This window comes from Leiobunum rupestre, chromosome 5, assembly GCF_980474605.1.
Source record: "Leiobunum rupestre chromosome 5, qqLeiRupe1.1.hap1, whole genome shotgun sequence".
NCBI lineage: Eukaryota > Metazoa > Arthropoda > Arachnida > Opiliones > Sclerosomatidae > Leiobunum > Leiobunum rupestre.
In genome coordinates this window covers 24,888,331-24,960,419 of record NC_143388.1, presented here as the reverse complement: position 1 = coordinate 24,960,419, position 72,089 = coordinate 24,888,331, and the positions used below count along the sequence as shown (strand labels likewise).

At 34.3% G+C, this 72,089-nt stretch overlaps 2 protein-coding genes across 2 annotated transcripts in view; both read left to right on the top strand.

Moving 5' to 3' along the window:
• LOC149943933 (nose resistant to fluoxetine protein 6-like) overlaps window positions 1–1,709 on the top strand; it is a 15,419-nt gene extending 13,710 nt beyond the window's left edge. The window contains exons 11-13 of the mRNA XM_090174866.1: window positions 1–117; window positions 181–510; window positions 1,029–1,709. The exon at window positions 1–117 is cut by the window's left edge and continues 4 nt beyond it. Coding sequence (XP_090030992.1) covers window positions 1–117; window positions 181–510; window positions 1,029–1,253 — 672 coding nt within the window. The 3' untranslated portion in view covers window positions 1,254–1,709. The remainder of the gene's footprint in view (window positions 118–180; window positions 511–1,028) is intronic.
• Window positions 1,710–20,227: 18,518 nt separating this feature from the next.
• LOC149943932 (nose resistant to fluoxetine protein 6-like) lies at window positions 20,228–58,549 on the top strand. The gene is made up of 14 exons (XM_090176247.1): window positions 20,228–20,537; window positions 26,866–27,104; window positions 35,979–36,100; window positions 36,160–36,257; window positions 40,555–40,731; window positions 41,883–41,952; window positions 42,016–42,181; window positions 42,244–42,323; window positions 43,287–43,409; window positions 44,274–44,394; window positions 44,460–44,646; window positions 45,205–45,347; window positions 48,239–48,374; window positions 58,422–58,549. The coding sequence occupies exons 1-14, from the start codon at window positions 20,228–20,230 to the stop codon at window positions 58,547–58,549; spliced, it is 2,100 nt and encodes a 699-aa protein (XP_090032373.1).
• The last annotated feature ends 13,540 nt before the right edge of the window (window positions 58,550–72,089 follow it).

The window sequence follows — 72,089 nt, the reverse complement described above, 5'->3', positions numbered from 1 at the left end:
GTGTTTGATCAATTTTACCACGGACACACGTTACCGCACAACCACGTCAGCGTTTACATCATTGGTATGGCTTTGGGAATTTACTTCGTCAGGTCCGGAAAGCCAACCATTCCAACCGTAAGACGACATTAACCAATGGCGCGTGCATGGTACTGGTTCTAATGATTAATTTATCTTCAGTGGGCCGTGGTGATAGGTTGGCCAGTTGCCCTTCTTCTCATGTTCACGGCGCTATTCAGCGGACACGCTTTTACCGACGGGGGTATTCCCAACGCCTTGGAGTCTTTCTTCTTCGCAGCCAGTTACAGATCCTTGTGGGCGCTGGGTCTGGCCATCATGACCTTACTGTGCGCCACCAGAAACGGCGGATTCATCGACGCCTTATTGTCCTGGAAAGCTTTCGTGCCTCTCAATCGTCTCACCTATTTAGTATATCTGCTCCATATCCTCTTCATCACGTACTTCCACGGATCTTTGAGGGGGGTCGTGGACCTCAGCGACTATTTCAACGTAAATATATTTACGCCTTCGGAAAAAGCTAACAAGGAGACGACACGAGGTGTAACACACCGATTTTGTTTAAACTCGAGGGTTTGGTAGACCCTCATGGTACTTGAAAAACATTAAAGGGAATTGTCTGTATACGCAACCGTTTGGCCATAGCAACCAAAAAGGTTTTTGACAACACAAAATGGAAAATCTTACCAATTTTAGGGTACCTCCTGTAAAATATTTTAATAATAATAATATTAATCAGCTAGGCTAATACCCTTGACACCACCCTAGGCCTAAGTCATCGAGCGACTTAGTTGGCCGGGTTACAATGCGTATTAGGGTGGTGGCAAGCCCTGCAAGCCCTGCAAGCCCTGCAAGCCACGCGAGCCAACAGCTCCCTACACTAACTATTTATGGAGACATTTTTTCAAGTAACATGAAGGTCTACCAAACCCCCGAGTTTGAACCAAATCGGCGTGTTACACCTCGGGACGTCCATCTCCTGATTAGTTCTCATTGGTTTTCTCTCGCAGATTTATGTTAGCGTGGGCACCTTGGGTTTGTCCTTCGTCGGGGCTTACTTCATGAAAATCTTGTTCGAGGCGCCATTGGCGGAGCTCGAGAAGATCTTCCTGGAACGCGTCTTTTCGCCTAAGAAGAGCCAGGCACCAACGAGTCACGTCGTTGTTCTTCCCGCCGTCGCCACAGTCGCCTTGCCACACGTGAATCTCAACACCCAGACCACGTTGAAAGTATAAAGATTCGGACTTTGTACGAACTAATGAATTTGTGATACGGACGCCGATGTGCCAAATAGAGTTTCTATGTATATAATTATAAAATGGTGTAATATATTAGCGATTGTTAGTTGACTCGGTCCTCAACCAGATTTTATTAAATAAGGTATATTTAAAATCACACTAAGATAATTGAATTAATTGTACGATTTTGAAATGAAACGTTATTTAATGACGTCATAGCTACGTCATGCTAGGCGTAGAGTTTGTCGTCGAAATTAACATTGATTGAAAAATCGTTATTTTTATATTCGTTGTTTGGCGCGCTTTGATTTGAAACTCACTTGATATTAATTAATATTAAAATTTAAAATAAATTAGTCGATTTTATCCGAAGAATTAGATGCACTGTGAGGACTTAATGTAAAGGAAATACCGGGTCAAATTTGTGTAAATAGTTAAGTTTTTATTTGTAAATGTTTTTAATATTATATCTATTCAAATAAAATTAATAAAAAATAAACAAAAAACTCCTTTTTTTTTATTATCATATAAGCAGAAGTACATAGGATAGTGAAAATCTAGATAATTCTTAAAGGGAGTGTGACCTTCTATGTTTCTGGTGGATCAACGAATTTAACATTTTAGCCTCAAGGTTTAACGGAAGCAAGGGTGATTGGCGCTAGTAATGTTAAAAACAAGATGTAGTACGTGTTAGCAAAGATTTTTCAATTAAATTTAATAAAGAAAGATAATATAGAAGAGAAGTAGCAGGCTAGTAGTTTCGAAAAGTCTTTCAAATATGTCTCCAAGTTTTAAAACCTCCAGATGGACCGATTTATGACACGGTGGACTAACAAGGAGAGTACCCGAGGTGTTTATTGCCGATTTTGTTCAAATTCGGGCGTGATGTAGACCTATGTGAGATATGAAATTTCACAAAAGGAGACGTTGCACTACCCAATCGATTTGCCATGGCAACCGAAAACTTCAGTCGCAATTTTATAACTTCAATCGCAATTTAATAACTTCCATCGAAATTTAATAACTTCCATCGAAATTTAATAACTTCAATCACAATTTAATAACTTCGATCAAAATTTAATAACTTCAATCACAATTTAATAACTTCAATCACAATTTAATAACTTCAATCACAATTTAATAACTTCAATCACAATTTAATATAAAAAGGCGGGGCTTATTTTGAAAATATAGATTAGGAGGCTCCACAACGGGCTAAAGCTATCATTACGTGTTCTTAGTACGTCTATGGGTTCTTGGTATTATGTATTACCACAAAGGTTTTCAACTGCGAAAAATTTGACAATTTATTAAGACTAAATATATGCACGTAATAGAAAATACATAAATTTGACTAATGTCTTTTAAATTTAACTACCATTTAATTTATTTTTAAAGTTTTTATTAGCGGGGACTGGGAAAATAATATTTGATTTAATCAGCAGTAGGAAGTTATTATTTTATAATAAAATTTAAGTATATTTTCGCAATAAACGTTTTGAAGGTCGAGATCGATATTTTCCATTGCTCGACACTTTGGGCACCCCTGAAAATCAGGTTTTGACGTAATTAGGCACATTTTCGCACGAAATTGAATATAAAGTTGATAAATAAAAACACAAATAAGACGGTAAATTACCACGTTTATTTCCGGGTAATTACCAGGGTATTTACCCTTTTCGTAATTTTCCAGATAAAATGGTAACATATAATTACCCTGATAAATTACCGATTTCGAGCTCTAGTCAATTATTACCGAGTTCAAGAGACTTAAAATTAATCTATGGAAGGCATTTTAAAACGCTGATAAATTAACTTTTCGACCTTGGCTGAGCTACAGAGCAGCACAGGCATTCATCATGGGATTAGTCGCGAGTTTAAAAAAATTTATAAAATAAAATGATGTATTGGGGGGAGTGACGGGAATTCTAGTATATTTGTAAAGTTTCAAGATTGGAAATGGAAATGAAAAAGGAGGTTTCGCCTTAATTAAAAGAATAACCTTTCAAACATTCATTTTATGAAGGCGTTCACTAAAAACATTTAGACAAATAAGTGACTCAAATAAATGTATATAAAATAGATTTTAAAATACTATAAAAAATCCATATCTTAAAATAGTATTCAGATCCAAAACAAAAACAGGTTTACCACGTCGCCCCATTGTGGTACTAGAATCTAAAAAACATATTTCTATTGCCCACCCAAAGCATTCCAAGAATCCGAAAAGTATTTTTTACATGATAAACCCAAAGCATTCCAAGAATTTATCCATTGCCCACCCAAAGCATTCTAAGAATCCGAACAGTATTTTTTACATGATAAACCCAAAGCATTCCAAGAATTTATCCATTGCCCACCCAAAGCATTCTAAGAATCCGAACAGTATTTTTTCCTTTGCCCACCCAAAGCATTTTATGAATCTGAACAGTATTTTTTCCTTTGCCCACCCAAAGCATTCTAAAAATCCGAAAAGTATTTTTTACATGATAAACCCAAAGCATACCAAGAATTTATCCATTGCCCACCCAAAGCATTCTAAGAATCCGAACAGTATTTTTTCCATTGCCCACCCAAAGCATTCCAAGAATCCGAACAGTATTTTTTACATGATAAACCCAAAGCATTCCAAGAATTTATCCATTGCCCACCCAAAGCATTCTAAGAATCCGACCAGTATTTTTTTCCATTGCCCACCCAAAGCAATCTAAGAACCCAACCAGCATTTTTTTCCATTACCCACCCAAAGCTGATAATAATAATAATTAGCTAGACTAGTATCAAAGCCACCACCATAGGTGACGTTTATTGCCAAAATCTCAGGTGGACTGGTTTTATCGCGTAGAGGGTGGTGGCAAGCCCTTTATGCCATGAATTCGGGATGAAACCCCTTTTACTAATGGGGAGAGCAATAGCAAACTCAAGATGGAGGAAGTTGTCCCGAGTTTTAATACAGTGCCGAAAGCTAGCGTATTTTTGGCAATTTTTTTTTTCGCTGCGAGGTGAAAGTGCTAACCGCCTCCAAAAGCCAGAAAATAATATTATTATTATCTCGGAATGTCAAAGTTTAAATAATCAATGTATATGTAAATATTATTTGGAAACGATTCAGGTAAGTCAAAAATGTTTTTTGAAAAGTACATTTTCTATTTAGCGTCTCATTTAAAATGATTGGCGTATGCTATTGAAATAATGTGGTTTTCATTGAGTCAATCTTAAGGCAAAATCACGCACGGAAAATACTAATCAAGTGGCCATACAATATGTTGCAATATTCACATCATAAATCAAATTAATTACTTTTAGCTACGTATGGTTTGGTATTGGCTAGGAGCAACAAACACAGCACCCCACACAAGGAGAACGCCACCCGTCAAAAGTCTTGCATTTTCTTGCGTACACCTTTCATTGGTTAGACGCTTTAGCGCCTGCTGCTGTCGGAAGGGGAAAATTCGGAAATTGTCCCCCCCCCCCGCCCGTAAAACGTTCAACGTAAAGGCTCGTCCAATGAAATTCGTACACAACACTGCGTTAGCGTGTTTAAAGGCTAGCTGCGTTCACCTTGTGTTTGTTGCTCAACGCTCAAGTAGAAATAAATAAATTTTGGGTCATACCCAAACAAATAGGCATTTCTATAAATTAACGTAGCCTTCTTTTTACTGTTATTTTCTCACTTCTACAAAGCTTCCCTAGATCTCCCATTAAAGAGAGCTAATGAATTCGTTCATAGGTTTGATTGCACAATTTCAAGAACAAGTTCGGCAGTCGTAGTTAATTTATGGAAAGGCCTATTATCACTTCCGGTACTAAGGCTCTCTACACGCGCTAGCTATGAAGTCAAGGCAAAGAGCGCGTGTTAAATCTAATAATAAAAATTCTACATTTTTATGATAGGTAAGCAACACACTTATGGGAAACGTCTTTATGCTCGCCCGATTAACCTTAAGGTTTTCAAGAAAAATATTAATATATTGACTAATTGTATTTGCGGACTAACTTGTACATGTTATAACTAGATTAAAAACATAAGAACCACTGTTTTACAATAAAGAAAAATTATTGTACAACAGTGCGGTTCCTATGTTTTTAATCTAGTTAATATATTGAAATAAACATAATTTACACCCCAATTAATCCCGAGATAGATATGTTTTCAAAATATGATCGTTTGTGGCTATACAATTTAAAGGTCGTGGCTGTGACAAAAAATCAACAACGGAATTTTTTTAAATTTTAGTTAAAAATTTAATTTAGTATTTTATAGAGCAGTGTCCTTGGAACGGATTAGTAGATTCCCTGTAATAATATTTAAAACGACACTTTATTTTGATCGATCGCTAAGAGTAGTATAAGTAAAATAATAACTTAAGTTTGACACTGAACAATATCGGCTCCGTTGTTAAAATTACTGCCAGGTTAGTGTGAACAACAAACACAGCACTGCCCACACAAGGAGAACGCAACCCGTCCAAAGTCGTGCATTTTCTTGGTTAGACGCTTTAGCACCTGCTGCCGTCGGAAGGGGAAAATTGTATTCCCCCCGCCCGTAAAATGTTCAGCGTAAAGGTTCGTCCATTGAAATTTGTACACAACACTGCGTTAGCGTGTTTAAAGGCTAGCTACGTTCTCCTTGTGTTTGTTGCTCCTAGGTGTGATAGATATAAGTAGAAAAAAACTCGTTTTGATATCAAATTTGAAAATAACTACCTTCAGAAACGAAGAGGAAGTGTTTAATATCAAAATTTATGTTTCGGTTCAATAATTTGATCAAAATAAACGTTGATTTTACTGTTAAAGCATTTCAATTTTCGGGTAAAAAGGCTCGGTTGGCGAATTCTCGGTCAACGTAACCAGCTGGCACTAATAACAACTTACTGAAATAGGAATGATCATAAGCAGAATTTTAAAAACTAAAGAATAAATAAGTTTGCAAGTCCTTCTGCAGTAGCGATATGTTGTCTTTGTGAAAGTGTTTGGCCTGTTTAGCCTAGGAATATAATACTGCGTACCTGGAACAGAAAGGTGTATTCCCCCATCACGGACTCGCTGTTTTAGCTTCGGCAACGCGAGAGCAGGGAGTACAGAACGGGAGTCGTTTTGCCAGATCTTTTAAGGTTCTCAACCAAGAAGCCAGAGAATCGAGGTGGGGTGGGTTGAAAGGGGGTGGAAAGGTTGGCAAAATACGGGACAAGATACGGCTTTTTGCGCCATCTACCTAATTTGTGTGGCTTTGTTGTTTATGGATTAAGTGGATGCTGCCGTCTTTCATTAGATAACGTAGATCCTAATTGTAAATATTTAAATTATCTTACGACCGGCAATATTCCAAGTTTCTTGAGTAAAGCGTATCATTTTTAGGATATAATACAACTGAAATCATAGTACTAAATCAACGTAATTAAAATTTTGTATCATATTTCAAACCTTAAGCCTTTGCAATGATTGGCTAATATATTTCCCATTTTTGCCTTTAACATGGCCTTTTTAAACACATTCCCTAAAATAGAAAAATAAATTGTATAAAATGATATAAAATAATTATAAGATCTGTTAAAATAATTACATTTTTTTTTCTTTTGACTTTTGAAAGTCGATTTATGTAACAATGGTCCTTGCTTATTTTCACCACGTGTGTAAAATTTGAATTTCTCAACAAAAACCGCATGGCCGCTGATAATAGATGGCGTTAAATAGTCTAGGTGTCCCGTATTTTGCAGAGGCGCCGGCTGAAGTGTAGCTCATTGCAGCAGAACCAAAAAAAAAACCCTCTTTTCATCTCCCGTTCTGTACTCCCTGCTAAACAAAGCTAGTAAACGTGAACGGGGAAACTTGTAGACGTGTAGATATAACTTTATTGCGTACAGACTATACTCCTACAAGTTTCCCTTACACGTTTCGATGGGGTTGCCTAACCGGTCTACTATCATTAAAAAAAAACCCCGTGAGAATAGTAAAAGAGTCATACTTACAGTTAATACGTTACTTATGATCACATTAACGGAAAGGTTAAGTACGTAAAAAAACAAAACAACTACGTATTAAGCGTAGCATTGATAAGCGCAGACTAAACCTAGCAGGCGTTCCTCCTACGGTTTATTTTGAACGGGCTTAATCTTTATAATAAGATCACGCATTGGGCGAGTCGTGTAAATGAATTATATTCTCAAGTTCAACAATTGCAGCCAACGCTGGATATCAAAAATTGGGACTGAAAGTGGTTTTTATCTATAAATCTCTGTGTCAAAAATAAGAAGTGGGCTAATGACGAAGACCAAAAAAACTCTAATTGAAAAAACCCTCACGTTCGAAATGAGCTTGCCCCTGGCGCAACGGGCTCAAAGGAACCCGATTCTACAAACTGCGGAAACCAAAAATGGAGAAAAATATTTATTATATCTCGATTTAAGTGTTTCAAGGTTTATTATTTTAATTCCATGTAAAATTTAAAAATAAATAATTTTTGTTTAGTAAATTAAATAGTTGGATATATTATTTTTATATTGTATAAAAATATTAGTTTATCTAATATAGTCACTTTATAGCAGATACAAAACAAGTCCGCCAAGCCCGTAATATTACCTCTCCTCGGAGGGGATTTAGTTCATTCCCTACGCGTTGTCTCACAACACTATAGCTACACTTATTCAAAACTCTTATAAGGGCGATTCATTTTTTATAAAGAAATAAAGAAAACGGACCGAAAATTCAAAAATTTAAAGTTTATATATTTCACCAAGAACCCCCACGATGAATTTACGATACTTTATTCCCGTTGCCGCTACATCAAAAATTTATTTGGTTCGAGATACACAAAAGAAAATAGTTTATTCTTCTTTAGACCAGGTTTTCATATTGACTTAAATTCTATCCAAATACTTATTTAAACAATTATTTATTGTCACAGTGATAATGTAAAGATTAATTAGAAATTAAACAATTCTAAATTTATTAACAATTTAGTAATTAAGGTAAATAAAAACCATAAATTCTAACAATCTAATAGTTAAACTATATTAATAATATCTCAGCGAAGTTCCTTAAAAACCCAATTTAGCCTCACAGATAAGGTTAGAAATTTCAACCGGTGAAAAAATAATTTGTTTGAAACCGTGAAAAATCTTTTTTCTGAAATTTCAAAATTAAGGCATTTACTGTCTACTACACCATAGATTAAATAACCTTACAGGGATATAATAGTTCTCTGGGGTGCAATATTTGCTCCAGACGTGTCCTGGTGGCCAGAATTGTCAACGACCGTAAGTTTCGATTTTACCCATACACGGGGGAAAAATTGCAAAGGGGGTGCAATCGCGATTGATGAAATTATTATTTTTGTAGGCCAAGGCCTATCTATTGAAAACTTGTTTACAGTTTGAAAGCCTATAAACAATTTAACGAAAAATTAGGTCAAGAATGTATTTATTTATACTCAGGGAGAATGAATATGTCGAGATTATTTTTAGCGTTTCTCCAATTCCACCCGTTGGGCCCCCCGGTATGCTCCTCCGCTTTAATAAAATCAAATAATACTGCAATCTCATTGGTCCTTAAAAATTACGTTTTTCGACGCGATGAACGCTGCTGCGAGGACGCAAAAAATAAGACCGCCTCCTTCCCCCCCCCCCCTTAGCGTGACGGGGTTAGGGGCTCAACGTGTCCGTCGATAGTCTCGACATATTCATTATCCCTGAGTATAAATAAATACATTCTTGTTAGGTGATATACTTAAATGGCTAAAAACAATATGAAAAAGGTCGCTTACAGTACTTATTATTTCCCACATTTAACCAGGAAGCTCCAGAGCCACTGAGGTACTGACCACGATTGAATATTTTAATTTCAAATGTAATAAAACGAACCGTTGGAAAAATATTCAATTCGCCAAAAGCCGCCGCGAGATGGCGACGTGTCAAGAAATCTTATTCCGTATTTGTATCGGTAAAGGGGGTAAAATTGAGGGGACGGCAAAAATATCTGGCAGCCTCGTTTGAAACAAACATCTTCAACTCGTAGTATAATAAAATGTGATAGAAAGAACTATCCCTGTCAGGTTATTTAATCCATGACTACACCTTCCCTGAAAGTTTCAAAATTCTTAGTGAAATAGTTTTTGAGAAAAATGGACTGTTTGAGCAAATAACAATACAAATCCACTTTAAACCATTTCACAAGAAGAAGAAGAATTTCAACACCCAAATGCTCAACACAATCGATAAATTAAAATAATAAAAAAAAACCCAATCGCCCAAACTTCGAAGCAAAAATAACCAATAGAAAAATATATAATAACCCAATCGATCAGGCTTCAGAGAAAAAATAGCCAAAAGAAAATATATAATAATAACCCAATCGATCAAACTTTAGAGCCAAAATAACGAATACAAAAATACATAATAACCTAATCAATCAGCCTTCAGAGCAAAACTAACGAATAGAAAATATACAATAATAACCCAAACGATCAGGCTTTAGAGCAAAAATAACCAATATAAAAATATATAATAATAACCCAATCGATCAGGCTTCAGAGAAAAACTAACGAATAGTAAAATATATAATAATAACCCAATCGATCAGGCTTTAGAGCAAAAATAACGAATAGTAAAATATATAATAATAACCCAATCGATCAGGCTTCATAGCAAAAAATTACCAATAGAAAAATATAATAACGCAATCAGGCAACAAAATACAGATATTTAGAAATCAATCAAAAGACTAACACCAATAGAAAATGTAATAGCAAGAAGCGAAACACACCTTACGATTAACAAAGCACAAAAAAAAACACTTAATTGACTGAATATATGAATAAATGTCAAACCAACGCCACCGCATAAATACAACTATATCACACATTTCAAGTCGATAAGAAAACCCGTAAACTAAATTTCGAACTTTCGAGGTATTTATAATCAAACCGAAATAGCAACAGAACTCGATTTATACAATTTAAGTAAATACGCTTAAAAATGTAATAGATAAAAAACAAACGACACAAACGTTCCTTCAAAATTGGACCACTTCGCGGAAGCAGTAAATACGCTTAAAAAACAAAAGATAAAAATATCTCAACAAAAGAACCATAAGATCCTTCCTTTGCCTGGAATTAAGCGACTTATTATATATAATTGCGTATCCGCCAAAATATACGCCTACTGATGAAATAAGAGTTACGTAAACGTCATTGATTGATATATCACAGATTTATTATACAGCGTAACAGGGATCAATGACTCAGCGGCAGAATATCAAAGTCCTAAAACCGCGCTCCCGGTTTAATTCCCGAATAATTAAATATTTTTATTAACAAAACAAAAGCTTGATCTAAATAAAAAACTGATCTTACAAAAAAGTGAAATGAGCACAAAAAGTTTCGGTGGTTACGTGGTAGAACACCCGCCTGTAGCCGGGAGTAGTGGCTCACTCCTGTAATCCCAGGCGTCCGGGAGGCAGAGTTTGTGGATGGTCGTGTGAGGACGACTACCAATTCCCCAGCGGATGGTCGGAATACTTCCGCCACGGGTGTCCACACCCCTGTCCCCACGTATCCCCCCGTTGGCGTGGCCGTTACACATATCTCGCCCTGATTAATCAGATGGTGTTTCGGCGGGCTCGCGGTCTTCTCAGACTCAATCAGCCCTTTCTTCCTTGAATAAAAAAAAAAAACACCCGCCTGTCATTTAGAAGGCTTGGGTTCGAAACCCGCTCGATATTATCGCAAATTTTAATATTCCAAATATTTAATAAAAATATTACAAGAGCAATTAACGTTATTATACTTCGAAAACGCGTTACGTAGCATCTTGGACGAAGGTAGCATTCACGTTTGTTACAACTAAATAAGTAAATAACTGCACACTAAAGTAAGCGTCGGTGGTTCTGTGGTACTTTAAATTTCAAAATTTAATCGACTCGAGCACAGTGTTGGGCACCACTCATCTCATTGGGAGCGGATTTGTTATTATGAGTGAAAATGAGCAGTAAAATATCTTTTTAAAAGAGCGCAAAACAAAAATGAGAGGAGAGGAAATTTTACCGCTCAAAAAAAGAGCGGAAAGAGAGGAGCGAAAATTTTTCAGCTCAAAAAGACGTGAGCGTGAGCGGCTCTTTGACGAAAATGCCCAACACTGCTCGAGCGCGTGCTCTCTATCTTCAATAGTTATAGTTAGTGACGTTGATAAAAAAACATTTACACGTGACCTCCCGTATTTTATAGAAACACCTTTTTGAAGAAATTAAAAAACTTACAAATAAAGCCCCATTTTCAATCACGCTTTTTCCGTACAAAAATTACGCTTTCGCGTCAAAACCAACCGCGAGACGTTTCTCTATCGGCTTTTTTGTCACGAGATATCTAACTGGATTTGATACAGGCTTATTTTTAAATAAAAGCGCGTACAAAAAGCAAAAGTGAAAAGCCTGAAATTTATCGTAATTGAAAACTGGGCTTAACTCGTACCAATAGGTCTTTGAACAAACATAAAGACGCGAATCTCGGACCAACTAGATCTTCGAGTAAAAAACTAAATAAAACTAATTATGAAATTCCAAGTATAGTCGCGAGACAGATTTCCCGCACGGTAGTGATGAGTCCCAAATAGGTTTGGAAAGACCTTGAAGACATGATTCAAGGTCATTCAATTTTACCTAGGAGGATGGAAATACTGGAGGGGAAATATGGGATTCATAGGCCTGGAAATGTGGGGAATTCGGACTTAAGGTACTAGAGACACCTAGCGGACACCGTAGTAAAAAATTCGTCCATGTGTTCGTTGGGACTTGGTTATAAATGCGTGCCGTTTTTAAAATCGTGTTAAAGATTTATTTATTTTGTCTTCAAATTAAATAAACATCTCCGAAAACAGTTTCGTAGAATCCAGGTAGAATATTCGTGTTTCAACTTGTACAAAAAATCCTTGTGAATAGAATGAAAAGTAGGCCAAATTTATAGAGACAAAAAGTCCGCCTATTTTACGATGGCTCTACGCTCGTATGTCCGAAATTGTATAGCTCTCGCGTTGCCGAAGCTAAAACAGCGAGTCCGTGACGGGGAAATACACATTTCTGTTCCAAGTACGCAGTACTATATTCCTAGATTTTACACTAGTAAATGTCCCTCTGCAAGAAAAAATTTCATAGAAATTTGAAATTAAAAAAAAAATTATCAGTTATTTATCATTTGTATTAGTAATTTCAACAGATCAATAACATTTAAAAGTATACATAGTGAAATAAAATCAATTCCCGTTCATTTCTGTCATATTAAAGTGCGCGTTGAATTAGCGATTCTCTCCCTCTCTCGTGCCTGAGGGAAAATGCGACCATGATATTAGCAGATCGTCTGAACATATAGTCATTTTCCCGTAATTTACAAATAAATACATCCTTGCTATAATAAATTCAAGCCCAAAAATCGTAAGTGTACATTACCTTGAAAGTGGATCATTTCTCAAATTCGGCGAAAGCTAAGGAAATAGCTAAACCCAATGATGGGCACTCTCCTCTCACCTTGAGGTCAATGAGAGCAATTGAGAGAAGGTGAGATGTTCTATACTTCCAATGGAGAGGAACGCGGGATGAGTTTCCAAGCTAGAGGAGAGTGAGAAGAAATAATATTTTTCAAAGTATTTGGAGTGTGAGTGAAGTTAGTTTTAATTAGCGAAATGTTTCGAGAGGAGATGAGCTCAAAAGTTAGTTTATGCTGGTCAAAGGAGATGAGCTCAAAAGTTAGTTTATGCTGGTGAAAGGAGATGAGCTCAAAAGTTAGTTTATGCTGGGGAAAGGAGATGAGCTCAAAAGATAGTTTATGCCGGTGAAAGGAGATGAGCTCAAAAGTTAGTTTATGCTGGTGGGAGGAGCTGAGCTCAAAAGTTAGTTTATGCTGGAGGAAGGAGATGAGCTCAAAAGATAGTTTATGCCGGTGAAAGGAGATGAGCTCAAAAGTTAGTTTATGCTGGTGGAAGGAGCTGAGCTCAAAAGTTAGTTTATGCTGGGGAAAGGAGATGAGCTCAAAAGATAGTTTATGCCGGTGAAAGGAGATGAGCTCAAAAGTTAGTTTATGCTGGTGGAAGGAGCTGAGCTCAAAAGTTAGTTTATGCTGGAGGAAGGAGATGAGCTCAAAAGATAGTTTATGCCGGTGAAAGGAGATGAGCTCAAAAGTTAGTTTATGCTGGTGGAAGGAGCTGAGCTCAAAAGTTAGTTTATGCTGGGGAAAGGAGATGAGCTCAAAAGATAGTTTATGCCGGTGAAAGGAGATGAGCTCAAAAGTTAGTTTATGCTGGTGGAAGGAGCTGAGCTCAAAAGTTAGTTTATGCTGGAGGAAGGAGATGAGCTCAAAAGATAGTTTATGCCGGTGGAAGGAGATGAGCTCAAAAGTTAGTTCATGCTGGTGAAAGGAGATGAGCTCAAAAGTTAGTTTATGCTGGTGAAAGGAGATGAGCTCAAAAGTTAGTTTATGCTGGAGGAAGGAGATGAGCTCAAAAGTTAGTTTATGCCGGTGGAAGGCGATGAGCTCAAAAGTTAGTTTATGCCGGTGAAAGGAGCTGAGCTCAAAAGTTAGTTTATGCTGGTGGAAGGAGATGAGCTCAAAAGTTAGTTTATGCCGGTGAAAGGAGATGAGCTCAAAAGTTAGTTTATGCCGGTGGAAGGAGATGAGCTCAAAAGTTAGTTTATGCCGGTGAAAGGAGATGAGCTCAAAAGTTAGTTTATGCCGGTGGAAGGAGATGAGCTCAAAAGTTAGTTTATGCCGGTGAAAGGAGATGAGCTCAAAAGTTAGTTTATGCCGGTGGAAGGAGATGAGCTCAAAAGTTAGTTTATGCCGGTGAAAGGAGATGAGCTCAAAAGTTAGTTTATGCTGGTGAAAGGAGATGAGCTCAAAAGTTAGTTCATGCCGGTGGAAGGAGATGAGCTCAAAAGTTAGTTTATGCTGGTGGAAGGAGATGAGCTCAAAAGTTAGTTTATGCCGGTGGAAGGAGATGAGCTCAAAAGTTAGTTTATGCCGGTGAAAGGAGATGAGCTCAAAAGTTAGTTTATGCCGGTGGAAGGAGATGAGCTCAAAAGTTAGTTTATGCCGGTGGAAGGAGATGAGCTCAAAAGTTAGTTTATGCCGGTGAAAGGAGATGAGCTCAAAAGTTAGTTTATGCCGGTGGAAGGAGATGAGCTCAAAAGTTAGTTCATGCCGGTGGAAGGAGATGAGCTCAAAAGTTAGTTTATGCCGGTGGAAGGAGATGAGCTCAAAAGTTAGTTTATGCCGGTGAAAGGAGCTGAGCTCAAAAGTTAGTTTATGCTGGTGGAAGGAGATGAGCTCAAAAGTTAGTTTATGCCGGTGAAAGGAGATGAGCTCAAAAGTTAGTTTATGCCGGTGGAAGGAGATGAGCTCAAAAGTTAGTTTATGCCGGTGAAAGGAGATGAGCTCAAAAGTTAGTTTATGCCGGTGGAAGGAGATGAGCTCAAAAGTTAGTTTATGCCGGTGAAAGGAGATGAGCTCAAAAGTTAGTTTATGCCGGTGGAAGGAGATGAGCTCAAAAGTTAGTTTATGCCGGTGAAAGGAGATGAGCTCAAAAGTTAGTTTATGCCGGTGGAAGGAGATGAGCTCAAAAGTTAGTTTATGCCGGTGAAAGGAGATGAGCTCAAAAGTTAGTTTATGCCGGTGGAAGGAGATGAGCTCAAAAGTTAGTTTATGCCGGTGAAAGGAGATGAGCTCAAAAGTTAGTTTATGCCGGTGGAAGGAGATGAGCTCAAAAGTTAGTTTATGCCGGTGAAAGGAGATGAGCTCAAAAGTTAGTTTATGCTGGTGGAAGGAGATGAGCTCAAAAGTTAGTTCATGCCGGTGGAAGGAGATGAGCTCAAAAGTTAGTTTATGCTGGTGGAAGGAGATGAGCTCAAAAGTTAGTTTATGCCGGTGAAAGGAGCTGAGCTCAAAAGTTAGTTTATGCTGGTGGAAGGAGATGAGCTCAAAAGTTAGTTTATGCCGGTGAAAGGAGATGAGCTCAAAAGTTAGTTTATGCCGGTGGAAGGAGATGAGCTCAAAAGTTAGTTTATGCCGGTGAAAGGAGCTGAGCTCAAAAGTTAGTTTATGCTGGTGGAAGGAGATGAGCTCAAAAGTTAGTTTATGCTGGTGAAAGGAGATGAGCTAAAAAGTTAGTTTATGCTGGTGAAAGGGGATGAGCTCAAAAGTTAGTTTATGCTGGGGAAAGGAGATGAGCTCAAAAGTTAGTTTATGCTTTTGAAAGGAGATGACCTCAAAAGTTAGTTTATGCCGGTGGAAGGAGATGAGCTCAAAAGTTAGTTTATGCTGGTGAAAGGAGATGAGCTCAAAAGTTAGTTTATGCTGGTGGAAGGAGATGAGCTCAAAAGTTAGTTTATGCCGGTGAAAGGAGATGAGCTCAAAAGTTAGTTTATGCCGGTGGAAGGAGATGAGCTCAAAAGTTAGTTTATGCCGGTGAAAGGAGCTGAGCTCAAAAGTTAGTTTATGCTGGTGGAAGGAGATGAGCTCAAAAGTTAGTTTATGCTGGTGAAAGGAGATGAGCTAAAAAGTTAGTTTATGCCGGTGAAAGGAGATGAGCTCAAAAGTTAGTTTATGCCGGTGGAAGGAGATGAGCTCAAAAGTTAGTTTATGCCGGTGAAAGGAGCTGAGCTCAAAAGTTAGTTTATGCTGGTGGAAGGAGATGAGCTCAAAAGTTAGTTTATGCTGGTGAAAGGAGATGAGCTAAAAAGTTAGTTTATGCTGGTGAAAGGGGATGAGCTCAAAAGTTAGTTTATGCTGGGGAAAGGAGATGAGCTCAAAAGTTAGTTTATGCTGGGGAAAGGAGATGAGCTCAAAAGTTAGTTTATGCCGGTGGAAGGAGATGAGCTCAAAAGTTAGTTTATGCTGGCGAAAGGAGATGAGCTCAAAAGTTAGTTTATGCTGGTGAAAGGGGATGAGCTCAAAAGTTAGTTTATGCTGGGGAAAGGGGATGAGCTCAAAAGTTAGTTTATGCTGGCGAAAGGAGATGAGCTCAAAAGTTAGTTTATGCTGGTGAAAGGGGATGAGCTCAAAAGTTAGTTTATGCTGGGGAAAGGAGATGAGCTCAAAAGTTAGTTTATGCTGGGGAAAGGGGATGAGCTCAAAAGTTAGTTTATGCTGGGGAAAGGAGATGAGCTCAAAAGTTAGTTTATGCTGGTGAAAGGAGATGACCTCAAAAGTTAGTTTATGCCGGTGGAAGGAGATGACCTCAAAAGTTAGTTTATGCCGGTGGAAGGAGATGAGCTCAAAAGTTAGTTTATGCTGGCGAAAGGAGATGAGCTCAAAAGTTAGTTTATGCCGGTGAAAGGAGCTGAGCTCAAAAGTTAGTTTATGCTGGTGGAAGGAGCTGAGCTCAAAAGTTAGTTTATGCCGGTGAAAGGAGATGAGCTCAAAAGTTAGTTTATGCCGGTGAAAGGAGATGAGCTCAAAAGTTAGTTTATGCCGGTGAAAGGAGATGAGCTCAAAAGTTAGTTTATGCCGGTGAAAGGAGATGAGCTCAAAAGTTAGTTTATGCCGGTGAAAGGAGATGAGCTCAAAAGTTAGTTTATGCCGGTGGAAGGAGATGAGCTCAAAAGTTAGTTTATGCCGGTGAAAGGAGATGAGCTCAAAAGTTAGTTTATGCCGGTGAAAGGAGATGAGCTCAAAAGTTAGTTTATGCCGGTGAAAGGAGATGAGCTCAAAAGTTAGTTTATGCCGGTGAAAGGAGATGAGCTCAAAAGTTAGTTTATGCCGGTGGAAGGAGATGAGCTCAAAAGTTAGTTTATGCCGGTGAAAGGAGATGAGCTCAAAAGTTAGTTTATGCCGGTGAAAGGAGATGAGCTCAAAAGTTAGTTTATGCCGGTGGAAGGAGATGAGCTCAAAAGTTAGTTTATGCCGGTGAAAGGAGATGAGCTCAAAAGTTAGTTTATGCCGGTGAAAGGAGATGAGCTCAAAAGTTAGTTTATGCCGGTGAAAGGAGATGAGCTCAAAAGTTAGTTTATGCCGGTGAAAGGAGATGAGCTCAAAAGTTAGTTTATGCCGGTGGAAGGAGATGAGCTCAAAAGTTAGTTTATGCCGGTGAAAGGAGATGAGCTCAAAAGTTAGTTTATGCCGGTGGAAGGAGATGAGCTCAAAAGTTAGTTTATGCCGGTGAAAGGAGATGAGCTCAAAAGTTAGTTTATGCCGGTGAAAGGAGATGAGCTCAAAAGTTAGTTTATGCCGGTGAAAGGAGATGAGCTCAAAAGTTAGTTTATGCTGGTGAAAGGAGATGAGCTCAAAAGTTAGTTTATGCCGGTGAAAGGAGATGAGCTCAAAAGTTAGTTGATGCTGGTGACAGGAGACGAGTTTGAGTTTTAAATTTTAGAAACGGGAATGAGATGGAGGGAGAGTTATCACAAAATTTTCGAAACTGCCCATCAGCCTAAACCTTGGATGTACAAACGGGTCGGGAGAAATCTTCAGATTATAAGTTGAGAATCACGATGCTTACGTACGTGGTCGTCATTCTAAATTTGTTGAGTTACGCGGGAAAGAAATGCTACTTTAATTAAGTGCATATCAAAATAATAGACAGCTTTGGCACCCACGAAAATTTACAAAAAAAGATAACACCAGAAAGTTTCGACAACTTCGCTTCCAAAATTTCTTAAAGGGAATATACCATTCAATTCTATAAATTTTTTATTAGCCATATCTTTTTTTTTAAATACACATTTTTGTTGGGCTAAGGTAGCGTTTGTAAGTAAGCCCTATGGCCCTAATCTCCAGGGGCGATATTAGGGGGGGGGTTGCAAATCGTTGGGCGTATATTGATTATACCATAAATTTTAAATATTTTTTCTACAAGATTACAGTCTTTATTTAGAGTTGCTCTCAACCCCCACCAAACAACTATGGATATCACAACCCGAAATTAAATAAATATCATTTAAAGCTTTTAGGGAAATTATAATAAAAATTATTTTATTTATGGCGCAATTAACGTATTTCACATTCCTGCCAAAAGGGGTAACAGAAGCTAGGAGTGATTGGCGCTGCTTACGTAGCAAGTATTAGCAAACGTTTTATCGATTTGAGAGATTAACCTCGGAAACAAACCACGAAACCACGCCCATAATGTTAACAGCCATAGATTAGTGTGGATAATATGCCGGGAGTAGTGGCTCATTCGTGTAATCCCAGGCGTCCGGGAGGCAGAGTTTGTGGATGACCGTGTGAGGACGACCACTAATCCCCCAACGGGTGGTTGTCATACTTCCGCCACGGGTGTCCCAACCCTATCCCCAAGTATCCCCCCGTTGGCGTGGCCGTAACACATATCTCGCACCTGTTTAATCAAATGGACGAGCGGACTGAATTGTCCCACCAGTTACAATCGCTCATAACGAGCTTCTAAAAAAAAAAGTGGGGATAATACTGTTACCTTTTGGGCAGGGTGATAGATAGACTAAAGGTCATATTCCCTTTAAGGACCCGTTGTGTAATAGAGTTTGATAATTTTGGGGTCTCTAATATATGATAAACGATATATATATATATATATATATATATATATATGGAATCTGGCTAAGATGGCTGCTATGACTTAAAGGCAGGGCGATGACGTCACGTGAGCACTACCAATAAATAACTTAATTTTTGAACAAAGAATATCAATCTAAATATTAACATACCGTCAATGTTCAATAATCATGATTAAAAATTAACTTATTAACTAACCTATTCTCTCCTTGCTCGTCACGTCATTGGCATACGTCATAGCTAAGTTCCGCCTTAAAACGGCCGCCATGACATTTTACTACGTCACAAATCAAAAGGCAAACACCACGTGACCATACTAACTGTGAGAAAATAATAACGTGACCACCATAGGCGTTCTAATGTAGTGGCCAACCAAAACTCGTTGGCTCGATCTCGTGGCATGCAGGGCTTGCCACCACCCTCCTACGCATTGTAACCCGGCCACCTGAATTAAGGGCTTCAAAAGTCGCATGATGACTTAGGCCTAAGGTGGTGCCTTGGGTATTAGCCTAGCTGATTATTATTATTATTATTATTATTAAATAGGCCACACCCACGTGCAAGCTACGAATTGTTTGTTAATTTCGATATTAATTATAAGGATTATACAGGGTGTTTCAAAAGGTTATGCAAATATTTTATGGAGTTGTAGGGGGTGAGTTGAGAAGTACGCCTGTTTTCCCCCCATTTTCCTACGATGAGTGAAAAGAGCGCCAGAGAGCTTCAAAATGTGGCCTACTAGCCCCCGGATGTAGGCTGCAACGAGCGCAAAACTAAGCAGCAGGGAAACGCGAACATTAGGGTTTGAGTTCGAGTGATAGGTAAAAAACGACTTTGTAAACAAATCGAGGTAACCAGCGTAAAAAAGTAAACTTAAACAGTATTTAAAGTCCCTGCTGCTTAATTTGGCGCTTGCTGCAGCCTACTTCCAGGGGCTAGTAGGCCACACGTTGAAGCTCTCTGGCGCTCTTTTAACTCATCGTAGGAAAATGGGGGGAAAACAGGCATACTTCTCAACTCACCCCCTACAACTCCTTAAAATATTTACCTAACCTTTTGAAACACCCTGTGTAATAGAATAGGAATTGTTATTAATTGTAAGATAGTTTCAGAATATTTGTCGAAATAATTTGTCTTTCGAATATCAAATTCGCATTTGAGTAAAAAGAGAAATATCGAAAATGTAAATTTGATAAAATATTACGAAATGAAGGAATTAATGTCCTACAAGATCGCGATAGAGGTCTTGATATCCGAGAGATTTTCAGGGTCACGTTACGGAGACTAGGTATATACCCTATTCCTGGCACACCACGACATTGAAAAAGAAAACAAGTCTATCAAGATAAAAATGGTTGGGTTTTCCTTGTCAACATTCTGCACAAGAGCCGAAAGATTTGAATCCGCGTTCTTTCTGTTCAGTACTAGTTGGCGAGTACGGCGACGGTGTCCGTCCTTGTGGGAAATGACAATTTCAATGTATCTTTTCGCGGTTTCGTTGTTGCTCCTGGGCGGACTTCCGCGTCCATGTCCGCTGGTGGAAGGAGCCAACCAGGACCGATATTTCATCGAAACCGAGGGCGATCTGGACGCGTTGTACCGGAAATGGCACAACCTGGAAGACGGGGCGCTGAACCTTCTGCAAAGCGTGATCAAGGGGGCCTTGCCCATGGTCGTGCGCGCTTCCGGCAATTTGGACATCAGTGACGATTGTAGCGGGGCCATTCTCCGGACCATGAGCGCGCTTTCGAAAGGACGCTTATGGGCCATAAAAAGTGAGTTGAACACTTTTTAAATACAGTATCTAGTGTTGTTAATTTTCCGGAAAAATGAAATGCGGAAAAATTTCCAGAACTTTTTCCGAAAATCGGAAAAATAAAAAATTGAAAATTTTATTTTAACTTTTTATCGATATAAAATGTCTAATATCAGTAAACATACTAAAAAACATTACTTAGCCTATGTTACATTGTTAATCAGTTTCAACTAGTCTATAGTTTTAGTTTTACTTTCAGATTCGAAAAAATTAGGCGAAAAAGCAGCTTTATTTAAATTTGCAAACAATATATTAGGCTAATCATAGAATTAAAACTTTTTTTATTTTTTTCGGAAAAATACGGAAAATTTTCCGGGAAAAAGGTCTCGGTCATTTTCCGACTTACAACACTAACAGTATTATTTTCGGTTACGTTAAATAAGAGTTCTTAAATAATATTATTATTATAATTATTTAACCTCGACCAGACGTTACAAATAAATCTCTTACAAGACAAATATACTATCTACCCTGCTAATGTTATTTTCTCGAAACCTGTAACTACGCAGGTTCACAATAATTTATCAAAATTGTATTCGAAAGAAAATCATAGTGCGAAGTAGACCCGACGGGGAAATAACTCACTGAAAATATGTACACCAGATTACATATTTCAAGAGATTACTTAAAAAATTACAGATTACCAAAAATTACGTGGGATTACTTATTTCGAGTAATCCAAATAATATTATTAGATATTATTATGAGATTACTGAAGATTACTAGAGATTACGCGAGACTACTGATATTACACGAGATTCATTTAGATGTCTATATTACGTTTCTTTGTCGTCTCGTACTTATTTTACCTCCAATATTTAAATTTCCTTCAAAATATTGGGAATATGTGCCACATTTGATTGTTCAAGGCAGAATTGGTTCCACCAAAAGGCAGCGAAATTACGGATATTACTTGAGATTATTTTTAATTACGGATATTACTTGAGATTATTTGGAATTACGGATATTACTTGAGATTATTTTGTAATAACGGATATTACTTGAGATTATTTTGTAATTACGGATATTACTTGAGATTATTTTGTAATTACGGATATTACTTGAGATTATTTTTAATTACGGATATTACTTGAGATTATTTGGAATTACGGATATTACTTGAGATTATTTTGTAATAACGGATATTACTTGAGATTACGGATATTACTTGAGATTATTTTGTAATTACGGATATTACTTGAGATTATTTTGTAATTACGGATATTACTTGAGATTATTTTGTAATTACGGATATTACTTGAGATTATTTTGTAATTACGGATATTACTTGAGATTATTTTGTAATTACGGATATTACTTGAGATTATTTTGTAATTACGGATATTACTTGAGATTACACAAATTACCTGGGATTACTATTTTATCTTGGGATTACCCGAGGGATTAACTAACGAGTGTACACCAGATTACTCAATTTAATTCCCCCTCGAGTAGATCATCTACTAACGTTCTTAAACTAGTGTAAATATGAATAACAGATTTAGTTAATAACGCCATACCCTAATGTAAGATTCAGTTAGGACAGACCACCTCAGTGAAACCCCCTCCACAAATATCGCCCCCCCCCCCCCCAACCGGTGACTGATGCGTTTTTGGGAAATTGAGACGTGACCTTCACTCTTAACCTCTTCAGTGGAAGAGTCGAGCCCATTCTTTAATCCTAATTTTCTGCCTAGAAAATCTGAAGGGAAAAAAATCGTCGCTTTGCGTGCGGCCAGGAGAAATGTACGCTTAAGGGGGAAGACTACAGTGGTCATTGTTTACTTTCGCGCTATTTCAAGCTGAACTCTTCTAATCTTGTATTTTAACTTATAAAATTAATATTTAAGTGTAGAACAGCCTCTTGTTTAGTGCTTAAAATAATTTTGACAATTTTAAATTTAAAAATAATTAAGTTATTACGTTTTAATTCAGACCCCCGGAGCTAAACAAGTTGGGCAAGCGCCCAAACTACTCTTTAGTTAGGACCTTATATGTCGTTAACTATTAATATTAGAATTATCAAAATTATTTTAAGCACTAGAGGAAGGTTCAACCTAATAAGAAAAATATAATTCAATGATGTAATTGTTAAAACAGAAACGTTCAGCTTGAACGAAAAAGAGGCTTTCACTGTATTATTCCCCCTTAACTATTCGAGGTGTTCAAAAATGAACGCGGTTTGCAAGTATATTTTTAAAAGTGTCGTTTGATTAAATTCCCCATCTGATAGAGATCAGTGAAGTTTATTTGTTAAAAGTTTAGTATAAGCGCATTCCACGCATTGACTACTACCATAAGTGTATAATATCTCACGTAGTTGTTTGTTAAATAAACATAAACTACGTTCACACTTACCCCTAAATTCGCTTCGTTTAGATAACTGGTTTTTAAAAGCAGCGTGAGAAATCGCTTCGTGTGGGTTCGGGAAGGAATCGCTTTCAAAACGACAAGGCGGGGAAGTCAAATTGCTCGTATTTTCAAAAATAATGGGGATAAAATTCTAAATAATGTCAAATAATATTACTATATGTATAGTAAACGTGATTAACTAATTGTTTTGGGATACATTTTAGTATTTTCAAAATTCTAGTCATAATTTGAAATGGCGTTAAGCCTTGGCTATAAGCGAACCGGGATGAAGCGATTTCGCACGTGTGAACCAAGAATTATCGTCGGCGGTCAAAACTGGCATTCAAACCGACCTAAACTGGGTTTTAGGCTGTAGTGTGAACGTGGCTATAGTGACATCAAAAAAACTGTCAGCCACATCGAGACGAAAATCTGCCGCGATAAGCATTCCAAGTAGAGGTATGGATTCCTGTTAACAATAACAACACAGTAATCCAACCTGTATACCTATAGGATAAATATATCCACAGTTTTTCAAAATGGCCTCATATTTAAACCAAAATCAATCTGGCATGGTTTACCGATTCTGACATAGCAATACGCAAAACGAAATTGCGTCAGTGATTTCTTTACCAAAGTTTTGATTAATAATAATAATAATAATAATAATCAGCTAGGCTAATACCCAAGGCACCACCTTAGGCCTAAGTCATCAAGCGACTTTACTAATAGCATAAGTGTAATATTGTTGTGTGACACTTCCTATTCTTCACTTTCAAAATTTTAACTGAGAGCTATTTCACAAGACAGACTGCATTACTGGCTTCGTCGCCGTTTTACGTCCGCTCGCTAACGCGTCACACGTAGCTTTTGACAACGCCTCGCTAGGGGGAGATTTTCTTCTTGTGATGACGTCACTCCGTTACTAACTCTAACACCAATTTTGTTCAAACTCGGGGGTTAAGTAGGCCTTAATGAATCATGAAAATTACCAAAGGAAAAGTTTCAACGGGCATTAGTTTTGCCATAGCAACCGAAAATGTTTTTGACAACACAAAATGGAAAATTCCTTACCGAAAATAACATGCGATTTTGAAAATTTTCCAGAAAATTAAAAAAATTTAAAATGCAAAAAACTAGAAAAAATTAATCAAAATTCACGAAAAAAATAAAATTTAATCAATTTTTTCAATTTGATGAAAATGGGTAAAAATGCAAATGATTTGATAGAAAATTAATAAAAATGGATTTTATTGATAAAAAAATCTTAAATGTGATAAAAATCAATTGTCTTTATCATATTGATAGAATGAGATAAATTTTACCAAATTTTGAAAAAGTGATTAAATTTGATAAATTTTAATAAAATTAATAAAAATATTGATTAACTTTGATAAAATTTAATAAAATTAATAAAAATATGGATTAACTTTGACAAAATTTAATAAAATTAATAAAAATATGGATTAACTTTGACAAAATTTAATAAAATTAATACAAATTTTGATAACTTTTATAAAATTTAATAAAATTAATAAAAATTTATATATTTAATATAGTATGGTATAAATATTGATAAATCGATATTTTAGAACACTTTTTGATCAATTTTTGTCATATTGATCAAAATGGGTAAAAATGGATAAAAATAGATATAATAATAAATAGAATTCCATTGCAAAGATTTTGTGCAAATAACATTAGATAGTTGAGTCAAATGGTATTATACTCCACGGCAGCGGAGTATATTTAGAGCTCACTTTTCCCTCCGCCTTAAAAACCCGCTGAATTGTATAGGATGCTTTTTAAGGCAGCCCAAAACGGGGGAATTCGCGTAACGTCAACTTAACGTGTACACGATCGGGACGGATCCGCGAATCGAAACTTTAAAGTCGCCCGTTATTTTTTGCGCATGATTATAAAATCAACCACTCGCCCGATTTCAATTTGGAGACCAGATTTGGATTCCTTGGATTTCGTAGCAGTGCCTTTGATATGCACATTTTCCTATTTAAATAGTTAACACCGTCAAACAATTTAAAACATCGAAACACTGTTAAAAATTTAAAGTCGGCCGTTATTTTTTGCTGGTGATTATAAAATCAAGCACTCGCCCGATTTTAATTCTGACCAGATATGGATTCCTTGCATTTCGGAGCTCTAGATTCGATATCCACATTTTACTATTTAATTAGTTAACACCGTCAAAAAATGAAGTATTTAAAACATAGAAAATTACGAAGAAAGCGGGAGCCGCGTTCTCCGTATTTTACTTTTTAAACAATTGTCTCATCGGAGAGGCTGGTTAAAATTTATTATTATTAGTTTATTTTTTGTTGCAGATTACTGCAATAAATAACTAATAAACTAATAATAATAAATTTTAAAATTTTAATGTTAAATGAGTAGTGAAGAAAATAAATATAAATATGGATACCTTTGTGGGCAAAATTTGACCAAAGATTTTGTGTTAAAAATTGGAGGAGCAGTGGAATGTGATTTGAAAGGCGGAATGACGTCATTCTGTTGTTCACAGGAATATTTTTTGATACTATTTCAACTAATTTGACAAATTAATCAACAATAAAAATTAATATATGTCCCTTTAAGGCCGCACCTCTAACGAGCTCTAAACTGTTTTTTCAGTTCGAAGAACTGTTTTTGTTATACATTTATTCCCTTTGTTCTATAAATTTATTAATATAAAAGTCGCTTGATGACTTAGGCCTATGGTGGTGCCTTGGGTATTATTTTTATTATTATTATTATTATTATTATTAAAATATTTCTTTGCCGAAATATTTTAGCTGGTGGTGAAATGTCGTACAAATGTTGACGAATTGAGGTGGCTTTAGAAAACTTGCTTTTTAAAGCAATAAACAGTAAATAAAAATAAATAATTAATAAAATAAGACGTATTTACAGTCCCGATCAAAGGTTTCTGGCCGTTTTCTCTTGGCAGTCATTTTTTCTTATCGAATCTGGAATTAAAATTGTCTATAACAAATACTCGCTTCGTTTCCGAAGGTAGTTATTTTGAAATCTGGGACCGAAATTCGTTTTCACTAGGGCTGTGTGATTAGTGGTTTTAGACAATCGAATTGGTTATCGAGTATCAGTTTTTTTTCACTAAGTAGTCGAATCGAGTAATATTGAAGCCAAGTCGAGTAACCGAGTACTTGATTACAGGAAACTTTCTCTTTTTCGAGTCGAGTAATATTGAAGTCAACTCGAGTAACCGAGTACTTGATTACAGGAAACTTTCTCTTTTTCGAGTCGAGTAATATTGAAGTCAACTCGAGTAACCGAGTACTTGATTACGGGGAAACTTTCTCTTTTTCGAGTCGAGTAATATTGAAGTCAACTCGAGTAACCGAGTACTTGATTACGGGGAAACTTTCTCTTTTTCGAGTCGAGTAATATTGAAGTCAACTCGAGTAACCGAGTACTTGATTACGGGGAAACTATCTCTTATTCGAGTCAAGTAACTAAAAAAACCCTAGTAATATTTTTAACGAGTCGGGTTATCGAGTATTTGATTAGGAGCTGGTTTTATTCGAGAAATTATTAAATTAAATTTAGGAGTTTAAAGTAACTTTCAATGCTGAAAAATATTCCTATAATTTAAATGAACCACAGTTTCCACAACTTTATAGGTACCCTTTATTGCCCCCCAAAAAGTGGTAAAAACCCCTCTTTGAACTTTGAAGCAACGAGGATAGAAAAAACAAATACTCGACGAGTTAGTGAGCAGTTTATTCGAGTAATCGGGTACCCGACTATGCAATTTTTTGGTACTCTGTAATCAACAAGTATTCGAGATCGTGTTCGATTACTCGACCTCAAAGAAGGCCGAGTACTCGATGATGTTCTCACCATCAACGTAGCCTGGTAGTTTTTCTTCCATCACGCGCTTTATCTTTTTCAATTTGTAGTGGTAGACGCGACTGGGAAGCCCAATGGAGGGCAGTTTTCCGGCACTTTCTCCTTCTACGGGTCATACGAACAGTGCATGAACGTGTCGGTCAGAAACTCCTGGAAACCGGACGTGGAGGACTTCCGAGGAAAGTACTGCCTGCTTAGATTGAGGCCTCCGATGCCGGACAAAACCAACAGCCAGTTCATCTCGGGGGAAGTCCTGCCGGCCATGATGAACCTCACCGTCAAATCAGAGGTACGTTGAGCCTTAGTCCATGTTCAGAGACAGTCTTCCCACTTTGAAAACAATCTGTCAACAACTTATCAAGAGTGTCGCGTTAGAAGAAAAAAAAACGGGTGGAAGAAACTAATTTTTCCACCCATTGTTTTGATGTTAAAAATCGTGTGGAAAATGGTATTTCCATGGTTTTTTCCATTGAGTTGGGAATATTAATCTAGAGGTCCAATCAAAACGTCGGATTTTAGTATTTCGCGAAACAAGTTTTTAAAAGTAAGAATACTGCCGTCTGCTCCCAAATGACGAGAAACCTTTATCATTTTACCCGTGGCGCCGTCTATCGCTCAATGGTTCGTTCAAAGTGCCGATTGGAAGAACCTTGCGTTCAAATAAGACGCATTTTCCGGCAAAAATATTTTTTTTAGAAAATAATGGATGACGCCACGGGTCATATGATAACATTTTCTCGTCATTTTAGAGGAGACGGCACTTTCGTAATTTTCAAAAACTTTTTTCGCGGGGAGCAGATTTGATTGGATCTCTATATAGTGGCAAAATTCAATAAAAACTTAAGAATAAAAGCGGTATATTCTTCTATTCTATTCACTCTTCTTCTGGCCTTTTTTCATATCTCCTATTGGCAATGACCAAATTAGTCACTTAATAGATATATCAATGATTAATTTAGCCTGAAAAGAATTTTTTTCACTTTTTTCCCGGTTTTTACCAGTTTTCCGCACATGTCCCGGCAAAACCCTGGTTGGTTTACTTTAAATTTTAAAGGTGTACACCTAAATTCTACCATGGTGGCCTAAACATAATAAATGAATAAAACCTTTGGGGGTCAAACGAAGGGTTAAATGTGGGGCTAATCATTTTCTAAGAATCTGTACACCCATTACAGCAAAAGTGACATAAGACCCAAAACTGTGTCAACTCTACCTTTGCGCCCGTTAAAATATTTACTGAGATCCAGGGGTGTAGGAACCAGGGGGGCAGAGGGGACAACTAATGTTATTGCCCCCTCCAACCTTTTGGTCAGTTGAAATCTTCGCAAGGCTCGAATTCTCATTTTAAAAGCATGTAAAGATTATAGAACCTCAACTGTGTTCAAATGTACATTCGGAGAAGCTACACTCCATTAAAAATTCAAAAGCATTCTCCAGACCCCTTTTCGTTTCTCTTTGCCCCCTCCAACTTCTAGAACGTTCCCACGCCCCTGCTGAGAGCTAGTCTCGCAATAGACTACATAACCTACTAGTTGGAAAAGTACTAGCAACGTTATATTTAGTCTATGGTCTCGCGCGATTTTCTCTCTTCGATTTACTCGCCCGTAGACATACCAAGTTCTAAAATGTCTCACTCGGCGGCGCTGGAGTGGAGAAAATTTAAAATTTTGATGACGTATTTTCAACCCCCTCTCCCCCTCCTTCTTTTTACTTCGTGACAAGCTCCCATTAAACATTATACCGTACTGACACACTTTTGGGTCTTATGTCGCTTATGTTACTGGTATATTAAATTTGGTACAGCCTTATGTTATGGTAAATGTGTAATTACTTACGTAATCACTTTACAGTCAAAGCTGCAAGCTTATACACAGATGACATGAAGTGATTTGCCCCTCGGGATTAAATTCTACTGAAATTTATTACAGAGAACGTGGCTATATCGTGTGGATGAACCACTAAATGTTGGTAGCTTTAGTAAACAATAGTGTTATTAATTTTCCGGAAAAATAAAATGCGGAAAAATTTCCAGAAAAGTTTCCGGAAAAATTAAAAATTGAAACATATTACTTTTTAAGGGTTTTTAATGTTTTTAAATTTTTATCGATATAAAATGTCCAATAACAGTAAACATATTACAAAACATTAATAGTGTTACATTGTTAATCAGTTTAAATCTAGTATAGAGGTTTAGTTTTACTTTCAGATTCGAAAAAATTAGGCGAAAATGTCGCTTTATTTAAATTTGCAAACAATATATTAGACTAATCTTGGAATGAAAACTTTTTTTATTTTTTTCGGAAAAATACGGAAAATTATCCCGGAAAGAGGTCTCGGTCATTTTGCGGAAAATTTTACAACTTACAACACTAGTAAACAACAAGATGTCACGGACATTTAAGTACACACAATCCTCCCGATGTATTAACTATATTTTAAATATTAAATTTAAATTTGAACAAAACATGAACACTTTAATTTTAATTGAAATTTAGACAAACCTAATTTTTCGAGTAACCTGGTTTTGGAAATAAAGTAGCGGCACGTGAACAAGAAAATTTATATAAATTTTTAGACAAAGTGACAAACCCAGGACAAATCGAATTTTTCGAGTTGTGGCCCTTTGTGGGGTCCCACGAATTGGCCAGAAACCTCACTTAAAATTAAAATTTCTTAATGCAACCGAAAACGTAGTTCAGAAATGATCAGTACTAACTAAAAATATAATTTTCAACCAAGTCGCTCTTAATTTAAAAAAAGTATTTACATTTTAAAGGCCGAGAACAGAGATTCCATTTTCTCGTGCGCGAATTTCGACCCCCGCAAAATTGAGTGACAGCGTCGACCGCTTGACCGACGGCTCTGACTGTTTTTAAATAGAATATTTACAATGAGCATCAAAGAAAGAGGTAAGCTACAATACATGGAATTGTCCAGGTGGTCACTCAAGCTGTCTGAGCTGTCACTTAAGTTGTCAGAGATGTCAATCAGTTGTCACTCGTCAAAAAATTAAGTACAGGATAAGAGGGGTGGAAATTCGCTCTGGTCTCGGTCTTTAACCACTAAAATGGGAAAATGATTAACTTCTTGGGCTCCGATTTCAAACATTTATAAAGGGCTATCGTGGGCATGATATATGCTTTCGATTGGCATATCACTGACCCTTCTAGACCTAATTGTTGAAGAGTTATGTGGAATACGGCATCGCTGGCATCGGCTACATTAGTGGGTTTCTATTCGCTTGTTCCGGGATTTCGGAGTAGGGTAAGAAGAGTAACGCTATGACGTCATTTTACTCCGATTTTGCGCTGGCGAATAGTTTGAGTCGGAGTAAAAACGTCTTTCCAAAATGGCTGCCTGTGGCCTTTTTAGCAGATAAATTCTGGCTAGCAGACGACAAAATCCGATTTTCTCCTTTACACCTCACTAACCCTAAAACTCCGGAACAAGCGATTAGTTTCTTTCTGGGGCGGAGTAATTCTCATCCCCGGAACAGGCGAATAAAACGTTTTAGGGTAAAAAGAGTACACTGTTAGTCCGAGAACAGGCGAAAAGAAACCACCAACTGAACATGAGTCCAGGACACACAAATCCCTTAGGGATTGTGCTTAAAAAAGGTCCCCGGAATAAAATTAGTTGACCTCCCTAACTGGAAACGACTTGGGCCACCACTGCTTACCAACTGTCTCTGCACCTAGGAGCAACAAACACAGCACTGCCCACACAAGGAGAACGCAACCCGTCAAAAGTCGTGCATTTTCTCGCGTATATTTTTCATTGGTTAGATGCTTTAGCGCCTGCTGCCGTCGGAAATTGTCTTCCCCCTTTCCGTAAAACGTTCAGCGTAAAGGTTCGTCCAATGAAATTTGTACGCAACACTGCGTTAGCGTGTTTAAAGGCTAGCTGCGTTCTCCTTGTGTTTGTTGCTCCTAGCTCTGCACGGGGCTCCGAGTTCACTTAAATCTACAACAATTTTAGACCTAAATAATGTATTTTTTGGTGGTAGCTATTTGAAGAAATAAAGCGAACAGCGTCGACGTACTACTCTATTTCTTTCCAAATCGGACTTTGCGTTCCGTCGATCTGCACGGACCAAGATATCAGCGAAGTCACCCGTTCGCGTAAGTACTTTGCTTACATCCTTATTAGACTGATGCGCAAACAGACGGTAACATAAATTCCACCGGTCTTCGGAAGGTTTTTTGAATTTGGGGTAGGACAAAAGCGGAATGTCTATGATGATTCACTCAAATAATACCTTGTTCAAAGTTCGAGATAAATTTCTAATTAAAGAGTTAGTTGCCAATTATTCGTTACCGCCTCAATTTGGTTATTAAACGAAGCGCTTACGTTTAAAGTACCCAAATATAAAGTTTCGTTGTTTTCCGTTTCGTAGTTAATTAGAATTAATTAGTAGAACGCCAATCAATTTGAATTTTAGCGTGGTGATTGACGTCATTCACTACACGCAGGAATTTATACCTCTACTTGGAATGCTAATCGCGGCAGATTTTCGTCTCGATGTGGCTGACGGTTTTTTTGACGTCACTATAGCCACGTTCACACTAGAGCCTATAACCCAGTTGAGGTCGGTTTGTATGCCAGTTTTGACCGCCGACGATAATTCTTGGTTCACACACGTGTGCGAAATCTATTCAGCCCGGTTCACTTATAGCCAAGGCTTAACGCCATTTCAAATTATGACTAGAATTTTGAAAATACTAAAATGTATCCCAAAACAATTAGTAAATCATGTTTACTATACTTACAGTAATATTATTGGACATTATTTAGAATTTTATTCCCATTATTTTTGAAAATACGAGCAATGTTACTTCCCCGCCTGGTCGTTTTGAAAGCGATTCTAAGCGAACCGACTTGGACGAGTTGCTTCCCGAACCAACACGGAGCGATTTCTCACGCTGGTTACGAAAACTAGTTATCTAAAACGAAGCGATTTAAGAGGTAAGTGTGAACGCGGCTTAAGTTAACTTAACAAACAACCACGTGAGAGGGGAGCGTGTGAAGAGGGGATTTTTTCTGTCGTAGGCGGGGCCAAAGCCGTCAGAGTGATCTTACCATACGTGATACGCCAGGATAAGCATTCCAAGTAGAGGTATGGATTCCTGCTACAAGTTATTTCTCATTAGCCGTTATCCCCAACATAGAGTTTAGGCTTGTATACAAGATGTAGAGGCTACTGATTCCGTGGCCGAATCCAAAAAATCTCCTATAGAACCATGAGATTCTACTACTGCATTTTGTACGTGGGTGCTTGCATGGTTTAAAAAATTCGCGCTCACGCTTATCCTTTAGAGCGCGCGCTAAATTGGCATCGCGATATTATACAGGGTGTTAACTAGAAAATGGACCAGGGCGAATATCTCAAAATGTGTTTTAGCTACGATTTGGAAATTTTAGGGTGTTATAGAGCGCTCAGGGGGTCAACCAACTATGAAAATGCCAATGACCTTGAACCATGTCTTCAAGGTCGTTTGAAATTTAACTTAAAAATCAGATCGAGTCAAAGCTAGTTAGCCATACAATGTGACGGGGAACACTTTTCTAATTGGAACCAACTTCGTAACTCTTAGGGTTCTCAAGTTAATTTTCAAACGACCTTGAAGACATGGTTCAAGGTCATTGAAATTTTCATAGTTGGTTGACCCCCTGAGCGCTCTATAACAACCTAAAATTTCAAAATCGTAGCTAAAACACATTTTGGGATATTCGCCCTGGTCCATTTTTTAGTTAACACCCTGTATAACAAGGATATTGCAAGAATCATCTTGGTAGGATAATGCAGTGGGAAAAATTCAGACATGACTTATCGGGGCGCTGCACGTAAATTTAATTTTAATATTAAATAAACTTAACGATGGAATTTCATCAAGTGAGTTAAATTTTCGGAAAACCATGATAAAATGAACGAGAAAATTATAAAGTACATATAGTTAAGTTTCTATTCCCACATCCCGCCCGAGCAGTGACGGTTCCAAATTCCATCCCGTTAATTTTGCCGTCTATTGTTTAAAGAGAAACGAACATTTAAAACATGGGCGCCAGCATGGGGGGGGGGCAAACGGAGCAAATGCCCCTTTTATGAGCTATAAATGCACTAATAAAGGTATGAAGTTCCTTCCCCCTTTTGATTAAGTATGAAGATTACCCCCCTTTGAAAATTTTCTGCGCGCGCCCCTGAATATAAAACGAAGCCATTATAGGTTCGATTTTAGTGATGTTATTTATACTAGATGGCGCTAATATAACCTTTTTTGGTGGTAAAGGAAATAATTATTGACCAATCGATTACTCAAATTATTTCTAACGGTATTTTGAGTGATGTTTTAAATAAATGTTCTACCAAGGTTGTTGAGAATGGTTAGATCTCTTCTATTTTTCACATGTCAAAAATTGTTTTCGTCACGGATGGCGCTGGTCGCACTCTGTTAAGCTACGACGTCACCACACAGATTCACGCCGTCACGTGAGTCCCGAGTCCGAAAATTAGCTTTAAAAATCCTTGAGAAAAGCGCTGGTTTATCTCTTATTTAAAATAAGTTAATTAATTTAATTTACAAAGAAAGTTTCGTTTGCAATGTCTGGGAAAAAATATAAATACATTTTTAATATTTTCTAAGTTTTAGCAAGGTTTGTGGAGAACAACCAATTTTATCACGATTTAATCAATTTTATCACGATTAAATCAATTTTATCACGATTAAATCAATTTTATCACGATTAAATCATTTTAATCACAATTAAATCATTTTAATCACAATTAAATCATTTTAATCACAATTAAATCATTTTAATCACAATTAAATCATTTTAATCACAATTAAATCATTTTAATCACAATTAAATCATTTTAATCACAATTAAATCATTTTAATCACAATTAAATCATTTTAATCACAATTAAATCATTTTAATCACAATTAAATCATTTTAATCACAATTAAATCATTTTAATCACAATTAAATCATTTTAATCACAATTAAATCATTTTAATCACAATTAAATCATTTTAATCACAATTAAATCATTTTAATCCCGATTTAATCAATATAATTACGATTCAATCAATATTATCATGATTTAATCAATATTATCATGATTTAATCAATATTATTACGATTTAATCAATATTATCACGATTTAATCAATATAATCACGATTTAAGCAATTTTATCATGATATATAAATTTTATCACGATTTAATCAAATTTATCAAGATTTTATCAATATAATCACTATTTAATAAATATTTTCACGATTTAATAAATTTTATCACGATTTAATCTTTTCAATCTCGATTTTGTATTTTAATTAATTAGTAGTCTAATTTTTAATATCTATGAACTTAATAAAATACCATGTAAAATACTAAGACAAGTAGTGTTTTTCTAAGGGTTTAATAATAATTTTTCAGGTAAATATCGAGTAAATATACAATTTTTATCACAGCTTAATGACAAAATTTGTACCGAAAAAATAATATCAATGAACTAATAAAATATTATATCGAGTAAATAAAAAATCATTTTAGTTACGATTTAATCACTTTAATCTTGTTATAATCATTTTAATCATTTTAATCGAGATTTAATCACTTTAATCTTGTTATAATCATTCTAATCATTTTAATCATTTTAATCGAGATTTAATCACTTTAATCTTGTTATAATCATTCTAATCATTTTAATCATTTTAATCGAGATTTAATCACTTTAATCTTGTTATAATCATTCTAATCATTTTAATCATTTTAATCGAGATTTAATCACTTTAATCTTGTTATAATCATTCTAATCATTTTAATCATTTTAATCGATATTTAATCACTTTAATCTTGTTATAATCATTTTAATCATTTTAATCGATATTTAATCATTTCAATCATGATTTAATCCGATTTAATCATATTTTCTATCATGATTTAAAGCGATTTAATCATTTGAGGGTGACCTAATAATCATGCTAGTTATCTGCCCCTCGCATTTTTCATTGTTTAGAAGACGCTTTAGCGCCGGCTGCCGTCGGAAGGGGAAAATTCGGAAATTGTATTCCCCCCGCCCGTAAAACGTTCAGCGTAGAGGCTCGTCCAATGAAATTTGTACACAACCCTTCGTTAGCGTGTTTAAAGGCTAGCTGCGTTATCCTTGTGTTTGTTGCTCCCGGTTGCTCCTAGTTGGCAACATGGCGTCACGACTAAACTTTGGCTATAGCCGCCATGCTATAATTATTTTTTTGTCAATTGGAAAAAGCATGGATGACGTATTATCTACGTCATGCTGCCAAGTCCTAAAAACTATGAATATCTATGTACAGTATTACTTATTAAAATTAGTTTTAATAAATAAAAATGAAATTTGCCCACGATAAAACTTTACAAAATTTAATTTTTTTAAAAAACCATAAAATAAGCTCATATAATTATTAAAATAGGGATTTATCTTAAATATTGAAGCTTACCATAAAACCACTGAAAAAATGTTTCTGCAAATTAAATTTCAAGCTTCCCCATAAGTTAGGCTGAAGCCTACTATTTTGTTGTATGGAGGAAAAGCCCTAAGTGCAACGGACTGCCAAGCGCGCCACTGTTTCTTTAGCGAAACTCTTCTAAGTTAAAAAAAGCTAAGATTTCGAACCATGACAACCTGACAAAAATCGGCATAAACGGTTTTTGGATAATTTAAAATTTCTACGTTTAAAAGCACTCTCGCCAACTGAATTTTCTCACATAGGTAGCTTTTAGTTCTTTTATGAAAAAGAGATGGCGATGGAGTCTATCGCGACGCGTGCTACGAGCTATTTAAATCTCACTTCAATCTTCATTGTGAAAGTCGAACCTTAGAGTAAAAGTATAGGTGGGAAGGAATGAACTATATGCCCCAAAGAGTTAGAAATCAGTCACTCCAGGGGGCTGAAAATCCTTTCTCCGCTACCTTTGGCTGTACAGCGTAGTACAAATTTCATTGGACGCGCCTTTACGCTGAATGTTTTACGCAAAGGGGGAAGACAATTTCCGAATTTTCCCCTTCCGACGGCAACAGGCGCTAAAGCGTCTAACCAATGAAAACTGTTCGCAAGAAAATAGACGACTTTTGACGGGTTGCGTTCTCCTTGTGTGGGCAGTGGTGTGTTTGTTGCTCCTAGCTCATACTGACACCGCAGTTTTGCCTTTCAGTTGCGAATCAACTTGGAGTGACGAGCGAGTTGCACTCTTGCCAATCAACTTTGGACAAAACAGAAATTCAGGGAGATCAAATTGCCGTTTTGTAAGCCATTCAAAGCAACGATTATTCGAGAATTTTTCATCGTGTTTTTTCATTTATAGGGTGGTTATTGGTCTCTTCGTTTTCATCGCAATCAGCGCGACTTTTATCGACGAGCTGGCAGGCAAATTCCCCAAATTCTTTAACTACGATGATGCCAGTAAGTAAATAAAAAAAAATCGCTTTAGTCCCATTCGACCGAAATCCCATTCGACCGAAGGCGGTTTTTGAGGTGTCCCATTCGACCGAATTCCGCCGAAACGTGCGGTTTTTATGTGTCCCATTCGACCGAACGCTGCTATATAAATTGGCTTTTGCTATGTTTTCAATTTAGTTACTGAAGTCGTTTGAATGGAGCGGATAGCTAATAAAGGAGGGTATTTATACATCAATAATAATTATTTATTCCGTCTTAATAAAAAGAAAGATACAAATTGCTATTTTTCTTGCCGAAACGCGATGTGTAAAGTAAAAACTGAAATAGTAAACTTAACCAACTCTAACCTAACCTAACCTAACCTAACCTAACCTAAACATGGATTTTCGATAGTACATACCTTATAAATAAAATACCAAATCACCCCGCCAATTGGGCTACATTTTAAAATTCTTTCGGTCGAATGGGATTCGGTCGAATGGGAATAAACGAAAAAATCGTCTCTAAGTATCAGAGGGTTTCTCCGCAGTTTCATTGTCTTGGTGCCTGAATTCATTCGTGGTACCTGTAAGTGGTATCCAATATGATAGACTAATTCTATTGGAATTTTTCCCTTTTTACGCACAATCCTTAAGTGTGTAATATTTTCCCTTACGAAGTTAGTTTAACTCTCGACAGGTTTTTCCTAAAATGGTAAATGAAACGTCAATTACCGTCAGTTTCAAACCCTCGGTAGCCCAATTCATTTTTTTGTATAAGAGCCCAAGAAGTTGGTTTTTTGTATAATTTTAGTGATCTTTGGTTATTTTCGACTTTAAATCTATAAACATTTTTTAAATTAAGACTGACTTGGTTGAAAATTATATTTGTAGTTAGGGTGTTTGTTATTATACCACTAAATAACAAGGTGATAAGGATCGTTGTTAAACTGGATCTGTTCCATTGCGCCGAATCCCATTCGACCGAACCCAATCCCATTCGACCGAAAAACCCGCACTTCTCCGGGTTTAGGATTCGGTTTTATCCGTTTCAGCATCTGTCAGAACAGCATGCAGTGTTACCTAACCTAACCTCACCTCACCTAACCTAACCTAAAGGAGTAGAAAGGAAAAACTATTTTTTTTTTTGCGGTCGCTCAATTGTGAATATTGCGTCGGTCGATTAGAAAAATACAAAACCCGCCTTCGGGCTAATTTCATCCAAAACATTGGCGGAATTCGGTCTAATGGGAATTCGACGCAATGGGAAGATACCATTAAACTAGGGTGTTGAGAAAGTTGTGCTTTTGGTAAAAATCTCCTTTAGGTTTTTATAGTGTGATTATCAAGTTAATGTACAGGGTGATTTAAATATAGTTCACAATAAGCGTTTTAATTATTTTGTGTAGTAAAATTACTTTTCGGCTGTAAAGAACTACATGTAGTGACCTTATTATGTTAAAAGACAGAGTGATTGAGTTATTGTACAGGGCGGTTGATATTGTGGGGAAATTTTCATTTAGATTGCTATTGCACGCTTAGTACAGGGTGATTCAAATATTGTTAATAATTAATGGACAGGGTGATTAATAGAGCATGATCATCCGTCTTTTTTTTGAGTGAAAATTAATCTTTGGATGTTAATGCTTAGTGGGTTACTTATTTGAAACGACAGGGTGATTAGGGTACCCTTACCAAAATCGAATCCTTTTAAGCTGCCACAGTCCCAAATACATCCTGGTTTCAGAGTTCATTCATTCTTATTTGGAGTAAAAATACTGAATATACTTTTATGACAGTACTGTTTTAAATGTTATTTAGGACTTGAGTAAAACGGAATGTTTCCTAAAAACCAGGCTTATTTAAGAATGAAATAGGTCTTATTTGAGACTCAAATTTTATTTTAAATAAGGATAATTTACACTGCACATTTTATGTTTTATCTAGGGTATTTAGACTTTTCTTTCAATCGAATTAAGTTAGTAGCTGCGCAGTGGGTAGGTTAGGCAGGCTATAGCTTATTTTTTCACTAGGGGCCCACAAATCGACTTTAGGGACCCCGAATCCAAAATGTGTAATGACACTTTATTATTATTATTTGGAATTCAACCAATTTCGGTGCTCCTTAGTTAATGTCTAAATTTGTTGGGGATTATATTCCCTTTAAAACATAAAAGGGGCCCTATAACTGATAAAAATTACTAACCTACCCCTACAAACGTCCACTGTTTAAAGTTTTTTTAAAACTTAATGTTTCAGAAATATATTATATCGAATTTACTTTTATAACAGATTTATTTTAAAACTTATTAAGGCTTTATTTAAACATAATTTTAACTGGAAAAATCAAACAAATATAAGAGTTCAGTTAGTGTTATTTGAGCCTCAAATTCAGTTATGACAACTTTGTATTGTCATAAACGCAAAATTTTACCATGCTTAATTTAAACTAGTAAATAGTAAGAAATATACTATAGAGAAAGATACTTCATGGTTTAAAGTAAACTTTTATTAAAAGAATATTGTCAATGCGATTTTTAAACTATTTTATACTTAAAATAATAATATTATACCCAGTATTTGTTTTCTTTTTTAGTGGTTAATAAGGCTGCAGTATTAAACCTAATTGAAGAGTATCCATGTTTTTAATTTTAAAGCTGCATTTAACCTTAAAAGTACGATTATTGCAGTCTTAAATGAACCGAATTTTCAATTTCATCTAAACGAAATTGTTGCTGTCAAAATAATTCATTTTTAGAAGTTAATTAAGTCTTATTTGTGTGTGACATTTAGTCCAAATACATTAATTTTATTAGGTTAACATAAGTCTTGATTAAGTTTTATTTAAACGTAACAAATAAATATGGGTTACGACATTTTTACCGACTTATTTATTTGTTAAATAAGACGTAATCCAAATCCATCCTTATTTCATTCTTAAACAAGACTCCTATTTTGGTATGGGTAATGTTTTTAATATACAGGGTGGTCGAAAAGCCGCTCATTTTCGAGAAAATTCCGCTTGGGTTCTTCAGTGGCGTAGCTAGCATGGGTGACACCCGGGGTGGATATCATGGTGTGCTACTTACTAGATTCTAGTTTGTGTAAGTTTTTATTTCTTTCGCGGTTGGGTGTCACCCCCAAATAACGCCCAAACGGGTGGCACCCGGGGTGGACCGCCCCCTAGCTACGCCACTGGGGTTCTTATAAACGTTTATTAAGTTGATGATTGAAAATTTGTTCAAATTTAAATTTAATATTCAAAGTTATTTAATACAGGTGATTGTATGAACTCAAATGTCCGTGGCATCTTGTTAAGGTTGCAATTGATTATTGAATAAGTTTTCAGTTGGAAACTTAAAAAGCGAAAAATTCCAATAGAATTTTGTTTGCACTTTCATATCGGGAATTTGTTTTAGTTGAGAAATAGTAAGCGGCTCAGAGATTATAGCTTTACTTATCATTACTTTACTCTAGATTACTTAATAATTTACCAAGCGAGTAGACTATGAGTTTGAAAACATGTTTGAAATTACTATTAGTTTAAGTCTATAATATGGTTCCATAAGTTTGCCACTTTGGGGAATATTTTACGGAGAGCTAGTAACGGAGTGACGTCATCACAAGAAGAAAATTTCCTCCTAGCGAGGCACTGTCAAAAGCTATATACGTGTGACGGGTTAGCAAGTGGCCGCGAAACTGCGACAAAGCCCGTAATGCCGTCTGTCTTTCGAATAGCTCTCAGTAAAACTTTTGCATGTGAAGAATAGAAAGTGTCACACTTATGTAACAATATTACACTTATGCTATTAGTAATCAAAACTTTGGTAGAGAAATCACTGACGCATTTTCGTTGAACTTTTGCGTATTGCTAGGTCAGAATCGGTAAACCATGCCAGATTGATTTTGGTTTAAATATGAGGCCTCTTGGAAAATGGCGGATATATTTAGCCTTTAGGTATACAGGTTGGATTACTGTGTTGTTATTGTTAACAGGAATCCATACCTCTACTTGGAATGCTTATCGCGGCAGATTTTCGTCTCGATGTGGCTGACTGTTTTTTTTGACGTCACAATGTTAACTGAACAAACAACCACGTGAGAGGGGAGCGCGCGCAGAGGGGATTTTTTCTCTCGTAGGCGGGGCCAAAGCCGTCAGAGTGATCTTACCATACGCGATACGCCAGGATAAGCATTCCAAGTTGTTAATTATTGACTTTTACTTTACATACTCGCTCGGACAAATAGTTATAATATATGTTTAACTAATCGTACTTAAATTTGATTTAAATAAGGTTCGATATTTTCACTTTCTCAAAAAGGGGTATCTTGGAAAATGGTGGCGGCGTTTTCGATAGCGCGCAACTCGCAGAAGGTGTTTGACTGCGGAAACGGCTCCGAAGACGGGACCTTCTCTTGTTTGAACGGCCTTCGTCTGATTTCCATCTTCTGGGTGGTCGTCACCCATGTCTACTCTCTTCTCCCTCCGCAAATGTTCCGTCAGTATATCTTTGCTTTTACCATAATACTTGACTTATAATTTGGTTACCGTAGGTGAAGCTTTCCAATTGGTTTATTTTTCGAGACAGATCTTATTTCAAATCATCACATCCGCGTCCTTATCCGTTGACACTTTTTTTTTCATCACGTAAGATTTTTAAAATTTGTCATTTACTTTGTCAAAACGTTCAATTATGTTTAAGTTGATTCGTGAAAACTAATTTAACTAACATGATTAAGTTGATTCGTGAAAGCTAATTTAACTAACATGATTAAGTTGATTCGTGAAAACTAATTTAACAAATATGTATAAGTTGATACGTTAAAACTTATTTATCTAATATGTTTAAGTTGATTTGTGAAAACTAATTTATCTAATATGTTTAAGTTGATTCGCGAAAACTAATTCAACTAATATGTTTCAGTTGATTCGCGAAAACTAATTCAACTAATATGTTTCAGTTGATTCGCGAAAACTAATTCAACTAATATGTTTAAGTTGATTCGCGAAAACTTATTTATCTAATATGTTTAAGTTGATTTGTGAAAACTAATTTATCTAATATGTTTAAGTTGATTCGCGAAAACTAATTCAACTAATATGTTTCAGTTGATTCGCGAAAACTAATTCAACTAATATGTTTCAGTTGATTCGCGAAAACTAATTCAACTAATATGTTTCAGTTGATTCGCGAAAACTAATTCAACTAATATGTTTCAGTTGATTCGCGAAAACTAATTCAACTAATATGTTTCAGTTGATTCGTGAAAACTAATTTATCTAATATGACTAACTGGGTTCGTGAAAACTAATTTATCTAACAGAGTTCGTTAAACCTAATTTATCTAACACGGTTCGTGAAAACTAATTTATCTAACAGGGTTTTGTGAAAACTAATTTATCTAACAGGGTTTTGTGAAACCTTAGTTATCTAACAGGGTTCGCGACAACTAATTTATCTAACAGGTTTCGCAATGACTACTTATAGTCCGCACGGACTATATTTATAGCTCAACTGATTAGCTTAAATTGTTTCTGATCATTTTGGTACTTTAGCTAAGAACACCAACACCGTTACTAATTTAGCTATAAACTTTTGATATTACGTTCAAAAACATTTCAGCGGTATATTGGTAACATATCAAATAGTGCGTATGGTGGACAAGAAAGGAACCAAGTCTTTCAATGTACCAATCCTCATAGCAAGACGATTGTGGAGGTAATCATTGACGTTTAAAATATTAGAAAAGGGTTTAAGTTTAATTTGGATTTATCATCTTAGACTACTTCCATCTGCCATGATGACCTTGGGGTTAGTAGTCATCTTGCCATTGCTCGGAGACGGCCCCAACTGGAAAGATGAAACGAACTCTTTGTTGCGTCCGACCAGACAAAATTGGTGGACAGTTCTGGCCTGTGTCAGCAACTTCCTCCCTTTCTACGACATGGTAATGACACTCGCTGCGAATCTTCAGTGGTACTTCAAATCTATATTCCCTTTTTTTTTCAGCCAATGTCCAGTCTATGGTACATTGCCACCGACATACAACTTTTCTTGCTGGCAATGATTATCTTAGCTGTACTCTTCAGGTAATAATGCAATAGACCGATTTGCAAATGGCGGGAAACAAATTTCTAGAGCAACGCCCTTAGAGGTTATATTTTAATGCTTTTATTTATACTAGATGGCGACGGTATCGAAATAATACCGATATATTACAAAAAGTCACCTTTAACTTTAGTGGGGTGGCGGAGTGGTTAGCTTTTTCACCTCGCAGCAAGAGGAGCCGGGTTCGATCCCAGCTTGTGGCACTGGGTGAAAACTCGGAACAACTCCTTCCGCGTTAGGTTTGCAAGTTCCCTCCCCACTGGTTTAAGGGGTTTTCCCCCGAGCTCTTCGGGGGTTAACGGTAATAGTTAGTGTAGGGCGCTGTTGGCTCGATCGCGTGGCGTGCAGGGCTTGTCACCACCCTCCTACGCATTGTAACCCGGCCACCTGAATTAAAGGTTTCAAAAGTCGCTTGATGACTTAGGCCTAAGGTGGTGCATTGGGTATTAGCCCAGCTGATTATTATTATTATTAACTGTATTTTAAGCGATTTTTATGTAAAAGCTTTAATAGTTCAGTAACTTTAGGATGGCACAAACGATTGCCCCTGGACCTAAATTGCGCCTACAACCAAATAATTGGGACACGATACTTTTTATGTATAAATTAAGTCCTATGCAAAAATTCAGGCCAATATTGTACTAAATTACCGAACTATAAGTTTAAGTTCATCTCCTGAAAAATTCGGTATAAAAAAACAGGAATTTATTTTAGCGGTTTTTAAGTAATTTAAAACAATTTACGATTCGGACAGTTAGCGCCATCTGGTAAGACTTCGGGTATTTAAAAATGGGCCTCTAATGGCGTTATCCCTTCGAGGATATGTTCGTTGGACAAATATGTATTGGTCTATTCGTTTTGAAACAGTTCCAATATGGAATTTGTTTTTTAGGAAGTAGGTTTTTGGGTCTTTAGTAAACCTCCGAACTCCAATAACATTACAGGCATCCAACTACGGCCTACGTCATAATGGCGGTGTTAGCAACAGCATCGATGATCATAACCGGGGCGGTGATTTACGCATCTCGAGTATTACCCATTCTCATACTGAGAGCACCGGATAAAGAGTACGCTTAACCATAAGTATATAATATATTTCATCCGTGATAAGTATTCATCAACCTGTACTGTTGGAGAGTTATTTTGACATTTGACGTCGTTAGGTGGAGTGATGCAACTGGTGAATTGATAACTGGAAGGTCGGCGCTGCTACATATTTCATTTTTACTAACTAGCAGAGGCATGCCCTCTTGGGCAATTATACTGCCGTGCAAAGCACAAAAGCATTAACGACCAAATTTTCCATTTACAGATTTTGGTTTAATTTCACCTTATTTTGTACGTTAAATTCAATTTTGAACTAATTTTCGAATTTAAAATTTTTGTTCTTAGAGAAATGACTTGTGTTAAAACGCATTATTTTAGGTTTTTGCATTATTTTCCAACCAAAAACGCATTAATGTGTTTATTTTCTTTAAAAGTCAAATCAAGACGCATTTTTTCGCGTTTTAAGACATAAATAGTCCAACATATACGTGGTAAAAAGTATTTTTTAATGATATTTCTGAAATATCGTTTGACCCGTAAATTGTTTAGTACCAGAATATAATTTGAGTTGAAAAATCCAAGTCTACTATATAAACTTGAAAGAAGTAAGTTGGGATATCTTAAGGCAAAGAAAGTTTGAATTTCGCGGGTTTTCTCCATATTTTGGTTTTGGTCGTTAATGCTTTTGCGCTTTGCACGGCAATTGCTGATTGACACCCTCTTGGTTAAATATTTATTTTTAAAAACAATTTGGCGCCAGACACCGTCGGTACACGCCATTGGATTCTAGATGGATACTGGTCACGTTAGAGATATATCGTATAGCTCTGTTTCAAACGATCATCCAAGTATCTCAAATACTTGACAAACATTTTCTTCCACAGAGCTATCTTCGAGCACTTTTTCTTCAGCCACACGTTACCACAAAATCACGTCAGCGTTTATATGATCGGGATGGCAGTTGGTATCTATTTTGCCAGAAACCAGCCGCCCAAAATTCCACTCGTAAGTCTATCAAGATACTCTTCCAGTATTGGCCAGGTAAAGGGAAAGTAATTGTCCATTTTCAGTGGGGCGTTGTGGCTGGATGGCCACTTTGTTTGACATTGTTGTTCGCGGATTTGTTCTCTTGGTACGTCTTCACTCAAGGCGACTTGCCGACTCCCGAAGAGTCCTTTTTCATCGGCGCACTCTTCAGGCCAGTCTGGGCTGTCGGTCTGGCCATTTTGACTATCTTGTGCGCTACGGGCAACGGAGGTTTGTCACTAAACGCGACTAACAAGGAGAGTACCCGAGGTGTTTATTGCCGATTTAGTTCAAAGTCGGCCGTAATGTAGACCTATATGAGATATGAAATTTCCCAAAAGGAGACGTTGCACTACCCATTCGATTTGCCATGGCAACCGAAAATGTTTTTGACCACTTACAACCAAAATAAGATTTTTTCCTAATTTTACCCAAAATTTTTTACAAATTTACCCTAAAAATGTTTCAATTTACCCAAACTTGATGAAATTTACCTAAATGTGGTCCAAATTACACATTTCGTGATTTTAAAATTTTTTCAAAATTTTCGTGAAACCGAGAAAATCCCATGCTTTTTTAAATGGAGATTTTATTGTTTTAAGTGATCAAAAACATTTTCGGTTGCTATGGCAAATCGAATGGGTAGTGCAACGTCTCCTTTTGGGAAATTTCATATTTCATATAGGTCTACATTACGCCTGACTTTGAACAAAATCGGCAATAAACACCTCGGGTACTCTCCTTGTAAGTTGACGTTGTAAAAGCAACTTTATACTTTCGTTCCATTAGGTTACTTGAACCAGTTCTTGTCGTGGAAAGCCTTCAAGCCTTTGAACCGGCTGACGTATCTGGTTTATTTACTTCACCTCTTGCTCCTCACGTTTTACTTTGGCTCCCTCAGAGGCATTGTCGACTGTTACCATTTTAATTTCGTAAGTTACGTCCTTGTCATTCAAAAAGCATCGTTTTATGCTCAATATTAGGGCTGTGCGAATACTCGAACATCATCGAGTACTCGGCGTTTTTTGAGGTCGAGTACTCGAAGTCGACCTCGAATAAGTAATTGGAGAATACTCGTCGATTACCGAGTACCAAAAAATTGTATTGTCTGGTACCCGATTACTCGAATAAGCTGCTCTCTAAACTTGTCGAGTATTTGTTTTTTCAATCGTCGTTGCTTCAAAGTTCAAAGAGGGTTTTTACAACTTTTTGAGGGGCAATAAATGGTACCTACAAAGTTATGGAAACTTTTAAATTAAAGGAATATTTTTCACCATTGAAAGTTAGTTTAAACTCTTTTTAAATTTAATTTCATAATTTCTTGAATTAAACCAGCTCCTAATCAAGTACTCGATAACCCGACTCGTTAAAAATATTATTCGAGATTTTTTTAGTTACTCGACTCGAATAAGAGAAAGTATTCCCTTAATCAAGTACTCGATTACTCGACTCGAATACTCGATTACTGACTCGATTGCCTAAAACCACTAATCGCACAGCCCTACTCAATATATAATAATAATAAAAATCAGCTAATTTAATACCCAAGGCACGACACTATCGTTGGCCGGGTTAAAATACGTAGGAGGGTGGTGGCCGGCCTTTCAAGCCAAGAGTTCCCTACACTTACTATTTCCTTTCACTTCATAATTTTTTTATGGAAAGGGGAAAATGAAGAGTGTTATAAATCCATGGCTGCGTTCAACAAATCGTCAATTAATCCGATACTTCTGATTCGTTCGGTCCGATTGCATATAGTGACGCAGGAATCCATACCTCTACTTGGAATGCTTATCGCGGCAGATTTTCGTCGCGATGTGTCTGACGGTTTTTTTGGACGTCACTATGTTAACTTAACAAACAACAACGTGAGAGGGAAGCGCGCGAAAAGGGGATGTTTTCTCTCGTAGGCGGGGCCAAAGCCGACAGAGTGATCTTACCATACGTGATACGCCAGGATAAGCATTCCAAGTAGAGGTATGGATTCCTGAGTGACGTAAATGGTTGTTGAACGCCCGTTTAAAGGGCAACAGCATCGTTTTAAAAATTATCCCGAATTTAGCTAGGAACACCAAACACAGCACTGCCCACACAGGAAGAACGCAACCCGTCAAAAGTCGTGCATTTTCTTGCGTACATTTTTCATTGGTCAGATGCTCTAGCGCCTGCTGCCGTCGGAAGGGGAAAATTCGGAAATTGTCTTCGTTTGTGGCTATACAATTTAAAGGTCGTGGCTGTGACAAAAAATCAACAACGGAAATTTTTTAATTGAAGTTAAAAATTTAATTAAATATTTTATAGAGCAGTGTCCTTGGAACGGATTAGTAGTTTCCCTGTAATAATATTTAACACGACACTTTATTTTGATCGATCGCTAAGAGTAGTATTTCTATAAGTAAAATATTAATGTAAGTTTGACACTGAACAATATCGGCTCCGTTGTCAAAATTACTGCCACACAAGGAGAACGCAACCCCTTCAAAAGTTGTGCATTTTCTTGCGTACATTTTTCATTGGTTAGACGCTTAAGCGCCTGCTGCCATCGGAAGGGGAAAATTCGGAAATTGACTTCCCCCTTTCCGTAAAACATTCAGTGTAAAGGCTCGACCAATGAAATTTGTACACAACACTGCGTTAGGGTGTTTAAAGGCTACCTGCGTTCTCCTGGTGTTTGTTGCTCCTAGATGCAACAATGTAAGTATCATTGAATATCCTCAAATAGCGCTAGTAAAATAACAGAATGTGATTGGTTAGATTGACTATCACGAGGTACGGAAGGGGATGTGTTAGGCGATTTACACTAAGGTTATTCCATAGACATAATAGAGAAATAGACACCTTACGCGGAGTTTGATTTGCCAAAAATATACGGGAGTGATAACTAGCAGACAACCGGCAGTTGTTCCGTATTCCCGTGGTTCTACGTGTAAAACGCCACCTAACGCTTAAGAATATTTATCGGATTGAAAATCAGACGCAAAAACTTTAGCGTTTAATTTGACTTTAGTAACATGTTTTAAAATTAAATACCCAAGTTTTTGTTATTTTTTAATTTAAAAAGAAGTAGTAAAACTATTTTCTACTGAAAATCTGTTTTTATTTTGAAAAAATGGTTAAAAATTGTGCTTTTACACATTGCAATAACTTTTTAGCAAGTACAACAATGCCGGAAAATGTTTCATTCCATAAGTAGGATGAAATTATAATATTATTGAGATAAATATTTATTATAATTTAAAATCTTTATACATATACTTTATCAATGGATAATTGCTGTAAATCGCGAAAACTAGACACATTCAAATCATGATTTCTATTTTTAGAACGGGATATATAAATTGCAAATGGCAAAAAGTGGCTCACTCAGGTTTTATTTCCATAAAATTAAAACAAGTAAAATTAGTCTAAATATTTCTTTGTATTTAATGTAAAGAAATTACATTACTTGAAAGTGAAATAGAAAAACTTATTGTCGCTTCCGTATTAGAATCTCGTGTATATTTCTTTATGTCTATGGGTTATTCAAACGCCGCAAGATTAATTTATCGCGTTGGCCACTAGGTGACTCTGTGGTATCTGAAAAGGCTAATTTCGAGACTCTAAAGAATTTTACTCCAACTATTCTAAAAGATGGCGCTACCAAGCACTAGGGGGGCTTTGCCGCTTCTATTTAAAAACGGCGCTGCGCATGCTCCGTGGCACGCTCCAATTAACACGTGCCAAGGCGCGTCTTTATTAAATAAAGGCGAGAAACCTCCCTAATGGCGCGTAGCGCCATCTTCATTGTAATCGTATAAAAAATCTTAATCGTGGTTTTTATCAGATTTGGATAAGCGCCGGCACAATTTCCATGACATTCGTCGCTGCTTACATCATGAAGATATTTTATGAAGCGCCTCTATTGGAACTGGAGAGAATATTACTGAACTCGATATTCCTCAGTGATAAGAACGGTCAACGTAATGAAAAGGTGGAAGTAACCACGATGCGTAATAATGGACAACCGACCAAGTCAAGCGCCTTAACCAAACTGTAAGGCGACTGGAATCAGGACCGTGAAAAGGGGTTCAATTGGCCATATTTGTATATATTTTATTTTGTAAATATAACATTGTTGTAAGAAATTAGGACCGAAGCGTTGAGCCTTGGACCAATAATTACTGGATTCGAAACCTAAGCAAAATCCCCGGTTCCACAATTTGCATCACCCGTCAGCGCTCCTACCGAGAGAATCGCGAAATATTTATATCCAAATGAATTTTAATAGGCTTTAGATTATTCAGTAATAATTGTATTGGAATAAAATTGAAAGTGTAATGATTTAATTATTTTAAATAAGAAATTAATGTTTTTGAATTTATATTTTGTGTGCAGGTTGAAATAGAATAAAAATTTAAAAATGCCTAGTCAAAATGGAAAAAGGTGTAAGCTTTGACGACAGTAACGAGGAACGCTAGGCCTAACGTCGTCCGCTAAGTATTTGGATAGAAATCTTTCCAATACTTGACACCACGGCGCTGCCGTAAAATCATTAAAGCGCGCCATTTGGTTTAGGGTCCAGTAATTATTCGTCCAAGGTTGAACGGGGGTGTGTAAGCTTCCATATGCTTTTAATTTTACCAATTCCTCGCCGTCAATGGCGCCACTAGGGCTTTTTACACGTACGCTGGTCATTTAGGGGGCCCCTTCCTTAAAACCGAAAAGCGTGGTCATCATTATCATTTGGCATAAAAAATCCATCTAGAAGTTTCAAAAATGTTTATTTTAATTTTACAAATATAATTTTAAAATTCATGTTTGGAAGATAGCAAATATTTTATTATTTTATTTCGAAAATAAAAACTAAATGATATTCATAAAACTGAAAAACATTTTGGTACTTTTCATCTTTTGCCTTTAAAGCAACTGTCGGCTCTATCATTGGCACCTGTATTATGATAAGGCCCTTGTTATTAGAGATGGCCATGAATCTATCCGATTGTTCGAAAAACCGACTTTACTGGAGAGCGTGGTGCCATCTATTAATGGAAAACGAAGATAAAATTCAAAATAGCGAAACAATAACGTCGTCAGATAACCATTTATAATTATTATAATTAGACAACTTATACTCTACTTTGTGAACTTTAACCCTGATTATATATCCCATATATTTTTAAAAGTTACTATAATTTAAGTTCTTAACAAATTTAGAAACGTTCCAATCAACGCGAGGGGTACTTTTATGTCCGGCCTTTTGAGTCAAAATGTAGCTTAGCTATCTTGTTTTGATTTCGACATCTGTTGAAAAAAAGAGTTACTTCACATCGAGCCGACATTATTATAGGATTTGTTAACTGCTATTTGGGGTCGATAAATTATGAAAATAATTTCATAAAATGTAAAATAAATTTTTTTCAGTATGTAATTATTTAAAATTAAGGCTATCTTTATGAGCCTACTCAGCCTTTTTTTGCGTTGATTTGTTAACAGCTACCCCTATTGAAGACTAATAGAAGCTCATGAAAAAAATAAAACAATGTTATGATCGATAAGCTATGAAATGATTTCATAAAATGCATTTACTTTTATCACTTTGAAAATAAATAAATATTTTTAGTTAATATTTAGTGAACTTTACTCAAATACATTTTTATATAATAAAACTACATAGAAATAACAAAACTACATAGAAATAACAAAAAAATACATAGAAATAACAAAAAACTACATAGAAATAACAAAAAACTACATAGAAATAACAATTATACCTATGTTAAGTTAAAAGGAACCACCTATGGACTGCATTGTAAAGGATGATAAAATTGGCGAATAAGTAGATAAGTCCATTATGAAAAGGGAAAATAAAGCTAAACGCTAAACAAGTTTGAAGAAATTTAAAGACTTACTAGTTTTAAATTTTAAATTTCTTCAAATTTGTTTAGGGTTTAGCTTCATTATCCCTTTTCATAATGGACTTATCTACTTATTCGCCAATTGTATTACAATTATACCTATATTTACATTGTACGGGATTTGGTTTCCCATGTTTGGAATATGTATAAAAGATTTCTTTCCTCACTTTAACACCTAGGCTTAGCTACAAATTCCAACTTATATAATAATTTAATAGTTTGTTTAATATTTTGGTACGAAAACTATAAGGAATAGTTTATGAGTAAATTGCTTAACTGTTTTAAGTATTTTACTCTTTTATCATCATTAAATAACCCTTTAAACTATTAAGAGAATACCGGAACGATTTCAAAACCAACTAAAAATTAGCCGACGATATTGCTGGAAAAATTTCAAAGAATTCTGGCTAAAATGCAATTTCAAATAATTCTCAGAATAGTTTGAGTTTATTTCACCAGGTGTCGTATTTAATCAATTTAATCACGATTTAATCAATTTAATCGCGATTTAATCAATTTAATCACGATTTAATCAATTTAATCACGATATTTAATCAATTTGATCACGATTTAATCAATTTAATCACGATTTTATCAATTTACTGACAATTTTATCAATTTAATCACGATTTAATCAATTTAATTGCGATTTAATCAATTTAATCGCGATTTAATCATTTTAATCACGATTCAATCACGATTTAATCAATTTAATCGCGATTTAATCAATTTCATCACGATTTTATCAATTTACTGACAATTTTATCAATTTAATCACGATTTAATCATTTTAATCACGATTTAATCCTTTCAAACCCGATTTAATCATTGCAATAACGATTTAATCCTTTCAATCACGATTTAATCCTTTCAAACACGATTTAATCCTTTCAAACACGATTTAATCCTTATAAACACGATTTAATCATTTCAATCACGATTTAATCCTTTCAATCACGATTTAATCCTGTCAATCACGATTTAATCCTTTCAAACACGATTTAATCCTTTCAAACACGATTTAATCCTTGCAATCACGATTTAATCCGATTTAATAATTTCAATCATGATTAAATCCAATTTAATCATATGAAGGTGACCTATTAATCATGCTAGTGATCTGCCCCTCGCAAATATCAACCAATCCGGTGTACCCTCCCGAACTAGCGTCCAATTAAGCGACTGTAGCGACGGTTCAAAATTCTACACATTTATTTTACCAAAGCTGCCGTAATTCAACCTGGTAAAGTTAAATAACCCTCGCTATATTACGTACCGCGATAATTAAGCTCCCAGAGCCATCTTTAGGTTACATTTAACACTTTTTCGTCTCATTCCCGTTCGAAAAAGTAGATGGCGGCAGTGTTTCCGTTAGCTTCTTATATTAAAACCGGTTTAATAGAAATGAAAGCCAGATGGGATGCTCTCAAATTACCAAAGAATGTTTCAACTGGATAGCGGTCAGCGGGCTCAAAAATCATTTACATTCCCTTGGTCCTGGATATTTTAGTCGTAGCTTAGAGTTTAGAAATTAAAATCATTATCTAAAAATAACATTTAAGTATATCACCTCCAAACCAAAATAACAATGAAAAAACTTGTCAGTGGTGGAAGGTTGCTAAACCTTTTAGATAAAAAATAATTTAAATATAGTATAAGCGTAAGTTTATAATCCTTTCACATAAGTGTGCCAACAGTGGCGTAACTAGGAACTCTGCCCCCCCCCCCCCGCGAAAAACGACTCGGGGCCCTTATAAATACCACCGATTTTAATCATAAAAGTTTGGGCCAATTCCATATCCGGCTCTTGTTATAATTTTACTGAGAATAATTTTTGAAATAACCATACATTTTGTTTTTAAGTCGCGTATTGTTGTCGCTAGGGGCGCTTATCTTCCAGGGTATGAGGTCAATTCTATTCCACTATCAAACACTAACTCAACCAACTGATAGTAATTATAGATTTTTTTAATGTAATAATCAGCTAGGCTAATACCCAAGGCACCACCTTAGGCCTAAGTCATCAAGCGACTTTTAAGTATATGATATCCTATCAATATTACAAGAAGTTGATAATATATTTCTAACTGTAGAAGTATCCGTCATGACGGCTCAAAATTACTTTTTCCAACAATGTAAAATGTTAAAATTACACTCTTTAGGAATATTTATTAATGAACCAATCATTTTGCTCATGTAACTGGTATGAAACTCGCTATATGATAAATTTATCCCCGAAGGTACATGTTTCCAAGCGTATAACATTAGCAGAATAGGAAGATCGATACTTTTCTCGTAAGAGATTTCTTATACACTTCTGATATTACCAATTCTCGTTTTGGGATGGAAATAAATCTATATTAACCGATAAAATTTAAATAAGAAATCAGTGTTAAAAGTTAAATTCATAATCAGCTTCAATATCGGTAAAATTATACTCATATATACTTTGTCACCATAGAATTCGCTTAATATTAATTGCCTGTCATAGTGATCGTAATAATGGGTTTACAACACCCCAATATAAAATAAAACGAATAATTTAAAAAAAATAATTTCTGGCTACACTTTCAATAATGGTAATAACACTTGGCTAAACTTTCAAGAATATTAAAAAAAATTCAACTACACTTTCAAGAATGATAATAATTTATGGCTACACTTTCAAGAATGGTAATAATTACTGGCTACACTTTCAAGAATGGTAATAATTATTGGCTACACTTTCAAGAATGGTAATAATTATTGGCTACACTTTCATGAATGGTAATAATTATTGGCTACACTTTCAAGAATGGTAATAATTATTGGCTACACTTTCATGAATGGTTAAACTTTTTTCTTTACTTTCAAGAGTTTTCATTATATGTACTCGCTTTACTTTTAATATAAAGTTATCTTTAGAACTGTAAAAATTCTTGTCTTAATCGTTTCTTACCAGAACCGTAAGAAATCTTGTCTTAATCGTTTCTTACAAGAATCGTAGTAATTCTTGTCTTAATCTTTTCACGCACGAAATGAAATAATTTTGGTCATAATCGTTTCTTAAAAGAATCTTGGTAATTCTAGTCTTAATCGTTTCTTACAAGAATCGCAATAATTTTTGTCTCAATCTTTTTAATGCAAGAATCGAAAGTTGTCTTAATTATTTAAAAGTTGACCAATAACAGTAGATATATATTCCCTTTAGAGACAATAGTTGTTTCTTAATTTTAAGTCTATGATATATTTAGTATTTAACAATCAGATACAGATAATTGATATTCGCGCGAGAAAACTGGTTCAGATGGCAGCTATGACTTAAATGCAGGGCGTGATGGGGAAGAGAATAAGGTCACCATAGTGACGATGACGTCACGCGAAAACCACCGTTTAATAATGTAATTTTTGAACAAAAACACACGATGATTTTCCGGAACTATGCCTTCGGGCATCTTGTTATAAAGTACTTCTTTTCTAGAAAGGTTTTAATCGTTTTTTTTTGACACAGTAAACCGGAAGTTACGAGCGCCTGGAGACACGAAAATAAAACAGTCGTGAAACGTGATCGCGTGAAGAGACCACATTCGGAAGCTGGGTCAGACAACTACGCATTTTGCCGAGACGAAACCATCAAATTCATTCATCTAAATTTTAAGATCATTATTAAAATAGTAATTCTGATAGCTCTGGAAAGAAATGAAAAGAATTCTTAAGATTCTTGCATGAAACGATTACGACAAGAATTACCAAGATTCTTCCATGAAACGATTAAGACAAGAATTCTAATGATTATTGTAACAAATAATTAAGACAACTTTCAATTCTGGCATTAAAAAGATTTAGACAAAAATTATTGCGATTCTTGTAAGAAACGATTAAGACAAGAATTACCAAGATTATTTTAAGAAACGATTATGACCAAAATTATTTAATTTCTTGCATGAAAAGATTAAGACAAGATTTCTTACGGTTCTTGTAAGAAACGATTAAGACAAGCATTCTTAATATTCTTATAAGAAACGATTAAGACAAGAATTTTTACAGTTCTAAAGATAACTTAATATTAAAAGTAAAGCGAGTACATATAATGAAAACTCTTGAAAGTAAAGAAAAAAGTTTAACCATTCATGAAAGTGTAGCCAATAATTATTACCATTCTTGAAAGTGTAGCCAATAATTATTACCATTCTAGAAAGTGTAGCCAATAATTATTACCATTCTTGAAAGTGTAGCCAATAAGTATAACCATTCTCGAAAGTGTAGCCATAAATTATTATCATTCTTGAAAGTGTAGTTGAAATTTTTTAATATTCTTGAAAGTTTAGCCAAGTGTTATTACCATAATGATTATTGAAAGTGTAGCCAGAAATTTTTATCGTCCTTGAAAGTGTAGCTGAGAATTCTATAATGTTCTTGAAAGTGTCGCTGAGAATTTCTTGAAGCGATTCAGTGAAAAACAGAACTTGGGAAAGGAAAATCAATATATTAAAAATTAATTAGTAATAAAGTATTATGATAATTTATATTTTTACATTATTTACATATTTAGGAAATTACTTATTTGCCTAATTAAGTGTATTTTGCTTCATTAGTGAATTTGTCATTTGATTAACTAGTAAACTAATAAATTAATTAATTAGAAAATTCTTAAATTAAATAATTAGTAAATTAATTAATAAGTAAATCAATTATTTAGTAAATTAATTAAAAAGTAAATTAAATAATTAGTAAATTAATTAATAAGTAAATCAATTATTTAGTAAATTAATTAAAAAGTAAATTAAGTAATTAGTAAATTAATTAATAAGTAAATAAATTATTTAGTAAATTAATTAAAAAGTAAATTAAGTAATTAGCAAATTAATTAATAAAGTAAATCAATTATTTAGTAAGTTAATTAAAAAGTAAATTAAGTAATTAGTAAATTAATTAATAAGTAAATTAAGTAATTGGTAAATTAATTAATTATTAAATTAATTATTAAACGTCTTACTTAGTAAATTATTAAACTAATTATTTAGTAAATTATTTAACTTATTATTTAGTAAATTATTAAACTTATTATTTAGTAAATTATTAAACTTTTTATTTAATAAATTAGTAAACTTATTATTTAGTAAATTAGTAAACTTATTATTTAGTAAATTAGTAAACTTATTATTTAGTAAATTAGTAAACTTATTATTTAGTAAATTAGTAAACTTATTATTTAGTAAATTAGTAAACTTATTATTTAGTAAATTATTAAATTTCTTAATTAGTACATTTCTTAATCAGAAAATTTCTTAATTAGTAAATTTTTAATAAAATAGTTTGTAAATTTCATAATTATGAATGAGTAATTTTCTAATTATTGTACTTGTAATTTTCTTAATTAGTGAATTTTGTAAATTTCTTAATTAGTACAATAGTAAATGTATTAATCAATTAATTAGTACAATAGTAAATGTATTAATCAATTAATTAGTACAATAGTAAATGTATTAATCAATTAATTAGTACAATAGTAAATGTATTAATCAATTAATTAGTACAATAGTAAATGTATTAATCAATTAATTAGTACAATAGTAAATGTAATAATCAATTAATTAGTACAATAGTAAATGTATTAATCAATTAATTAGTACAATAGTAAATGTATTAATCAATTAATTAGTACAATAGTAAATGTAGTAATCAATTAATTAGTACAATAGTAAATGTAGTAATCAATTAATTAGTACAATAGTAAATGTAGTAATCAATTAATTAGAAAATTTATTGATTAGTAAAATAGTAACTTTCATAATTAGTAAAATAGTAACTTTAATAATTAGTAAAATAGTAACTTTCATAATTAGTAAAATAGTCACTTTCTTAATTAGTAAAATAGTAACTTTCTTAATTAGTAAAATAGTCACTTTCTTAATTAGTAAAATAGTCACTTTCTTAATTAGTAAAATAGTCACTTTCTTAATTAGTAAAATAGTCACTTTCTTAATTAGTAAAATAGTCACTTTCTTAATTAGTAAAATAGTCACTTTCTTAATTAGTAAAATAGTCACTTTCTTTATTAGTAAAATAGTCACTTTCTTTATTAGTAAAATAGTCACTTTCTTAATTAGTAAAATAGTCACTTTCTTAATTAGTAAAATAGTCACTTTCTTAATTAATAAAATAGTCACTTTCTTAATTAGTAAAATAGTCTCTTTCTTAATTGGTAAAATAGTCACTTTCTTAATTAGTAAAATAGTAACTTTCTTAATTAGTAAAATAGTCACTTTCTTAATTAATAAAATAGTCACTTTCTTAATTAGTAAAATAGTCACTTTCTTAATTAGTAAAATAGTCACTTTCTTAATTAGTAAAATAGTCACTTTCTTAATTAGTAAAATAGTCTCTTTCTTAATTAGTAAAATAGTCACTTTCTTAATTAATAAAATAGTCACTTTCTTAATTAGTAAAATAGTCTCTTTCTTAATTGGTAAAATAGTCACTTTCTTAATTAGTAAAATAGTCACTTTCTTAATTAGTAAAATAGTCACTTTCTTAATTAATAAAAAAGTCACTTTCTTAATTAGTAAAATAGTCACTTTCTTAATTAGTAAAATAGTCACTTTCTTAATTAGTAAAATAGTCACTTTCTTAATTAGTAAAATAGTAACTTTCTTAATTAGTAAAATAGTAACTTTCTTAATTAATAAAATAGTCACTTTCTTAATTAATAAAATAGTCACTTTCTTAATTAGTAAAATAGTCTCTTTCTTAATTGGTAAAATAGTCACTTTCTTAATTAGTAAAATAGTCCGTTTCTTAATTGGTAAAATAGCCACTTTCTTAATTAGTGAAATAGTCACTTTCTTAATTAGTAAAATCTTCATTAGTAAATTAGTAATATTCTTCATTAGTAAATTAATAATATTCTTCATTAGTAAATTAATAATATTCTTCATTCGTAAATTAATAATATTATTCATTAGTAAATTAATAATATTCTTTATTAGTAAATTAATAATATTCTTCATTAGTAAATTAATAATATTCTTCATTAGTAAATTAATAATATTCTTCATTAGTAAATTAATAATATTCTTCATTAGTAAATTAATAATATTCTTAAGTAGTAAATTAATAATATTCTTCATTAGTAAATTAATAATATTCTTAAGTAGTAAATTAATAATATTCTTAATTAGTAAATTAATAATATTCTTCATTAGTAAATTAGTAAGTAACTGGAGAAAAAATAAATGCATTACAAATTAAGAATATAGACTGCACTAAAATACTTTCGAATGATACCATAAATGTTGTAGATTTTTTTATAAGAGGGCATCGTATTTTATATCTTGGCAGATTGGCCTAGGGCCCCTCAAACCCTAAAGCCGCTACTGGGTCAGTTCGACACTTTCTCCCAAGGCATTTCTTAAAGGTCCTATAAAAATCAGTCAATCATATTAAATAAAAACGGGTTAAATTCTGTGGAAACAAGTTTTATTTACAACTTTAAGACGTAAAACATATTAGAAACGTCAAAGGACCTAGCCCCCAATCCAAACGAATGTGGGTTTTCGGGAAAATTTACATAAACATACCGACGATAAAAGTAGGAAATTTATGCTCTCTATTTAAGGCCAAGGTAGAGAGTACGCAAGAGATGCTTATGTTTGCGATACGTCAAATATTTCTCTGTTTAAGAAATAATAGATATTTAAATTATTTGTATTATTTATCCCATTATTAAGTAAATTGAAAAATTACACACGAAAAACCATCGTACCCTCATTTTTGCAAATTTGAATTTGGCATTTATTACGTTTTAACGGTGATAACTAAACTTAAGCTTAATGATATTAAAGTTGCAGCACACGTACCAATCTGAACGTCTTAGCTTCAGTAGTGTAGCTATAGACGTTTCGTCAAGCTAGCTTGGCAGCGCTATCATAGCGTCTAAAGTTCCCGTTAATGCTTGACCCGGTATTTGCTTAATATCTCTATTATTAATTTCTCCCGGCAGGAAATAATTTTTTTTAATTACCTTTAGAACCGGTTAATCAGAAAAAATTAACTGGAAAGTAAATACTTGGTTTTTAGTGTCACATCGAAGTATATATTCGAAGTGACACTATTGCTATGAACGGGATGTAGATGATGATGAGTATGATGATGAGGATTATGATGATGAAGATGATGATTATGATGATGAAGATTATGATGATGAAGATTATGATGCTGATGATGATTATGATGATGAAGATTATAATGATGATGATTAGGATGATGATGAGGATGATGATTATGAGGATGATGATGATGATGATGATGATGATTATGATGAAGATTAGGATGATGATGATGATGATGATTATGAGGATTATGATGATGATGATGATTATGATGAAGATTAGGATGATGATGATGATGATGATGAAGATTAGGATGATGATGATGATGATGATTATGAGGATTATGATGAAGATTAGGATGATGATGAGGATGATGATTATGAGGATGATGATGATGATGATGATGATTATGATGAAGATTAGGATGATGATGATGATGATGATTATGAGGATTATGATGATGATGATGATGATTATGATGTCGAACTCCTATGATTATTGATCCGAGTAACAAAAGAGTTGAAACGACATATTTTTATTTGCAAACGCTTTGTTATAAAGGTTTTTATGTTTGGTTAAGTAAAGACAGGCACATTGCAAATCGGCAGATTTTAAACCCTATACAAAAATATAAAATTATATAAATATGATATACATACAATTTAGAACTCACGGTACCCAGTCTAAATCGACAATCATTCATACATAAAATCGAGGCCTTGTATTTGTAATATGACTTTGGTCATTTAAGACCCCAGGAATTTTAGAATTGGTCAATTTGTAAATAAGATATTGCTTTCCTAATTCAACACATGATGTGACGCTAATATTACGGCTGGGACGGCTTGTTAATTGTATAGCGAGTAAAATCTTCTGCAAGGAATAATTTGTGACGATATTAATGTTTTTCTATATTATTATGTCGGAAACAATTTGTGTCAGTCAAATCTAGGGTAAAAACGCAGTTTGGCGTTCAAAATGTAAATGAAACTCCCAAAGGTCAAAGCGTGAGAGAGGCATTGTCTGCGATGGGTGTAGTCGGCGACCGCCTTTGACTCAAATTACAAATATTGGACGTCAGGTAACCTTGCTGTACCACCTACGACAAGAATTAAATAAATGCTCCTCGGGTAGCATTGCATTTACGAGAAAGTTTCCTGACTAAGCAGTGTTACTTGTTACTTAAAAAACCAAGATCAAGACAAAAATAAACATATTGTCAGTTATGGGGCAAAATTATTCTAGGTACAGTTAGTTTCCATTTGGTATATTTTCCTTTGAATTATTTTACATTAACCTCTGAATAATTTAAATTAATTAATAAATTTAAAAAGCTGTCCCTGGGAAGTTTCTGAAATTCAATAAATACCAAATAATAAATTGTTTAAAATTTTTAATGAAAATAATTTCAAATTATTAATGACAATAATTTCAAATTATTAATGAAAATAATTTCAAATTATTAATGACAATAATTTCAAATTATTAATGAAAATAATTTCAAATTATTAATGAAAATAATTTCAAATTATTAATGACAATAATTTCAAATTATTAATGAAAATAATTTCAAATTATTAATGAAAATAATTTCAAATTATTAATGAAAATAATTTCAAATTATTAATGAAAATAATTTCAAATTATTAATGAAAAGAATTTCAAATTATTAATGAAAATAATTTCAAATTATTAATGAAAATAATTTCAAATTATTAATGAAAATAATTTCAAATTATTAATGAAAATAATTTCAAATTAATAATTAAAATAATTTCAAATTATTAATGAAAATAATTTCAAATTATTAATGAAAATAATTTCAAATTATTAATGAAAATAATTTCAAATTATTAATTAAAATAATTTCAAATTATTAATGAAAATAATTTCAAATTATTAATTAAAATAGTTTCAAATTATTAATGAAAATAATTTCAAATTATTAATTATAATAATTTCAAATTATTAATTAAAATAATTTCAAATTATTAATTAAAATAGTTTCAAATTATAAGAATTTTAATAATGGTAATAATTATAGGAATTATAATGGTAATAATTATAATTATAATTATAATATTGGTAATAATTATAATTATTAAAATGGTAATAATTATAATTATTAAAATGGTAATAATTATAATTATTAAAATGGTAATAATTATAATTATTAAAATGGTAATAATTATAATTATTAAAATGGTAATAATTATAATTATTAAAATGGTAATAATTATAATTATTAAAATGGTAATAATTATAATTATTAAAATGGTAATAATTAAAATGGTAATAATTAAAATGGTAATAATTAAAATGGTAATAATTAAAATGGTAATAAATAAAATAATGGGAAATAATTAAAATGGTAATAAATAAAATAATGGGAAATAATTAAAATGGTAATAATTAAAATGGTAATAAATAAAATAATGGGAAATAATTTCCAATTATCATTATAATTTTAATTATAATTATTATAATGGTTATAATTATTATAATGGAAAATAATTAAAAAAAATTAATGGTAAATAATTAAAATCATTTTTCAAATAACAGAGAAAAACGAACAGATAATAAATCTTTATTTGAGTGTCAGAGGCAATCAATAAATTATTTTAATTTTACCCCAATTAAAGGTCTATTACTACATCAATGTATGTCTCTCTGTTGTTAAATAAAAAACTTCGTGCAAAGAAATAACGCCGTTGTGAAACTAAACCTCGCCTTGTCAGAACCTTTAATTAAAATGCAATTTCTAAAAGATTTCTTATTCTGGAATTCTGTCTCATTTGACAAGCCAACTTTACCGATCCACCAGCGTTTGAAAACCAAATGTTAGGTCACATCGACGTAGCTAAGTACTGCCGTGAGGTGAGGATATTGTAGAAAAAATAGGTCAAAGCAGCATTACGTGACCATTGAAAATCATTGTCATTTTTCACCGCAGCTCGTATTTTACGACGCTTTCGACACAAACGGAAATTTTACGAGAATTTTTTGGTATATTTAAGTACAGTGGTAATAATTCACAAGTATCCTCATTATAATATTGAATGTTCTTTTTCACAGAAAAAAATGTGATGGTTAAAGTCTGGTTCACACGAATGGTATTATAATTTTTTTTCTCATAGAATTGCACAGCGGAAACTTATACGATAACAAGTTGGCAAGACAAAATATACCTCTCCTCGGAAGAGTTTTTAATTTTCGGTGAAGCGTAACTGTATCCGTGGTTCTGCGGTAGAACGCTCACCTGTCGTGCAAGAGGGCTCGGGTTCGAATCCTGGCCGATTAAATAATTATACTACACCCAATGACAAAAAGAGGGCGCTTTTGTAAAAACCTTTTCCCTGATTCTAAAAAACTGGGTACGCAGTGATTACCCTTTGCCCCGAAAATGTGAACGCGTTCGCAAGCCTGACAGACAGACCCACCCACAGACAGACAGACACGGTGGTTGTATAACCCCTCCTAGGGTACAAAGTCCCCTCAGAGAGGTAATAAAACCTATAAATCAGTTATGAAGTAAAAGACCCTTTTCCTAAAAAGGTCGTTTCAATTATAGTCATCAAACTCATATTGTAAGAGAATGAATGTTATATGATCTGTTCGACTCCTCGACCTTGTAAACACTTCATCTCCAAATATAATCAAATTCATCAGTCAGCATCAACGGTTCTACAAACTTGAAAACCTTTTAATTTAATGATGCTGTGAAAGTTTTTTTATTTGATATTGAAGAAGAAAGCGGTGTCATATGCAAACTTAAGGCAATTAAATGAAATAGGAATTAATTAATAAATTCAATTGCTATTTATCTATAAGAGGGTGTAGTAATAAAAGTACTCAGAACGTTCATTGCTTACTAAACTTTAGTTAAATTCATTTTTTTAAAACTTTGTTTAATTTATAAAAGAACTGATTTTTGTCATGGTGGTATTAAATAAAAATAAATGAATTTATTACGGACAACTCATGAGAACGATTGTACTATTTAGAAAATAAAAGTTTGACAAAGGACCTCGTTAAGTCCGATACGTTGTGTCTTAACGCTGATGTCTTTTTCATCACGTTTCGTATTTTGTATGTTTATTTTTAAAATGTTTTAAAATTATTAAAGTATTTTCTAAATAGTACAATCGTTCTCATGAGTTGTCCGTAATAAATTCATTTATTTTTATTTGTTTAATTTTATTTTATTTTTATTTTTATATTAAAGATACTTGTTTTATTCAAACTGGATTCAATTGGACATAAAATAAGAATAAATTTGATAGTTAATTAGATATTATTATTATTGCTTGAAACAAGGATGGTTAAGAATTCATACTCTTAAATAGTATTTTTTGCATTGATGGGCGCGCTGAAGTCATTTTAGAGAGGTTTTGAGTAAGAATGAGCGGTTACTTTCAAATAATTGAGAGCAGAAGAGCAGAGTGCACCTATATTTAGTTAATAATGAGCGAGAGCGTTCGAGAACCTACATTTAAAATTGATTAAATGAATGAAAGAGAGAAGTGTCTCTTTTCTTTGAGCTGAGCGGGAGAGAACTTTAGCAGTATTCAATTCGTAAAGGAGCTTTTACAAAATCGAAATAAGGAAAGAGATGAGCTAAACGCGTTTGATACGAGCGGTTATCTAAACCGCTCTTGAGAAGAGCGTGAGATACAAATATGTCAGGTTAGCATGAGCGGCTTGAGCTGAGATTGAATTTTCAAAAAATGCCCATCACTGGCTTTTTTTATTAAAAATATTGCTAGAAATCTTACTGACTTAAAAATTAGACATTTAATTAATGTGACGTCATCATATGTGTATTTGAAGGCCTTTGCGCAATGGCCGCCATCTTAACGAAATTCTTCGTTAAACTTTATAATAATATTTTACAAAGAAATTATAATTAATATTTTCAAGTTTTGATATAAAAATAATCCAAAATTCGTAAAACTTCAATATTTTTGCATTAAATAAATATTTTTAAAAATATTGTAAATCCGAACAATCAAATTAAATTCAACCCAAAATAATATTTAAAACAAAGCTAAATTAAATTACCGTTGATAATATCAATTACGCAAATTTTCAAATCAATAAAATAAACTAAAATAATTTGTATTTTGTTTTAATTAAATTAAATTAGTCATTAGGGTCATTTTAATTAATTGAAAAAAGAAAAAAAAATACGTATTTTTCTTCATACACAAACTCTAGTTTTCGATAGTAAAGAGTTGAAATGATTCTGTTTGGCGTCGGGGACGACATCCAGTTCCACTTCGAGCACCCAATAACGAAAGTGGCGATCAGTTCAAATTCGAAATGTAGTTATTGACCTCGGGCACCCAATAATGAAAGTAGTGATCAGTTCAAATTCGAAATGTAGTTATTGACCTCGGGCACCCAATAATGAAAGTGGTAATTTATTTATTATGAGAAAAATATGATCGACATAGCTTCCAACGAAGATTTGAAAATCGCCTCCCGAAGCGTTTCGCGAATTCGACCAAAAAGGTCAATTTTACACTTTCTTGATTGGTTAACAAAGATAATTAAAATTTTATTATTTAACCTTAAAGTATCTTAAATTTTCTCAATTTTTCATTTTCAATGAAAGGGAAAATTTATTTCGCCTATTTGGCAATTAAGAATACAAGTATATCAAGGACACAGTGAAAACACGATAAATTATCGTATATTTTCGGTGGATTAGAAAATTTAAATCACTCTTTAAAGCCAAAATCAATTTAAGCAAATAATTTTTTACCAAAGTTTAAAAACATCACTGCTTGGGCTATATTAAAAATACCATTACTATTATTTTACAATAATTTTAATAGAGAAGTTTAATATTAATACTAATTAATAAACTTTAATAGAGAAGTTTAATATTAATACTAATTAATAAACTTTAATAGAGAAGTTTAATATTAATACTAATTAATAAACTTTAATAGAGAAGTTTAATATTATTACTAATTAATAAACTTTAATAGAGAAGTTTAATATTAATACTAATTAATAAACTAAATTTAATAGATAAGTTTAATATTAATACTAATTAATATTATTAATCGTAAGAGGCATTTTCCAAGGTGTTTCCTAAGACTTAACGACTTCTAATTTTACACATATTAGGCTTAAGATATGTGTAGAAAAAGTTGCATCTATTTGGTTAACGTTTGGTTACAAATTCAGTAGCGCCACCAACAGTAGGCACAAGTAGACTACGTTGAATTTGATTTACCTACTTGGGGGGCCTCAATTTGAATAAAATGGTGCCTACTTGGGGCCTTCATTTTAATGGAAAGGGTACGAAATACCAGAAATTGAACCATGGGCATTTTACGTATGAAGAGTGAAAAACGACCACCTTCCACTGTAGAAATCTAGTTTGTTGTGAAGCTGACAGCGGACGCCAATTATAGAGATAAAAAGATAAAAGTATTAATACTCGACCCCCTCAAAAATAGACCTTTCTATAGAGTAGTATAGGGGTATATAAATCTAGATAACGAATGTAGCTTTGGGCTATGGCCGCCATTTTATCTATAGGAAAAAGCATGGGTGGCGTCGACATACGTCACGCCGATATTACTCTATAAAGTAACATTGGCCTTGTTGTTTTGATGTTGCTGCTGCGTCACGGTTGACGTACCGATGACGTTTTACTTCGAAGAGCCCTGGACATTAAGAGTAAATTCGACTAGGCATCCTGTTTTGAAGCATAAACTGAACTGAACTTTTACGTATTTCGTGACGAGTGAGCTACCTAAAAACAAGTTGTGTTGACAAGAATGTATGTTTGTGTTGGTAAGCCCAAAAATAATGAAGTATATCAGCTATATACAAGAGACTACACTTTGGTCTTTTCCAAAAGACTGAGTTTCTTAATTTTTTAGGCTTAAACTATTGAAATTATTAAGTAGTCAACGTATAATTGGTTAATATTGTCATTAACCAGTTAGTTATATTGGGTACGGTACCATGCGTGGATACAGTTATTGCAGCGTTCTATTTTCGTATTGAATTTGTCGGTATTTCTTCACTGGTGCTTTTTCCTTATTTATACAACTAGCCATGTTGTCCCGGAAAATACCGGAGTTTCGTCACTGGCGCTTTATCCATGGTTAGACAAATAGCCATATTATCCCGGGAAATATATGGTACCCAAGCTACGCGGCTAAACAACTTTAATTAATTGAAATAGTTCAATAATTAGGTAAATCCGGTGTATACAATATATTACATTTTGATCTTAGCCAAAAGACACAGTTTCTTAAATTGCTTCTTCCTTGGTTATACAAATAGGCATATTTCCCCGGGAAATACCTGGTACCCCAGCTAGTAGGGTAATATAAGGATGAAGGAACACTTCGGTCACGATTACCACTATAGGTAAGGACTTATCAAATTTAATTTATTATAATATATTATATTATTATATTTTATTGTAATTATAGGTCAATATTTGGATAGAATGGAGTCAATTGTTAAATATTGGTCAACTGATCGAAATCCACAAAATGTTAAAGCGAAAGTTGTTGAGGTACTCCTATATATTTCCTATTCGAATGTTGAAGCCTATATAAATTTCCCCACTTCAGGACTCAATGTCGTTAGCACTGCTATAACGAATATTAAGCTGAACAATTTTAGAAGTTTTAATTCCTTGAAAGAAACTATAACTAGTTACCATTTTGTAAAATTTGACGACCGTAATTGGAAAGCATCTAAATGTCCATTTAAATAAAAATGTTTCTAAATATATTTACGGGATAGCTGAGAAGAGGGGTTGAAAAGTTTTCATTTGAGTCGAAACAAATTTTAATTGGTAGAAAACGTAAGCAATTAAAAAAGGCTTTAATCGTTCAATTAAATTAAATAATAAAATTAAAAATTAAATTAATAAAAAACTGCCGAATTACGTTATTTAAATTACAGATTCATTTTTTTAACTGCTGTGCGCGCAACTGCCAATTTCGTTTAATTTCCTAGCAGAAAACCTACTGCTTATTTTCATTTATGTACGTACTGCCGATTTGATTTTTTTACCGCCTGATTATATCATGGATAGTAGATTTTAGAGGATCGGTAAAAAGCCTGGTTTTTAGCCCCCGTAAACCAATCACACTAAGGGAGTCGCACAAGGTTATTTGAAAAAAGTATCGCTAAGAGTGGACGATATTGTTCGAAAAACGAAAAAAGATAAACACGAAGTACATTTTTACGCCAAAAGGTATTTTTTCACGTTTTTATAGATTAAATATGATATACTAAATATCAGTTGATAGTTTTTATTGAATTAAAAAACCAAAATTAAAAATTACTAAAATATAAAGCGCAAAAAATTACGTAACAATATCAACCGCGTTAGATTGCCATTTTGAAATTTTAAGATCACGTGGTACAAACGACCTTGCAGTACTCCCTCGGAGTCTCTCGAGCTGATTGATACGCGGGGAGAAATAAAATGCACTGTGGAAGGCTATCGAAAACCTGTTCTCTTAATTTACTGTCCATGATTATATTTAGCGTTTTTGAATCAGTATTTTTCAAAGCTATCTGTGGTACCTTTTTTAATCAGTTTTTATAAAGGCTTAGTACTTAGCTTTTATTTAAAAACTCATTTCAAGGCTAATATATATTCATATATGTATTCCGCACTCGTCAGCCAAAAAACATAAACGTAATCCCGAGGAAAACTTGAGATTTTACGGAGACTGAAAACATTCAGAATATTATTCAAGTTCTACCAAATGTCACTCCGGCTAAGGAAGTAGTTCTAGCTTCTGAGATATCGAAATTACGAGCTATCTGTGGAAATTTCAGTTGAAGCATCGAATAGAGCATCTAAAATAGAGGTAGACAGTTCCAACGTGAGGCGATTAAACGCTTTAGATGTTAGTTTCAGGGTTGGACATAAGCCACTAGTCACGGCGTTTGACTACTAAAATAAATGCTCTGAATACTCTAGACTTATGATATAGCTAATATAGCTCCATGGCCCGGGTTGGACATAAGGCACTAGTCACGGCGTTTGACTACTAAAATAAATGCTCTGAATACTATAGACTTATGATATAGCTAATATAGCTCCATGGCCCGGGTTGGACATAAGCCACTAGTCACGGCGTTTGACTACTAAAATAAATGCTCTGAATACTATAGACTTATGATATAGCTAATATAGCTCCATGGCCCGGGTTGGACATAAGCCACTAGTCACGGCGTTTGACTACTAAAATAAATGCTCTGAATACTATAGACTTATGATATAGCTAATATAGCTCCATGGCCCGGGTTGGACATAAGCCACTAGTCACGGCGTTTGACTACTAAAATAAATGCTCTGAATACTATAGACTTATGATATAGCTAATATAGCTCCATGGCCCGGGTTGGACATAAGCCACTAGTCACGGCGTTTGACTACTAAAATAAATGCTCTGAATACTCTAGACTTATGATATAGCTAATATAGCTCCATGGCCCGGGTTGGACATAAGTCACTAGTCACGGCGTTTGACTACTAAAATAAATGCTCTGAATACTCTAGACTTATGATATAGCTAATATAGCTCCATGGCCCGGGTTGGACATAAGTCACTAGTCACGGCGTTTGACTACTAAAATAAATGCTCTGAATACTCTAGACTTATGATATAGCTAATATAGCTCCATGGCCCGGGTTGGACATAAGTCACTAGTCACGGCGTTTGACTACTAAAATAAATGCTCTGAATACTCTAGACTTATGATATAGCTAATATAGCTCCATGGCCCGGGTTGGACATAAGCCACTAGTCACGGCGTTTGACTACTAAAATAAATGCTCTGAATACTCTAGACTTATGATATAGCTAATATAGCTCCATGGCCCGGGTTGGACATAAGGCACTAGTCACGGCGTTTGACTACTAAAATAAATGCTCTGACTACTATAGACTTATGATATAGCTAATATAGCTCCATGGCCCGGGTTGGACATAAGCCACTAGTCACGGCGTTTGACTACTAAAATAAATGCTCTGAATACTATAGACTTATGATATAGCTAATATAGCTCCATGGCCCGGGTTGGACATAAGCCACTAGTCACGGCGTTTGACTACTAAAATAAATGCTCTGAATACTATAGACTTATGATATAGCTAATATAGCTCCATGGCCCGGGTTGGACATAAGCCACTAGTCACGGCGTTTGACTACTAAAATAAATGCTCTGAATACTCTAGACTTATGATATAGCTAATATAGCTCCATGGCCCGGGTTGGACATAAGGCACTAGTCACGGCGTTTGACTACTAAAATAAATGCTCTGACTACTATAGACTTATGATATAGCTAATATAGCTCCATGGCCCGGGTTGGACATAAGCCACTAGTCACGGCGTTTGACTACTAAAATAAATGCTCTGAATACTATAGACTTATGATATAGCTAATATAGCTCCATGGCCCGGGTTGGACATAAGCCACTAGTCACGGCGTTTGACTACTAAAATAAATGCTCTGAATACTCTAGACTTATGATATAGCTAATATAGCTCCATGGCCCGGGTTGGACATAAGTCACTAGTCACGGCGTTTGACTACTAAAATAAATGCTCTGACTACTAAAATTAATTAAAACCCGGGGGCTCACTAGTCAATTTGACTAGTGAAAAATTTACCTAAATATTCATAAATAATGGCCAATATGGGGTATCATAAATTCATCATTTATCAATCCCATTTTATTTAAAAAAATTCACAACATTCTTGAAGAGCTTGTAGATAATCAAGAGTCCAGAGAGTCCACTGCACCTCATACAAGTTCAGATTCAGAATCTCAAATCAATGCGTCATTTGATGATATTACCAATAAAAATATTTTAACGTATTCAAAGACTCGAAGTCGTGAAAAAATTAAACACCTATTTGAATTCTGACGGATAAAACAAAATGTTGGCTGTCCTTCTTGTTTTTATACCCCCATTTTTACCCCCTAGTCAGTGACTACTAAAATAAATTAAGTTAGGCTACACTGGCGATTCATCGAGATTTATCGAATTATTTAAAAGACAATCCAATTTTAGTGGTTAATGAATTTGGAAGAGCTCTAATCAAATTGTGCCATTCTTTGATTAAAATAACTTTAAAATTAAATAAATTACAGATTAGTTAAAACCGGGAAAGTTATGAAAATTAAAATAAAGAGGGTTGGATAATTTAATTTTAGCTGAACCTAATTTTGCCATAAGTAATCGGGGGAACTCACTGGAAATACCCTAGGAACAACCTTAGGCCCAAGTCATCTAGCGACTTTCAATGCCTTAAACAGGTGTAGTTTTCTAACGCCGGTTTAATTTCTATATTTTAAGGATAATATAAAAGCTATAGCTGCGTCTCGATAGTCGAGAATTAACGACAGAAAATTATTTTTCTTCCTATTAAAATTATATTAATTAAGGAAAATATATTTTCTTTATCTAAATTAGGTAATTATAAACTATACGAATGAAATCATCAAGTATCTTTTGGCCCAAAATTGTTGACGGAGATTTGAAACCAATTGAACTAATTTCAGGGGTGAACCGAAGGGCTCAGATATTTGGGGTAGAATGCTTGATTTGGCCGGTTCTTAATTATTATTAAAATATTTAATTAAAGAAAATAATCGTTTTCATTTCGCCTAAGTGAACAAAATTATTGACGGGAAAACTACCCTGACTAATTATAGGTTTATCGAATTTAATGGTTTACCCTGATAACTCAACCTAGCTTAGATTTAACCTAGTTACGCTTTACCCTGAAAGTTAAGCCTATAAGGAGGCACTTAATAAAAAGGATTTTTTTCTGAATAATTTGAACACTTGACGGTTCAAAAAAAAATGTGTACGAGTAACTTATATTAATGATTTCATTCTAAAAAAACGAATTAAACTCAATAACAGTGATATAAAATCGCGTAAAAATTTAACATACTTGTAAGAGCGACAGAATAACACCATTAAATTTAAGTTACAATGTCGACATTCTAACAATTCCTTGACCGACCTCGAAAATATAAATTTTAAATCTTTGACAATTAAACAGATATTTAAAAAAACCCAAGTTTATCCAATTCAATAAATCAACGAATTGGGAATACATTCTCGTTTGGTCGTATTGTCGCGGTCGACCTTACGAAGGAATTAAGTATTTAACGTTGACCTTTCCAAAGTGCTGGCGTAAATTAGAGGTGGTTCTTGCTTCTTGGCGGCGGACCACTTTCACCCGAAGAGCTAGTTAATAACAACGATTTGTGTTCTTTGAAAATAGGACAACCCGGGAATTGTCGCGTTATAATACTTTCGCTCTCGACAGACACAGACACAGAGAGAACTGCCGACGACAAGTGAGCCACGGCTTTCGCGTTTTTTTCCAAAAGTTTCCTTTTGACTGTGACGAAGTTTCGTTAAAGCATTGCCGGGTTTTAAACCGCGCGAATTCTATTTGAGATAATCACGCTGCGGTCAAGTGTAATTTACCCGCCACAGGGGTATTTACCGGAAAACAAAGATACCATTTTGGGTTATTCGGCCGAAAAAGTTATTTTTACTCGTGCAAGGACTGTTGTGACATGTTCATCCATTTTTTTCTGTAGTTCTGCTAAAGGTAAAGATGCAATTATATTCTAATAATAATCAGCTAGGCTAATACCCAAGGCCTAAGTCATCGAGCGACTTTTCTATATTAATATGTTAAATATTTAATCTTAAATACCTGGTACTTTTCCGTTAACGTAAGAAGCTCATAAAGACATAAACTGCTGCATTTTTGTCAGCTAAGCTTTTCGATTCATTTCGGGAGTATTGTAGCACCGTTACGGCAGTAGTTTAGAACCTTAAAGGGAGTAGTTAAAAACTTTAAAGGTAGTATTATAGAAACCTTAAGGGAGTATTATAGAACCCTGAAGGGGGTAGTGTAACACCCTTTAGGGGGTCGTTTGGTACCCTAAAAGGAGTGGTCTTGTACCCTAGAGGGAGTAGATAATAACCCTGAAGGGAATAGTTTTATACGACAAACTGTTAACAAAGGAACCAAAACGGAGGACATAAGCACCCCAAACAGTGTAAATAAACACCCTAGCAGGAAAACTGCTTTTTAAGGTGTAGAATAATATCCTTTATAAACCTGTTAAGGTGTTAAATATGGGACAAGCAAAAACCCTTAAAGGTTTGAAAATACACCTTTTTTTAAGAGTGCATAAGTTCTAGCTTTGGTAATTTTTAATCTAAATTCGGGACTTGGTTTTTTAGGGGAACCACTCGTTATTTTGCTGTAACTAAATATACCACTAGTTGGTTTGCTACGGTTTTGTATCTAACGTAAACGCAGGTAGCATAGGCCTTTCTTCGAGGGGTCGGACATTTACCAAAATCCCGTACACTTTGTCTAAAATCGCCAAATCTTTTAACTCTTTCTATGGTAAATTAACATTGAAATCCCAAAATCGCTTCAAAAAGTAATGATAAAATCGCCAAAATCTCTACGAAATCCCGAAATACCGTACAAAATAATGGCAAGTGTCCGAACGCTCGCCTTTCTTATTACAATGTTTTACTGAAAGATTTATAATCAAAGAGTCACCATTACTCAAATTGATATTCAAATAAATTCTAGAGCTTGAAAAGTGTCTTGGTAGATTCATTTTCTACCTCC

What these genes read in the sequence shown, in the direction of transcription:
- LOC149943932 (XM_090176247.1), top strand. Translation starts at nt 20,228, where the DNA reads ATGACAATTTCAATGTATCTTTTCGCGGTTTCGTTGTTGCTCCTGGGC. An exon ending in ACGCTTATGGGCCATAAAAA is followed by an intron (nt 20,538 to 26,865) that starts GTGAGTTGAACA and finishes TTCAATTTGTAG; the next exon opens with TGGTAGACGCGACTGGGAAG. An exon ending in CAGTGATAAGAACGGTCAAC is followed by an intron (nt 48,375 to 58,421) that starts GTAATGAAAAGG and finishes AACGGGATGTAG; the next exon opens with ATGATGATGAGTATGATGAT.